The sequence below is a fragment of the Coregonus clupeaformis genome, chromosome 20, assembly GCF_020615455.1.
Source record: "Coregonus clupeaformis isolate EN_2021a chromosome 20, ASM2061545v1, whole genome shotgun sequence".
Taxonomy (NCBI): domain Eukaryota; kingdom Metazoa; phylum Chordata; class Actinopteri; order Salmoniformes; family Salmonidae; genus Coregonus; species Coregonus clupeaformis.
Genome location: NC_059211.1, coordinates 50440775 through 50512272, shown reverse-complemented (window position 1 = coordinate 50512272; position 71498 = coordinate 50440775). Strand labels below are relative to the sequence as shown.

At 44.1% G+C, this 71498-nt stretch overlaps 4 protein-coding genes across 4 annotated transcripts; 1 reads left to right on the top strand and 3 right to left on the bottom strand.

The window, feature by feature from the left end:
• The first annotated feature begins 12476 nt into the window (after nt 1–12476).
• pdcb (phosducin b) lies at nt 12477–21556 on the top strand. The gene is made up of 4 exons (XM_041840525.2): nt 12477–12581; nt 18876–18937; nt 19681–19829; nt 20171–21556. The coding sequence occupies exons 2-4, from the start codon at nt 18892–18894 to the stop codon at nt 20699–20701; spliced, it is 726 nt and encodes a 241-aa protein (XP_041696459.1). The 5' UTR covers nt 12477–12581; nt 18876–18891; the 3' UTR covers nt 20702–21556.
• A 7233-nt stretch (nt 21557–28789) lies between these two features.
• Nucleotides 28790–30386, bottom strand: LOC121533020 (protein odr-4 homolog). The gene is made up of 4 exons (XM_041838787.1): nt 30377–30386; nt 30160–30296; nt 29972–30053; nt 28790–29549 (listed from the first exon to the last, which is right to left on the bottom strand). The coding sequence occupies exons 1-4, from the start codon at nt 30384–30386 to the stop codon at nt 29257–29259; spliced, it is 522 nt and encodes a 173-aa protein (XP_041694721.1). The 3' UTR covers nt 28790–29256.
• A 61-nt stretch (nt 30387–30447) lies between these two features.
• On the bottom strand, nt 30448–33314 carry LOC121532850 (protein odr-4 homolog). Its single transcript, XM_041838643.1, has 4 exons — nt 33219–33314; nt 31184–31220; nt 30878–31015; nt 30448–30694 (listed from the first exon to the last, which is right to left on the bottom strand). Exons 2-4 carry the CDS (start codon nt 31202–31204, stop codon nt 30596–30598), a joined length of 258 nt encoding a protein of 85 aa, XP_041694577.1. The 5' UTR covers nt 31205–31220; nt 33219–33314; the 3' UTR covers nt 30448–30595.
• Nucleotides 33315–33370: 56 nt separating this feature from the next.
• LOC121532852 (protein odr-4 homolog) lies at nt 33371–34847 on the bottom strand. Its single transcript, XM_045205821.1, has 5 exons — nt 34794–34847; nt 33932–34054; nt 33708–33812; nt 33460–33560; nt 33371–33374 (listed from the first exon to the last, which is right to left on the bottom strand). Exons 2-5 carry the CDS (start codon nt 34037–34039, stop codon nt 33371–33373), a joined length of 318 nt encoding a protein of 105 aa, XP_045061756.1. The 5' UTR covers nt 34040–34054; nt 34794–34847.
• Nucleotides 34848–71498: the final 36651 nt, after the last annotated feature.

The following is a 71498-nucleotide window of genomic DNA, read 5'->3' as shown; positions in this document are numbered from 1 at the left end:
ACCGTAAAGCACGGAGGTGGCAGCATCATGCTGTGGGGGTGCTTTGCTGCAGGAGGGACTGGTGCATACATTAGAGTGTCTAGTTTGAGAAACAGGCGCCTCACAGGTCCTCAACTGGCAGCTTCATTAAATAGTACCCGCAAAACACCAGTCTCACTGTCAACAGTGAAGAGGCGACTCCAGGATGCTGACCTTCTAGGCAGAGTTGCAAAGAAAAATCTGCCGTTTCCAGCTACAATAGCCATGTACAACATTAACAATGTCTACACTGATGTTATTTTAATGGATTTTTTTTGTTGATTTTCTTTCAAAAACAAGGACATTTCTAAGTGACCCCAAACTTTTGAATGGTAGTGTATGTTCTGGAAACACATAATAAAAGACACAACGCAAGGTAGTGAACCACACATTCTCACAGAATATATTAATAAGAACCAGTGTGTCCTCGGACCTGGCACCTTTAGACTGGTGCCATCACTATCAGCAGATAGAACTGGCACCTTTAAACTGGTGCCATCACTATCAGCAGATAGAACTGGCACCTTTAGACTGGTGCCATCACTATCAGCAGATAGAACTGGCACCTTTAAACTGGTGCCATCACTATCAGCAGATAGAACTGGCACCTTTAGACTGGTGCCATCACTATCAGCAGATAGAACTGGCACCTTTAGACTGGTGCCATCACTATCAGCAGATAGAACTGGCACCTTTAGACTGGTGCCATCACTATCAGCAGATAGAACTGGCACCTTTAGACTGGTGCCATCACTATCAGCAGATAGAACTGGCACCTTTAGACTGGTGCCATCACTATCAGCAGATAGAACTGGCACCTTTAGACTGGCGCCATCACTATCAGCAGATAGAACTGGCACCTTTAGACTGGCGCCATCACTATCAGCAGATAGAACTGGCACCTTTAGACTGGCGCCATCACTATCAGCAGATAGAACTGGCACCTTTAGACTGGTACCATCACTATCAGCAGATAGGAGAAATGTCAATAACATTCAAGTCTAGTGACCATCAACCTTGCACAAACAGAATCATGTTTATTACAGAAAGGAAAAAAACAATACATTGTGTTTTCATGTGTTTGTAAACGCTACAGCGGAATGTCAAACCTTGACACTATTTTGTGGTATTCTCCTCAAGCTATTTCAAATTCCAAATTCCGATTTCAGTTCTTAGAAAAACAACAGAACTCTCATACCCAAAGAGGACCAATCTCATTCCAATTAAAGGTCTGTTTTTCTGTATGTCTTGTGTGCACTTTACTGTCATCATCCCTTGTTTACCTGGTATGTTGTTTAATATCTTGTTTGCTCTCATTCCCCTTATCGCTTTCTTTCTCTCCACCTCCCTCTCCTTCTCCGGACTCTCAATGGGCTAGATACAGACAAAGGGCTTGGGTAATCAGTGACAACAAGTGAAGAAAGTTGGGACTAGAGAATAGAATGAGGCTGAAGAAAGAAGAGGATACATGTAAATACCATGAGACATGTTATCATGGCATGGAGGCATGAGATGTGAAAAAAGGACACATATTATTATCAGGTGTGGATGCAAATCCTGTGGTTGGATTGTAATATGGATCGGATTTGACAAGTCCTTTCTAATGCCTGGCTGGTGTAGACATTTTATGGGATGGGCCATAACATTTAAATAGGATTGTGACTGACAGCTGAACAAGGCTGCCCTCTAGTGTTTACAGAGGGAAATGCATGTTCACTCCTCACCTCCCAACTGTGATTAGGCTACTGATGTGTGATGAGCTTTCGGGGGGATTACCCAGGTGGATGCTACAGTATACATTGGTGGTGGATGAGGTGACTTTGCCCCATAATTATGAAGTGCATTATGTAAATCCAAAAAGAGCTGATTTGAAACCAGCTGAAATATGTACCATAATAATAAATAACATAATAATAAAAACTACCACATGTTATCTCCACAAAACCATCCACAAAACATCCTTTTGTTGTTGTTTTCAAACTGCTGGTCAGGGTGATGAGGAGGTCTTACACATGGCCGTAACCAGGGTTTTGAATTTTATATATATATTTTTTAAATGCTATTTGGAGAACAGCAAAAACAAGCAAAAATTACCCCAGCCTTATCACCTTGGCTGCTGTAGGTTCATTCAGCTCAGTCGATCTACAAACACACAGCCTATTAGCTATACAGCTGTAATGCTATACCCCTGAAAGGGGGACATATGAGAAATGACACGTAGCATCAGCGTTGAAACTAAAACGTAGGACATTTTTAGAACTGTATTGTTTGTATGTTGATTGCATTTGAATGTCGGCCTGTACAAACATTTCACTTACACCCGCAATAACATCTGCTAAATATGTTTTTGCGACCAATAAAATTTGATCTAGGCCATGTTCAGATGTTCATAATGAAACATATCTTCTTTCTTTTAAGTTCCTAACTTGTTTGATAATATTAGTACAGATTTTCTCAGGGGACCCCACATGGGGCCCGACACCAAGTTTGGGAACCACTGTACTAACCTCTGCCTCTGCCTGCATCCTCTCTCTCTCTGTCTCCTCTGCTCCTTACTGCATGCATTGCAGCCTGCCTCAGCCACACCACTGTGTGTCACGTCACTGTCTGTCTCAGTAGCCTACTCTCTGTAAACCAACGTTATTATGAGAACTTAGTAGCATAGTTTTTGCTCCTGCTGAGGTAGGCTAAATTTAACGTTAGCTCTAGCTTCTTACTTCATCCTTCTACCTGGCTAAGTAATACTAGCCTGAGCCCTTCAACGTTACTGCAATAGGAGCACATCGAGTTTCATCGCGAGATGCTTGCGTAACAGACGAAACAGACCAGGCCGGGGTTTTGGGATTTAGAAGTCAATAAGAGAAGTGAAACATTCTTCCTTAGTTGTTAATTTTATCGAAATGTAAAGGCACAACCTAGATTTGAACCAATGTCTTAAGTAATTGAACATGTTATTACTCCAACCTCGTGAAAGTGACAAACTGGCATGTTTTCATTTTTGTCAAAAACAACTTTATATCGAAGGAGTGCCTTTGATTTGACGGCCTGCACATGCGCATTTCGGCGCGAGATGACCGTTAGACCCGATTAAGTTTCTACTCATGAGCTTAGCTAGCAAACGTCGCCATGACATTGTCTACAAGTGTGATCAGGGATTTCTATTGGAGAAGCAGTTTTAGCCTATCCTCATACTGTACTGTCTTTGATATAAGTCTGCCTGCAGCTAGCCACCTGACTGACATATCTATAAGCGACTATTTACCAGTTGTGCACTCATTCTCCGAGAGTCGTTTTTTGTTTGTTTGGGGGATGTCTGTAAACAAGGCAGGAGTCACGGGACAGTTTTAAAACAGTTTTTTTTTTTTTTTTTGAGCAGAGTAGTTGAACCAACTGGGGTAGTTCGTTTCACGTCTCAGGCCCTTGGCCTGTGCCGCGAGAGGGCGGTGTTGAAGAGGGTGCAAATGCTGCCTGCCTTTCGGGGCGTTCCTGCATGTGGTCATTCCTGCATCTGCAGGAACCCCTTTTTATACTTCTATTGGTCCATTTTTAAGCTAGGACAAGTGGGAGGCGGGGGCACTCCAGTACAGTAAATTGCGTTAATGCAGAATATAAACCCCACAGAAGAAGGGGCGAAGGCAAGAATGCTAGCTAGCTAGCCGTACACCGGTAGACAGTGACAGTGTCCTTCATCCCCGCCTATAGGGCAATGTTTTCCCACAGTTCTGTTAACGACGGCGAGGGCAGGTGTTCGGTAGGCGGGAGTGTGCTAACTACAGAATCTAACTATCATGCTAGCTAGCTAGCACATGGTGTCCCTAACTAGCAAGCTAGTTAGTTAGCTTTGCTAGCGGGAGGCGGGGCTGAGCGGTAGACAGTGTCCTTCGCCCCCGCCTGCTGTGCTAGCGATAGGTTAGCGATATCGCTAACGACCTAGATAGTTAGCTAGCAGATGGTGTCGCTCCCGCCTGCAGTGATTGCAGGATGTGGGGGCGACCGGTAGACAGTGTACTTCGTCCCCGCCTGTCGGGCACTGTTTTCCCGCAGTTATGTTAACGATGGTGAGGGCAGGTGTTTGGCAGGAAGGTGCAGGAATGCCCACATGAAGGAACGCCCCGAATTGCGGGCTGAGAGAGTGGTGAATGTGATGCTAAAAAGGCAAATCTGGGAGGTAAATCCGGGGGACGCAGGCAAACATAACAAACAAACCACTGTTCATGATTCCACTTGTCATATCAAGAATATAAGCATTCTGAGTTTTGAACAATGCTGTGAGCAATATTTAGATGTTGACCCATAATTGATTTTCTTTATTGTGTACAATATATATATATATTTTTTTATGTATACTTACGGTGTCCTCATATGTAGGCTAGTTACGGTCTGGTCATACTACCATCCCAGTAACGTGGGACTATATACCAGAATAACTTGCTATAATCATACTGTATTGTCATGTACAGTGCCTTGCAGAAGTGTTCATCCCCCTTGGCGTTTTTCCTATTTTGTTGCATTACAACCTGTAATTTAAATTGATTTTTATTTGGATTTCATGTAATGGACATACACAAAATAGTCCAAATTGGTGAAGTGAAATGAAATTTTTTTTTTACGGAAAAGTGGTGCGTGCATATGTATTCACCCCCTTTGCTATGAAGCCCCTAAATAAGATCTGGTGCAACCAATTACCTTCAGAAGTCACATAATTAGTTAAATAAAGTCCACCTGTGTTTAATCTAAGTGCCACATGATCTCAGTATATATACACCTGTTCTGAAAGGCCCCAGAGTCTGAAACACCACTAAGCAAGGGGCACCACCAAGCAAGCGACACCATGAAGAACAAGGAGCTCTCCAAACAGGTCAGGGACAAAGTTGTGGAGAAGTACAGATCAGGGTTGGGTTATAAAAAAATATCAGAAACTTTGAACATCCCATGGAGCACCATTAAATCCATTATTAAAAAATGGAAAGAATATGGCACCACAACAAACCTGCCACGAGAGGGCCGCCCATCAGAACACATGGACCAGGCAAGAAGGGCATCAATCAGAGAGGCAACGAAGAGACCAAAGATAACCCTGAAGGAGCTGCAAAGCTCCACAGCGGAGATTGGATTATCTGTCCATAGGACCACTTTAAGCTGTACACTCCACAGAGCTGGGCTTTACGGAAGAGTGGCCAGGAAAAAGCCATTGCTTAAAGAAAAAAAATAAGCAAACACGTTTGGTGTTCGCCAAAAGGCATGTGGGAGACTCCCCAAACATATGGAAGAAGGTACAGACTTTATCGGACCACTTTAAGCCGTACACTCCACAGAGCTGGACCAGAAAAAAGCCATTGCTTAAAGAAAGAAATAAGCAAACAGGTTTGGTGTTCGCCAAAAGGCATGTGGGAGACTCCAAAGACATATGGAAGAAGGTACTCTGGTCAGATGAGACTAAAATTGAGCTTTTTGGCCATCAAGGAAAACGCTATGTCTAGCGCAAACCCAACACCTCTCATCACCCCAAGAACACCATCCCCACAGTGAAGCATGGTGGTGGCAGCATCATGCTGTGGGGATGTTTTTCATCGGCAGGGAATGGGAAACTGGTCAGAATTGAAGGAATGATGGATGGCGCTAAATACAGAGACATTCTTGAGGGAAACCTGATTCAGTCTTCCAAAGATTTGAGACTGGGACAGAGGTTCACCTTCCAGCAGGACAATGACCCTAAGCATACTGCTAAAGCAACACTCGAGTGGTTTAAGGGGAAACATTTAAATGTATTGGAATGGCCTAGTCAAAGCCCAGACCTCAATCCAACTGAGAATCTGTGGTACGACTTAAAGATTGCTGTACACCAGCGGAACCCATCCAACTTGAAGGAGCTGGAGCAGTTTTGCCTTGAAGAATGGGCAAAAATCCCAGTGGCTAGATGTGCACGCTCAAGTTTTCAGTTTATCTTATTTCTTGTTTGTTTCACAAAAAAATTTATTTTGCATTTTCAAAGTGGTAGGCATGTTGTGTAAATTAAATGATACAAACCCCCCCAAAATCCATTTTAACTCCAGGTTGTAAGGCAACAAAATAGGAAAAATGACAAAGGGGTTGAATACTTTCGCAAGCCACTATACTCAGAATAGCTTTGACACCTGTATAAGCCTTCTATTCCTGTAATCGTGGAAAGGTCTTTGCTAATAAAATACTCTATAGGTCATTATAAATAACATTTCACAACACGTGCAGAGTGTTCCATTTGGCTGCTGGGGGGTGGGGTGGGGCCAAATAGGCCTAAGTGCCGTTTTCAAGGGATTGTTAAATACTATTTGGTTTTAATATCATCACCGCTTGAAGAGCATAGTCAGAACTACACATTTCCGATTATTCCACATTTAGCTCTATCAGCAGAGTTATACAGCAAGTAACTGCATGCTTTTCGTGATCAGTAAACATCAATTGATCATGTATTTTCAGATACGTGAGGGTAGCCTACACATTTGGCATAGCTAGCTAAGCAAACAACATGTGTCATTTAACGTTAGCTTGCTTCATTAGGCTTTTGGAAAGAGCTTGACATTGGCAGGTCCTCGTCCAGGTAAAATTGTCAGTCGGACTACTGTAATCACCATTATAGATGGCAAGCAAATATAGCCATCTAGTTTATCCCCTGAAAGTTAGCTTGTTAACTAGCCATTTTGACGTTAGCTAGCCAATTTGACGTGGTCCATCAATCAATGTAGCCTATCATCTCAGCAGCAATCGTGATTGAACACTCTTAAAAACAATGTTGAAAAGGGGATAATGTTAGCTAACTTCGCTAGGTAGGCTAAACATTGGTTGGAGAAAAAAGTAGGCTACATTAGGTCAATTTACCACTATGTTCAGCCAACTGTACAAAGTTTCTGCTGGTAGCTTGCAAACTAAACATTATCATCTAACAGTACATCGGCAATTGCGCCCTTCTGCTGCTTGACAGGCAGAGCCCATAAAGGATGGGAAATTAACCTAAACCACTCATGCTTGTCAGTTAAAGTTCATTTTTATTTTATATCACTTAAATATCTAATTTATGGTGGCCAATATTGAGAGATATCTTGAGGCAACCTTCACTTTACTTCACACAAATTACATAATCAGTTGATGTTTATTGATCATCAAAAGCAATTACTTTCTGTATAACTGATGATAGAGCTAAATGTACGCAATTGTTTTGCATGGAATGTGTAGTTTTAACTATGCTGTTCAAGAGGTGATGATATTGGAACCAAATAGTTCACATTTATATAACAATCCCTTGAAAACGGCACGCAGTTGTCAGTGGTTTTAGCGGAGCTGTGAGTCTCCTCGCCCCCCAGCAGGGAAATCGAACGCTCTACACCTTATTGTGACGTTTTATTGATAATGACCCATATGCAATGTGCTTTACACTGAGGTAATCTATTCTCACTGGATAACTTACAGAACCCAAACCCTTTATGTCGATCTGACGTGTTCCTAGTGCACCCACGTGAAAATAGAGTCCAATAAGCTTTTAAGCCAATAAATACACAGAAACAGCCCTGAATACTGCCGCTATATAGGCCAGTAGGCCAGATGAGGTGTTCCTCAGGTGACCAAGGTGTCTACAGGTAGGCCTACATGTTGCTCTGCAGTAATTCAGCAATGCTTGAATTAGAAATGACTAATTCATGGCATGACATAACATAATGGTGTGGTGTAAAGCTTTCATCATGTGTTTTGATGTTTATGTGGTGTATAATAGTGTTTGTTTTGTGTAGGTACAAATATACAGGTCTTCAATCATTGTTCATGTAAGATGAAAAATTAAGAGCCATTTTATGATAATCAGATCAATAACACACACACACACACACACACACACACACAACCTGTAGTTAGTAGGTGCCACTTTCATCTCCACACACTATTTTCCTCACATGTGATCATTAGTGACTCTTTAGCAGGATGAATTAGTGAGGCGTCATTAACAGATGGCTCAGCATCCACAGCATCATGTGACCTTCCATAAGGCTCTATTATTTCTCACTATCTCCTACACGAATGTCTCATCTCCAGCGGTTCGTGTTATTTGGATGCTTTTGTGAGACAGTAGCGTTCAAATCAAGGGCAATTTTCATGTCCAATGTAATCAAGAGTCATGAAAAGGCGTTAGGCCCTACCGCACATTCCGTGGTTGTAGCTGACGTTGCTTGGCGCTTTGAACATTTCCGTGGTTTTAGCTGGCGGTGCTTGGCCCTTTGAAAGTTTCCCGCTTTTATGCAGTTCGTGTGAAGTCGTTTGCCTGCAAGATTTGGGAATTCCAGAGCAGAATGCTTTTCACCCAAATTAAGTTCATCTTGGGATACTGGTGTTTTTGCTTGAGTCACTTTTAACTCTTTTAACTCATTGCCAAATATAATATTTTTCTTTCTAAATTAATTACATTTTTATTAAGCTATACTACTTCATACACAAATGACAAATCTTTTTTTATTTTTTATTATAGAATATACAAATTAAAATAGAATAGAATACAAATATATATGCTATATGTCTATTTACAATAGGTTTAATTCAACATAATTTTCAACTCCTGTTGCAGACTAAATAGCTGTCTATTTTATAGCCTGGACAGCCGATAGTGGACAATAATCTCCACTATCTTCTGGATACAGTGGGGAAAAAAAGTTTTTAGTCAGCCACCAATTGTGCATGTTCTCCTACTTAAAAAGATGAGAGAGGCCTGTAATTTTCATCATAGGTACACGTCAACTATGACAGACAAATTGAGAAAAACAAATCCAGAATATCACATTGTAGGATTTTTTATGAATTTATTTGTAAATTATGGTGGAAAATAAGTATATGGTCACCTACAAACAAGCAAGATTTCTGGCTCTCACAGACCTGTAACTTCTTCTTTAAGAGGCTCCTCTGTCCTCCACTCGTTACCTGTATTAATGACACCTGTTTGAACTTGTTATCAGTATAAAAGACACCTGTCCACAACCTCAAATAGTCACACTCCAAACTCCACTATGGCCAAGACCAAAGAGCTGTCAAAGGACACCAGAAACAAAATTGTAGACCTGCACCAGGCTGGGAAGACTGAATCTGCAATAGGTAAGCAGCTTGGTTTGAAGAAATCAACTGTGGGAGCAATTATTAGGAAATGGAAGACATACAAGACCACTGATAATCTCCCTCGATCTGGGGCAAGATCTCACCCCGTGGGGTCAAAATGATCACAAGAACGGTGAGCAAAAATCCCAGAACCACACGGGGGGACCTAGTGAATGACCTGCAGAGAGCTGGGACCAAAGTAACAAAGCCTACCATCAGTAACACACTACGCCGCCAGGGACTCAAATCCTGCAGTGCTAGACGTGTCCCCCTGCTTAAGCCAGTACATGTCCAGGCCCGTCATGTCCAGGCCCGTCTGAAGTGCATTTGGATGATCCAGAAGAGGATTGGGAGAATGTCATATGGTCAGATGAAACCAAAATAGAACTTTTTGGTAAAAACTCAACTCGTCGTGTTTGGAGGACAAAGAATGCTGAGTTGCATCCAAAGAACACCATACCTACTGTGAAGCATGGGGGTGGAAACATCAGGCTTTGGGGCTGTTTTTCTGCAAAGGGACCAGGACGACTGATCCGTGTAAAGGAAAGAATGAATGAGGCCATGTATCGTGAGATTTTGAGTGAAAACCTCCTTCCATCAGCAAGGGCATTGAAGATGAAACGTGGCTAGGTCTTCCAGCATGACAATGATCCCAAACACACCGCCCGGGCAACAAAGGAGTGGCTTCGTAAGAAGCATTTCAAGGTCCTGGAGTGGCCTAGCCAGTCTCCAGATCTCAACCCCATAGAAAATCTTTGGAGGGAGTTGAAAGTCCGTGTTGCCCAGCGACAGCCCCAAAACATCACTGCTCTAGAGGAGATCTGCATGGAGGAATGGGCCAAAATACCAGCAACAGTGTGTGAAAACCTTGTGAAGACTTACAGAAAACGTTTGACCTGTGTCATTGCCAACAAAGGGTATATAACAAAGTATTGAGAAACTTTTGTTATTGACCAAATACTTATTTTCCACCATAATTTGCAATAAATTCATAAAAAATCCTACAATGTGATTTTCTGTTTTTTTTTTTCTCATTTTGTCTGTCATAGTTGACGTGTACCTATGATGAAAATTACAGGCGTCTCTCATCTTTTTAAGTGGGAGAACTTGCACAATTGGTGGCTGACTAAATACTTTTTTCCCCACTGTATGTGCCCGGGTGGTGTCCCCCGGCAACCAGTTTGTACATAAAACATTCCCCATTAAGGCTGCAAAGGCATCGGTTTCCTCCTTAACTCGATTTAATGGCCCGTCGGTGAAAGAAAACGGGGAAAATATGCATACTGTCTTAATAAAACACATTTTCCAGCAATTTCAGATTTTCTGACAACTTCCAGATGTTGCACACCGTGTGACTCTTGTTATTTAACCCTGGCTGAATGTGGTCAGAGATACTATATATATATATACATATATATATATATATATATATATATATATATATATATATATATATATATTGAGATGGTCTTGTCTCCGTCCTAACAATGGGAGTCGTCCCAAAGGCAGGAAGGCAGGCGGTCTGCTTATCGGTCTGCTTATCGTGGACAGATTTTCACGGGAGTAAACCCTCTCGCTTCGCCTCTTCCTCTCTGATGTGGTCCTCAAAATCAGGAAGTAGCATTAGCCACCATAGCATGGTGGTGGAAAATTATGTTTTATTAAGACAGACCTACTTGTGGATTGCCCCCTAGACATTTCATTTTATATTAAGAATAGGCCTACACATTAAAAACCTTGAATCATCATTTTCGAGCTGTTCGTGGCAGTCTGACAAATGTGCTCAATTAACAATTTGCACCCGGTGACAAAACAATGCTGGGTGTTTTAATTGAGTGCACTTTGATAGAGAGAAGTTGTTTCAACAAGCTGTAGAACTCATGCAGCCACGAAAAGGTTCTGAAAAAATATTTTTAAAACACGTCCGTGAGTTGTCTGATAGGCTATTGTAAACTATGGATAAATAAATGTCTGTTTTTGACGTCATGTGTGATTAGAAAAACAAATGCTAGGCTATGGTTGAACTCATTGATCTGTAGGCCTAAATTTTGTTTTACATCAGATCACAGCTAATTCCTGCTTGCAACTTATGTCAAGGAGTCTGTCAATGAGACAGACTGTGTCCATATCTTGAGGCCTATATGGCTGCGTTTACACAGGCAGCCAAATTCTGATATTTTGTTCCATGAATTGGTCCTTTAACATTTACATTTTAGTAATTTAGCAGACATTTTAGTAATTTAGTGAGTGCATACATATTTTTTTTTCATACTGGCCCCCCGTGGGAATCAAACCCACAACCCTGGCGTTGCAAGCGCCATGTGCTACCAACTGAGCTACACAGGACTTTAACCAATCAGATCAGCTCTGAAAAAGATCTGATATGAAAATATCTGATGTGATTGGTCAAAAGACCAATTATTGTAAAAACGATAAGAATTGGTCTGGCTGTTTAAATGCAGCCTATATGGCTCAGGTATTGACCACATAGGCAGCATTTACACAGGCAGCCCAATTCAGATCTTTTACCAATTATTTGCATATCTGATACCTATCTGATAATTTCCCTAATGTGTAAACAGCAAATAAACACATGGAATCTGATCTTTTGACTTCGGATTTATACCACCTCCATATGTGGATCTGAATCCTGGTACAAATCCGATCCTCCAAATGCAACCTCTGTCTGGACACTCAGATGAGATGTTTTTCTTTGGGCACATGACCTGCTATTACCACGACAACCACCCCAACATTTAAAGGAACCAGTGGCAGCAAATGAGCATTGCATCTGTGTGCTACTTCAGAGGCTACATCGGTGTGAATGCACAAATCTCATATGGGTCACATGTAAAACTGACTGTGGACAGTCAGAAAAAGATATTGGATATAGATAGAAAATCAGAGTTGGGTTCTTAGGGTGGCTGTGTCTCATATCCTCCATTTCTCTCAATCTCCCTTGATCATTTATCTTTATCCATATCATCTCTCTTCATCTGTCTCTTCTCTCTCTCTCTCTCTCTCTCTCTGTATTTTCTCCATTGCTCTCTTTCTCTCCTTTTATATGGTTTTATATGGTTATTTAGATCTCGGTACAGGTCTCTAATTCCTGTAGATCCTCTTAGGATCCCTGAGCTATTTCTGTTTGGTCCCACTGTAATGCCCAGAGCACCTTCTCTTAAATCTCTCTCAGGCCCAGTGATTGGCTGACACACACACACACACACACACACACACACACACACACACACACACACACACACACACACACACACACACACACACACACACACACACACACACACACACACACAAACACACACACACTCTCACACCCAGCATCCAACCCCACTCTATTCACAGCATTAGACATCCCGGTTGTGTGACTGACCACAGTCCAGTGTGAAGGAAGCTGACGATAACAGAGGAAGTGCTTCATTGTGACCGTAGGCTCACAGGTAAGGACAGAGCAGTAGATAAATACCTGATTCTGGGAACCTATGAGGCCAGTCTGACTGTGTGGCTTGGTGTGAATGGATAGATGGACTAACATGTTGCTGATGTTGGGCTGACTTCATCCTCTTTATCTCTCTTCTGGGTAAAGAGACCCTGGTGAGATAGTAATCGATTGATTGATTTAATCGATTAGATATTAAAAGTAGTAGGCTGCTCCAGCCAGAGACAACATTACATACAGTTAGCTGGTGGAGTAAAACAGAGAAATACACTATATTATTTGGGTTGCTGGATCCCACATAAAGGGTTGACATTTTTATGTTGTTGGCCATTAGATTTTTTTTTTGTTTGTGACTATTTTGTATTGCGTTGGAGTTTTTCACTCAGGAGATGGAGGAAAACAGGCAGACAGTGTTGGAGCTCGTTTGAAGGAAACTCATGTGCTTATATATGATTTTTATTTGGGCGGCACTTGGATTTTTTGAGTTTGTTTTTATTTTGTATATTTTGGGGGGGTTTCGACCCAGGAGATGAGGTGAGTTAAAGAACGGCATGTATGGTTTAATAATTGAGCCAATCATTTGTTTTTCGTGGCCAATATTCACAAAGGTCCCGATTCAGACTTAGGAAATATACGCCTGTTCTATGCCTTTCCTACGCACTTCTCAGTAGTTGGTATTCAGACTTACCTTATGCAGGTGTGGTTCCCTTGCACGCTGAATAAATGTAATTTAACTGTTTGTGAAATCCTCCCATTTGCTGGCCAACAGATTTTCTCGTGGATTTTTCATTCAATAGGGTTTTCAGTATATTTATTTAAATCCATCCCTTTAAATTTGGTGTACCTTTAATTAGAATTTTCTTGACAGACTCACTAGAATATATGGAGAGAACGGTTCAGAATATTAGGGATCAATGAAAGAAAGCCATCTAAATACACGCATATTCATCTCCTTTTCAGTACCAATTGGTAGATTTCAAAATACCCTGATCTTGTATATTATTTAGGGTTAGGAAAGTATTTATGAATAATAAATAAAATAAAACAGGTTTGGAGAATATATTGGTGAATCAAAAATACAGTGGTTTGATTGATCCTGAAAGTTACCATATTAAATTGTTCAATCCATTAAATATTGGAAGGTGAGAAAAGTGTACAATAGGGGCTGAACAGTAGTCCTATAAATCTACCCTAATAATCCTCACTAATCATGGAAGTGTGATGACAACTGTCCAGTTGTTGTGAACCGTGCGCCAGGCTCCAGGTTTAAACTGCTAACTATGGTCTGCGTTCCATAATGATTCAAATAGGCTACATGTCCCAAATTATTGCACAACTTGTAACACGTTAGCCTGATATAATCCACTATTGCTAGCGATCCTCAGGAACAACCACACGAACGTGACAGAGGAAAGAAAGGTAAGCTAACGATGTAATGGAATGATGCAAAATGTAAGGAAACTAACACTAAAGTCAGTGACAGTTATAAATGTATGTAGGTATAACTGACAGTGACAAGATACCAAATGTAAAAAATACACTGAAAAGTCTGGGCATATAATTAAAACATTCTAGAAATCATAAATCAACTTGGTAGGTTTGGTGCTATACTGTCATTTGTGCATGGCTACAGAAGCCTATAGCTTGGGTCTCCACATTTCATCCCAAGTTACAAGGCCAGCATTTCATAAACTTCACTGTGGAAAAGCTGATATGTTGATATGTTTCAGTTTGCTGCCATATGACTGGTTTCACATTTGTCTCCAGCAATCATAAGGTAAAATAGATCTAAAACAATTGTCATTTATATTTACAATCCCCTTATCCAAACAGCTTACTCATTTACCTAGCTCTTATCAATAGCTCTTATCAGTTTTGTAAATTACAGTGCATGGAGAATGATGTTATTTCTATCAGAAAAAATAAAGTAGATGTTGTTCCGCTTGGAACCGACAGGTTGCTCGACCTTATTCATTGTTTCATACTACATAAAGGTGGTAGAATGAGGTAATGAGGGAATTAAGTCAAGGTCAGAACACGGTGTATCTTTAGACACACCTCTGCCACGACTTCATTTCTTTGATCTCCACCCCCAAATGAATAGCGGGGTGAATAGCATGCTATTCTCATGCTTCAGTTCAAGGTCAGAATACACAGAGATAAAAGTGCATAAAAAGGTAATTACATTCCATTTACGTGCGCTTAACTCAGGTCGGAATTCCCCCCAAAGAGTCTCAGAGTAAGATCAGTTTTGCCGTTTAGATAATAATGGATACGATTACATGGACGGGGTATCTGAACGTAGATCAGCACTCCTCCTCTGAGACACTTTTTAAATACGGGCCCAGATCTGATATTCTGCTTATCTGCTGTTTGGAATACAGGATGGTGCGTGTTAGTGGTGCTGAACGTCTATGGTTTAATAAACTGGTTCTCAGTGTACCTATTGGTACCGTTACATGGACATTTGAGTCATCTGGCTAATATCAGCTTTAGCAGATAGATTGTGGCTTTTATCAATGTAACTGTCTGCATCATGTTCAATCCCCCATATATTTTTCCTGTAAATATATATATTATTTTATTATATTATTTATTATTTTCCTCTAACCCTACCATCCCTCCCCTAATTGGAGTAAACTAATGGACAACAATACTTAGGCTTCCACTTCCAGCTTATCCATACATTTCACGGACAGTATAGTCTACAGTGGCTTGCGAAAGTATTCACCCCCCCTTGGCATTTTTCCTATTTTGTTGCCTTACAACCTGGAATTAAAATAGATTTTTTGGGGGTTTGTATCATTTGATTTACACAACATGCTTACCACTTTGAAGATGCAAAATATATTTTTTTGTGAAACAACAAGAAATAAGACAAAAAAACAGAAAACTTGAGCGTGCATAACTATTCACCCGTGTTTGCTTATTTTTTTCTTTAAGCAATGGCTTTTTTCTGGCCACTCTTCTGTAAAGCCCAGCTCTGTGGAGTGTACGGCTTAAAGTGGTCCTATGGACAGATACTCCAATCTCCGCTGTGGAGCTTTGCAGCTCCTTCAGGGTTATCTTTGGTCTCTTTGTTGCCTCTCTGATTAATGCCCTCCTTGCCTGGTCCGTGAGTTTTGGTGGGCGGCCCTCTCTTGGCAGGTTTGTTGTGGTGCCATATGCTTTCCATTTTTTAATAATTGATTTAATGGTGCTCCATGGGATGTTCAAAGTTTCTGATATTTTTTTATAACCCAACCCTGATCTGTACTTCTCCACAACTTTGTCCCTGACCTGTTTGGAGAGCTCCTTGTTCTTCATGGTGCCGCTTGCTTGGTGGTTCCCCTTGCTTAGTGCTGTTGCAGACTCTGGGGCCTTTCAGAACAGGTGTATATATACTGAGATCATGTGACAGATCATGTGACACTTAGATTGCACACAGGTGGACTTTATTTAACTAATTATGTGACTTCTGAAGGTAATTGGTTGCACCAGATCTTATTTAGGGGCTTCATAGCAAAGGGTGTGAATACATATGCACGCACCACTTTTCCGTTATTATTTTTTTTAATTTCACTTCACCAATTTGGACAATTTTGTGAATGTCCATTACATTAAATCCAAATAAAAATCAATTTAAATTACAGGTTGTAATGCAACAAAATAGGAAAAACGCCAAGGGGGATGAATACTTTTGCAAGGCTCTGTATCTCTGAAGACTGTCCAGTTTTTATATCTATTTGCCATATATTTTTCAACTGTGCTGTGATGTTTCACAAATGTTCTGAACCTTTCCATTCTCATAGTTTCAAAGATAAACACCTTTGCTAAGAGTATTATTATATTATTGATCGATTGACTATGACTTATCAAATCACCCAGCAGAGTTAGCTCCAAGTAAATATTTTCAGCCATTCCTGAACCTGCGACCAAAAACAAGCTACATATGGGCAGTACCAAAACAAGTGATCTGATGATTTTGTCTCTTCGCAGAAAAATCTACAGAGCCGGATTCAAAACTCTAAGTTATGAATCCGGCGTCGTTTTATGTATCAGTTCATAAACCATGTGCCATGGAATTGGTACTTCGAAAATCTCCTCCCAACTATTTTGCAACCTGTATGGTGCAGCTGTCAATTTCTGGTCCTTAAATGAAACCGGTATACTTTTTTATTTATCACAATTTTCTTTAGCCAATTTTGATCTTTAATGCAGGGCCGACAGACAAGTTCCTTACCTTTTCCCCTTTCCACTTGCCTCCTCCATTTTTGCAGTAATGCTGCAATCAGTTGGTTCTTTACAGACGTTATTTATGAATGGCTCATCATGCTACATGGTGTTCTGGAACAAATGTGGACTCGCTAAAGGGCCAATGACTTCACAACTCCAATCAGGGAGATGAATCATCAAAGAGGAGTGCATCATGGCTATCCCCTGCATAGCCTGGACACTGTAATCACAAACCCACCCTTAGAGATGGGGGATGGGGGGGGGTTGCCATGGAGACATTCTTCCTTGTGGTAGGCTGTTGGACAGACCAGGGTCAGAGGTTGGATACAGGAAGGAGGGAGGACTAAGGACTCACCTCAGATGTGGTGTGCTAAGATTTAAACACTGGAGTCAGTTTAATCTATTGACGTATTGGCTTAGAGTAAGCAACACTGTACCAGCCCAACCGCAAGCTTTACCTCAGTGTCCACACACACAAGGGAAGAAGGTGTCGGAATGCCTTGGAAAGTCAGTGTAACTCTGTGGTGGGTGATCTGTCAGTTGGAAAGTCAGTGTAACTCTGGGGTGGGTGATCTGTCAGTTGGAAAGTCAGTGTAACTCTGTGGTGGGTGATCTGTCAGTTGGAAAGTCAGTGTAACTCTGGGGTGGGTGATCTGTCAGTTGGAAAGTCAGTGTAACTCTGGGGTGGGTGATCTGTCAGTTGGAAAGTCAGTGTAACTCTGGGGTGGGTGATCTGTCAGTTGGAAAGTCAGTGTAACTCTGTGGTGGGTGATCTGTCAGTTGGAAAATCAGTGTAACTCTGTGGTGGGTGATCTGTCAGTTGGAAAGTCAGTGTAACTCTGTGGTGGGTGATCTGTCAGTTGGAAAGTCAGTGTAACTCTGGGGTGGGTGATCTGTCAGTTGGAAAGTCAGTGTAACTCTGTGGTGGGTGATCTGTCAGTTGGAAAGTCAGTGTAACTCTGGGGTGGGTGATCTGTCAGTTGGAAAGTCAGTGTAACTCTGGGGTGGGTGATCTGTCAGTTGGAAAGTCAGTGTAACACTGTGGTGGGTGATCTGTCAGTTGGAAAGTCAGTGTAACTCTGGGGTGGGTGATCTGTCAGTTGGAAAGTCAGTGTAACTCTGGGGTGGGTGATCTGTCAGTTGGAAAGCCAGTGTAACTCTGGGGTGGGTGATCTGTCAGTTGGAAAGTCAGTGTAACACTGTGGTGGGTGATCTGTCAGTTGGAAAGTCAGTGTAACTCTGTGGTGAGTGATCTGTTAGTCAGAGGTTAGACTATATGTGTCCTGCCGTCACCTGGTTAACATCACAATAGAGAGGTTTATAGGAGAGAGAGAGACAAAAGAGAAAAATAATGAGTGGAAAAGCTTCCCCAAATAGATTTAAAAATATTTAAAACATGATGATTTCGTTAAAGCACACATATAAGTAAAAAAATATGTCTGGTGGCTGTTGGTTTTCCAGTATTTTTCCAGGAATGGCACCTTAACCCCTTCCTCCTTTTCTTTAGCCCCTCCTCCTTTCCATTACAAACAATCCAGAGAGAATCTAACCCTCACGTGCCAACCACTAACAAGAGGGATCGGATACCAGAGTAATCCACTCAAACCACATTAACTTGATTAGCACTTCCAGGAAAGCTCCATGGGCATACAGGGCTAGAACCTTTCCAAACACGCTTGATTACATAATGTTATTGGGGGACTAGTCTCTCTTGACAGACTGAGATTTGGTTTTGGGAGCTAAGATTATTTGGGGATCACAGAATTGAAATAGGTAGAGCAGTCATTCTGTCTGATATCAATGGCCCTCAGTCCCAAAAAGGATTATATGGTGTCAACATGCAACATCTCAGCTGTCACTTTGGCCTACTATAAAGAGTGTTTTTCAGAGACAACACTGAAGAGTACATCCCCTATGAGCACACCAAACACCACTCAAAATGGCCGAACTGCAAAATATGATAATCCTGAATGATCTTGAGCTTTATTGTCACAATGTTCCTTTTGTTCAATGAACGATGGTTTAGGTTCTGAGAGACTTTTAAAACATCCCCTCCCCTCCTGTGTTCTGTTTCCAACAGCTAAATCTCAAACATAATGTCTGGAAACGTCGATGAGGAGGAGGCCAATGTCACCCACACAGGTGAGGATGAGGCTAATGTGTGTGTCTGTTTGTGTGTGTGTGTGAGTGTGTGATTAAAGTGTGGAGGTGGTGTCTTGGACATTTACAGTTCATCCTTAGAACATTTAGGTCTATCTGAGATCAGACCTATATAAGACACCGGCAACAGTCTGTCTGCTTTTCCACAGTAAGCCTGATAGGATATATGGCATTATTCCTTTGAATCAGGGACAGGTCAAATACAGCACACAGCCGGCAAGCAGCCACCCACTAGAAAGGGATAAGCAATGTTAGTAGCAGGTAGCAGAGAGACACAGAGCTCTGTGGTGTTCTGGCACTGACAGACGCTCTAAGCTACTTTCCTACCTGCTCCTACGCAACCAAGGTGCAATTAGAAGACAGCCTTAAGCGTCTAGTTTAGGCCATAATCCATCAGAGGGCGGGAGACCACAGGAACCCTAGGGCCAACCCATCCAGCACTGCACATTGTACATCTGTCAATCACACACACAGTCTGCTGTGTTCATCTGAGTCACAGCCCAAAACAAAGATGGCTGCTGCCATGTATAAACTCTATTTTGGTGGAGTCTCGGCACATGACATCAAGGATACTGTTCTGCAATTCTGTGTCAGTTCGGCACACCAGGTCAATGGCAGTAGGCCTACAAACATTACAAACCATTGAGGATGACAAGACAGGAGTCTGGGGCTTACAGTATTTCCATATGACCACAAATGAATGATCGTTGTCCTGTTTTTTCCAGGCCCAAAGGGAGTGATCAATGACTGGAGGAGGTTTAAGCTTGAGAGCATGGACCAGGAGTCCCTGCCCCCCCAGAAGAGAGAGCTGCTCAGGCAGATGTCCTCCCCACACAGGCCCAAAGACGACGGCAGGGGAGGCCTCAACCGCAAGGTGGGTTAGATTAGGTTACATCACAGTTTAATGTGTATTTCTATGGTCCAAATGCACAAACAGAAACATGCTGACAAATGTACACCTTAAATGAGTTCACTTAAGTGTCCCCTTCCAGTATCTTGGACCGGTCAATTGAACACCCAGACTAGGTCTCTCTATGTCTCATTATACAGATGGCTAACATAGTCTAAACAGGTGTGACTCTAATGATATATGGGCTGTAAACACTAACTGCCTTAGTGAGCTAAAAACAAAACAAGACATGACTGTGTAAGGAGACAGTGTCCATGACGATCAATAAACTGTAAATCATTCTTTGTTCATTGTCATGGTTTTAGATGAGCGTACAGGAGTACGAGCTGATTAAGGAGGATGACGAGAAGTGCATGAAAAAGTACCGCAAGCAGTGCATGCAGGAGATGCACGAGCGCCTCAGCTTCGGGCCCAAGTTCGAGGGTGTGTACGAGCTGGACAGCGGCGAGGCATTCCTGGAGGTAATTGAGAAGGAGCACCGGCTCACCGTGGTGGTTGTGCACATCTACAAGGAAGGGATCAAAGGTTGCGAGGCGCTCAACTCCTGCCTGGACTGCCTGGCCACCGAGTACACCAGCGTCAAGTTTTGCAGGATTGACGCGGCGGCGACTGGTGCGGGGGAGCGCTTCACTGACAGCGTCCTGCCCACCATGCTGGTGTACAAGGCCGGCGAGCTGCTGGGGAACTTCCTGGCCACCAACCAGCACTTCAACGAGGAGTTCTTCGCCACCGACGTGGAGGCTTTCCTCAACGGCTACGGCCTGCTGCCGGAGAAAGATGTAGTGGTTGGTGGAGAGGAAGAGGAGGCAGCCGTGGATGTGGAGGCAGTGGAGTGATGGAGGAATGGAAATGGAGGTGGGATGAAAGGGTTGCGGAAGGGAGGTGTGTGGAGGAGGAGATGGAGGACAGGGGTTTATGGTGGAGTGGAGTGATGAAGGGATGGTGGGGTTGAAGGAGGGAAGTATGTGGAGGAGGATTGATGCTTATTTTGTGTAACAGAGAGTAGCAGACGCACACATACTGGGCTGACTGCACTAGAGCGGCCTGAGCGTACTGTAGAGGGAGTCCATTCCCTAAATGAGGGATAATATAATGTCCATCCAGGGAAGAAACCTCAGCAGCCTGAATACAGGTGGCATGTGTACCAGATGTGGATTAGGGTTTGAATTCCTACTAGAAAATGACAAGTTACCCTGCAGTTCCAGTTAACTTATTGTTGGGCCAAAGTTGGTCTATTAATAGGCTACTTGTATGTAAAGGGGGAAAACGAGACATATAATAATATATCATTTAGCAGACACTTTAATCCAAAGCGATTTACAGTCATGCGTGCATACATTTTTACGTATGGGTGGTCCCGGGGATCTTGTAACGCCATGCTCTACCAATTGAGCTACAGAGGACCACATCACATATTGGGCTGATTCTGATTAGGATTACTCTGGGTCCAGGACACCAGCCTATGGTGTTTCTGGGTAAAAGTTACTATATTATATATGTCATATTTTCAAGTTTTTAGAATAATATTTTTTCAAGGTTTAATAACAGATTTATTTTAGGGATTTACAAATGCTGTAAGATTATTTTCAGTTATGCCTGACATACTGTATATACTATTTAATCAAACGAAACAAAAAAAACATTAAAAAAAACTTTACAAACCAAATGTGTCATTGAATTGCTAATTAATGAATTTTGTAACATTATTCGAACTTTTGGAAAAGCATCCATGTGTCAACTAAGACTAACTTGCCAACTGATTTTTAGAAAATGCTACATAGCCAGTGCAGTAGTTACACACACTTATCTGGAAAAGCCATTGACAAGCGGCCTGCTACATGATCCTTTTGAAGAAGTGACATAAAGTCGTCATGGAAACATCCCACTCAGTTGTCTAGGAAACATTGTTGCTTTTGTGCAGGATTTAGCTGATTCCACTGGCCCCTTAGTGCTATATATTGACATGAATGTACTTTGGTGCGAAAAGTGCAAATCAATCCCAGAACAACTGCAAAGGACCTCGTGAAGATGCTGGAGGAAACAGGTACAAAAGTATCTATATCCACCGTAAAACGAGTCCTATATCGACATAACCCGAAAGGCCGCTCAGCAAGGAAGAAGCCACTGCTCCAAAACCGCCATTAAAAAGCCAGACTACGATTTGAAACTGCACAAGGGGACAAAGATCGTACTTTTTGGAGAAATGTCCTCTGGACTGATGAAACAAAAATATAACTGTTTGGCCATAATGACCATCGTTATGTTTGGAAAAAAGTGGGGCTTGCAAGCCGAAGAACACCATCCCAACCGTAAAGAACAGGGGTAGCAGCATCATGCTGTGGGGGTGCTTTGCTGCAGGAGGGACTGGTGCACTTCACAAAATAGATGGTATCATGAGGAAGGAAAATGATGTGGATATATTGAAGCAACCTCTCAAGACATCAGTCAGGAAGTTAAAGCTTGGTCGCAAATGGGTCTTCCAAATAGACAATGACCCCAAGCATACTTCCAAAGTTGTGGCAAAATGGCTTAAGGACAACAAAGTCAAGGTATTGGAGTGGCCATCACAAAGCCCTGACCTCAATCCTATAGAAAATGTGTGGGCAGAACTGAAAAAGCATGTGCGAGCAAGGAGGCCTACAAACCTGACTCTGTTACACCAGCTCTGTCAGGAGGAATGGGCCAAAATTCACCCAACTTATTGTGGGAAGCTTGTGGAAGGCTACCCGAAACGTTTGACACAAGTTAAACAATTTAAAGGCAATGCTACCAAATACTAATTGAGTGTATGTAAACTTCTGACCCACTGGGAATGTGATGAAAGAAATAAAAGCTGAAATAAATCATTCTCTCTACTATTATTCTGACATTTCACATTCTTAAAATAAAGTGGTGATCCTAACTGACCTAAGACAGGGAATTTTTACTAGGATTAAATGTCAGGAATTGTGAAAAACTGTTTAAATGTATTTGGCTAAACTTCTGACTTCAACTGTATATAAGCTGTTATATAAAACATAAACGCTGGCTTGTCTTCAATAATGGCTAACTAATAGTTCAAGCCATTGGGAGACTTTTAAGTCCAATTGATTCTAGACCAGACATACAGATTTTGCAGATCACACCATAACATGTTATCAAGTCATTTCTAATGTGATATAACTCCAGTACATTATTTTAGGACGCTAAAAGGCACTTTATGCAGGGAAGAAGAGTAAGGAACACAGAGAATTCAGAGGGTCTCTCAGAGTCAGACAGACAGACAGACAGACAGACAGACAGACTGACCGAGAATGACAGACAGACGGGGTGGCCTCCTCCCTCTCGTTGAGTCTCTCTCCTCCCGGGTTAAGTTTGAGTGGCAGGCTCTCACACGTTGAACAACCTTGCCACATACATAACTACAGCACATAAATGACTTCGCTGTGACCCCAGCACAGGTTGAAAAGTTCACGCATAAAAAAATATATAATAAGCACCAGGGAGTTATTCAAGCACACGTTCATTATTTACCCACAATTTGATATGTCATAAATTCAATTACGGTGCTTCCTATTTAGTGGAAACTGACAGACGCACATGCGTGCACATGGAACATATGGAAGCGTGCTTCTGGTTGAACTGTGGTCTGAACTGTGGCTGAACCCTGAATTATGGGAACAGAACAGGGGTTCACCATGATGAAGACAGAAGGTAGTGTATTGGATGCTGGTGTGCTGTGAGTGTAGAACAAGTTCATAACTAACAAAGAAGAGAAAAGCTCATCGGCCCCCTATTTGATGTTGGCAGCAGTCTCCACATTCCAACCAGGGACCCAGATGTTCAACAGGATTGCATGGTGCACCCTCTTCTGTTGAGGCGCCATACTACACTAATCTACTGTACCATTTATTCCTATTCATGTAGGCCTATCCTTAGTTTTAACAGGCTGACCCCACTGAGACAGGAAGACCTATCCTAAGAATGCAGCAAATCTGTCACATCTGTCACCTAAAATCAACAATCAACAACCTGACCTTGATCTTTTGATGTTACTCACAGGAGGCTGCTGAGGGGAGGACGGCTCATAATAATGTCCGGAACGGCGCAAATGTAAGGGTGTCAAACGCCTTGAAACCGTGTGTTTGATACCATTCCACTGATTCCGCTCCAGTCATTACCACGAGCCCTTCCTCCCCAATTAAGGTGCCACCAGCCTCCTGTGTGTCACAGCATGGTGACGAAACAAACTGTCAGAACAATGTCAGACATTCCACAGTCTTACATCATTCCCAATTAAGGAGTGTCATGTTATGATGAGGGGGTCCGTGTGATCACAGTGATCTCCTCTAGCTGATCAGGCTCTCTAATCCTTTTATAGGATTAAGTCACGAGCCTCTGTGGCTATTTAGCTGGCCTGGCTTCTCTCTCTCTCTCTCTCTCTCTCTCTCTCTCTCTCTCTCTCTTCCTCTCTCTCTCTTCCTCTCTCTCTCTCTCTCTTCCTCTCTCTCTCTTCCTCTCTCTCTCTCTCTCTCTCTCTCTCTCTCTCTCTCTCTCTCTCTCTTCCTCTCTCTCTCTTCCTCTCTCTCTCTCTCTCTCTCTCTCTCTCTTCCTCTCTCTCTCTCTCTCTCTCTCTCTCTCTCTCTCTCTCTCTTCCTCTCTCTCTCTTCCTCTCTCTCTCTCTCTCTTCCTCTCTCTCTCTTCCTCTCTCTCTCTCTCTCTCTCTCTCTCTCTCTTCCTCTCTCTCTTCCTCTCTCTCTCTCTCTCTCTCTCTCTCTCTCTCTCTCTCTCTCTCTCTCTCTCTCTCTCTCTCTCTCTCTCTCTCTCTCTCTCTCTCTCTCTCTCTCTTCCTCTCTCTCTCTTCCTCTCTCTCTCTCTCTCTCTCTCTCTCTCTCTCTCTCTCTCTCTCTCTCTCTCTCTCTCCTCTCTCTCTCTTCCTCTCTCTCTCTCTCTCTCTCTCTCTCTCTCTCTCTCTCTCTCTCTTCCTCTCTCTCTCTCTCTCTCTCTCTCTCTCTCTCTCTCTCTCTCTCTCTCTCTCTCTCTCTCTCTCTCTCTCTCTCTCTCTCTCTCTCTCTCTCTCTCTCTCTCTCTCTCTCTCTCTCTCTCTCTCTCTCTCTCTCTCTCTCTCTCTCTCTCTCTCTCTCTCTCTCTCTCTCTCTCTCTCTCTCTCTCTCTCTCTCTCTCTCTCTCTCTCTCTCTCTCTCTCTCTCTCTCTCTCTCTCTCTCTCTCTCTCTCTCTCTCTCTCTCTCTCTCTCTCTCTCTCTCTCTCTCTCTCTCTCTCTCTCTCTCTCTCTCTCTCTCTCTCTCTCTTCCTCTCTCTCTCTCTCTCTCTCTCTCCCTCTCTCTCTTCCTCTCTCTCTCTCTCTCTCTCTCTCTCTCTCTCTCTCTCTCTCTCTCTCTCTTCCTCTCTCTCTCTTCCTCTCTCTCTCTCTCTCTCTCTCTCTCTCGCCACAGGTACTCAAGACAATGATGATTGGTTGAGTCTAACTAGCCTCCAAGAGGTTCAAATCAAGAGTATTTCCTTACAAACATGAAATTGCAAGTACACTGAACACAAATATAAACACAACATGTAATGTGTTGGTCCCATGTTTCATGAGCTAAAATAGAAGATCCCAGAAATGTTCCATATGCAAAAAAAGCTTATTTCTCTCACATTTTGTGAACAAATTTGTTTACATCCCTGTTAGTGAGCATTTCTCCTTTGCCAAGACAATCCATCCACCTGACAGGTGTGACATATCAAGAAGCTGATTAAACAGCATGATCATTACACATGTGCACCTTGTGCTGGGTGCAATAAAAGGCCACTCTAAAATGTGAAGTTGTAACACAACACAATGGCACAGATGTCTCAAGTGGCATGCTAACAGCAGAAATGTCCACCAGAGCTGTTGCCAGAGAATTTAATGTTCATTTCTCTACCATAAGCCACCTCCAACGTCGTTTTAGAGAATTTCGCAATGCGTCCAACCGGCCTCAGAACCGCAGACTACGTGTAACCACACCAGCCCAGGACCTCCACATCTGGCTTTTTTCACCAGTGGGATCATCTGAGACCAGCCACCCGGACAGCTGATGAAACTGTGGGTTTGCACAACCGAAGAATTTCTGCACAAACTGTCAGAAACCGTCTCAGGGAAGCTCATCCGCGTGCTCGTTGTCCTCACCAGGGTCTTGACCTGACTGCAGTTCGGCGTTGTAACAGACTTCAGTGGGCAAATGCTCACCTTCGATGGCCGCTGGCACGCTGGAGAAGTGTGCTCTTCATGGATTAATCCAGGTTTCAACTGTACCAGGCAGATGGCAGACAGCGTGTATGGCGTCGTGTGGGCGAGCGGTTTGCTGATGTTAACGTTGTGAACAGAGTGCCCCATGGTGGCGGTGGGGTTATGGTATGGGCAGGCATAAGCTACGGACAGCGAACACAATTGCATTTTATTGATGGCAATTTGAATGCACAGAGATACCGTGATGAGATCCTAAGGCCCATTGTCGTGCCATTCATCCGCCGCCATCACCTCATGTTTCAGCATGATAATGCACGGCCCCATGTCGCAAGGATCTGTACACAATTCCTGGAAGATGAAAATGTCCCAGTTCTGGGATGCTCTGGATCGACGTGTACGACAACATGTTCTGTGTTCCAGTTCCTGCCAATATCCAGCAACTTCACACAGCCATGGAAGAGGAGTGGGACAACATTCCACAGGCCCCAATCAACAGCATTATCAACTCTATTTTAAAGGAGATGTGTCACGCTGCATGAGGCAAATGGTGGTCACACCAGATACTGACTGCTTTTCTGATCCACAACCATATATATTTTTTTAAAGGTATCCATGACCAACAGATGCATATCTGTATTCCCAGTCATGTGAAATCCATAGATTAGGGCCTAATTTATTTATTTCATTCGACTGATTTGAACTGTAAATCAGTAAAATCTTTGAAATTGTTGCATGTTGCATTTATATTTTTGTTCAGTGTATATTCTGTATTATTCTCTGAAATTGTATTCAGATTGTATTTGGCCTTTGCTGTATAATAGCCTACAGTAAGTGTTGTGTATCTGCGGTGGTTGCTGTTGATGTCAGGGTTCAGGAGTGCAGTGTAAGCCTGTAGCAATGTTGAGAGAAAACATCAAGTGCCGTATGGAAGGGCTGAGACACAGATATTAGCACCAAACAAAACAAGATCTATAAAGTTCCATAACGTCAACACTGTAGCGCTGTACCAAAACACATGACATAATGCGTGTTATTTAACTGCTACATTTATGTTTAGACAGTGGGCTATGCATGAATCCCCCGAGACTTCCGAGAACGAGATTAGCTAACACAAATATTTACCTACAATAGTTATAATAAGCTCCCCCATCCCTCTCTCTCTGTTTATTGTGTAGGTTGTTTCTCAGTTTGTGTTGTGTGCTTTGATTCATGGCACCAGCTGCAACACTCTAGTTGACCCACACAAAACCCCACTGAGATGACGTCACATCATGAGGCATGACAAAGGGCTGAGGACCCGGTCCGGGGCATGATGCTCCCATTAGTATGTAAAACTATAGCAGCTGGTGGCTCTGATCTCATGTGAAAATAAATGGGCAAAATACACACGACTCCTTCCATGTGACTTTGCTGTCTCACACCGCAAATATGAATGGGCCCCTCTAACAATGAACCCAGAAAGTGTATTTCTAGACACACTGTCATCTGTTACTGGAATGGGTGAATAGAAACTGGAAAACACATCTTAACTTCCTTGTCATTTCACAGGCCCCTTTAATTTACGGGAATCCGGGGGATGTTCTGATGCCCTGTGCGTGCCACATCCTGGGATTGAACCGCTTGACTCCGTGGGTCAGATTGTCACTCTTCCAGGACGACCATGTAGATGAGATAAGCCACCAGGGCGACTCCTGAAGCCGCTGCCACACCTACAACCCAGAGGAGTACTGAGTAATATGGACTGAGTAATATGGACTGAGTAATATGGACTGAGTAATATGGACTGAGTAATATGGACTGAGTAATATGGACTGAGTAATATGGACTGAGTAATATGGACTGAGTAATATGGACTGAGTAATATGGACTGAGTAATATGGAGGAGAGGGGAAAAGTAAACGGAAGGCGGGAGAGAGGCTATGCTGCATCGCAACATACCCTTGGTGATTTTGCGCCTCTGCTGGATCTTGTACACCGGGACCCAGGTGCAGTCCATGCCCTCCTCTGAATCTCCAACCAGAATAAAAGCTGTTAGACACTCAACTTCCTCTGCTTCTTAACTTCTTCCTAACTGCTTCCTACCTGCTTCCTACCTGCTTCTTACATGCTTCCTACCTGCTTCTTATATGCTTCCTAACTGCTTCCTACCTGCTTCCTAACTGCTTCCTACCTGCTTCCTAACTGCTTCCTACCTGCTTCTTACATGCTTCATACCTGCTTCTTACATGCTTCCTAACTGCTTCCTACCTGCTTCCTAACTGCTTCCTAACTGCTTCCTAACTGCTTTAGCTAATGGATTAGTTTCTCTAATGGAAGAACTCAGGGCAAGCGCTTGGTTGACCAGACATACCACACCTTACAAAAGCACCACCGCTAGGTGTGACAAATGTGATCTGTGTGGCCAGTACCTAAACCTACACTTGACCCCTGGATTTTGCTTTTCAGACAAGTATTGACCTCTCTGAGATGGATGACTCAATGGTAGAGTTTAACATAGCAGAGCGAGGCGAGGTTACTATTAGTGTACACATCACTAAACTACAGGCAGAAAGGCGGCAAGGAACCACCTTCTTTATTGTAACACATATCTGAAGCCTGGGGGAGATCAATTGACTTCAGCTATTTATTTTCCTCTGCTTGTCTTTTATAAAAAAAATCCACATTGATGCTCAATCATCTGTAAACCACACAGATGATTGTGGAAACAGGTCGCGACAAGATCTGAACACATACCGCAACTGTGTCACAAAGGGCACAGATATCTTATTGAGATGTACAGTATGCTATGGGTGGGACAGAAACTGAAACTGGGGAGGAACCTTATAAAGCAGACAGACACAGGTAGTGGCAAAAGTAAATAGAATAGAATAGAATAGAACGATTATCTAGAATATAACTAATTGCTGATAGCCTGCCCTACATGCATTTTAAAACATGACATCAAGAGGAATAAAGTTGATGACAGACAACAGGCATGTATGAGGAGGAAACAACATTTACTGCTGTGACATCATCTCACCTGTAATAGGCCTATTTAGGATAGCGGTCAAGTCACGTTTGAGTCACTCACTTTCCAAAATGTAGCCAAGTATATCTTCACCCCCTCAAGGAACATCAAGAGGACATTGGCTTAAGACAAAACATCTAGCTGACCACCAGATTATCTCATGGCAACTAGGGCTCAGGTCAAAAGTAGTGCACTATATGAGGAATAGGGTGCCATTTCAGACAGCATAGATGGAGCTGAACCAGTACCTAGCCTACCTTGGTGCCACTCTAACCTGCCCTGTACCAGCTGCTGGGTGATATGGAGCTGCCCGTCAGGGATGGTGAAGCCTACCCACTCCCTCACCCTCTCCTGGACAGCTGCCTCCGTCTTAGAGGAGAGTATGTAGTCACACAGAGAGATGCCAGTGTTGGGAACCAGGAAGAACAACCGCTTGGCCAGAGCCTGGGAGCCCATGAACGCATTCGCTATAGAGACACACGCACACACACACACATAGACACACGCAAACACACACACACGCAAACATGCAAACAAACACAAACACACACACATTTACAATCACATTTACATAATTTAGCAGACGCTCTTATCCAGAGCGACTTACAAATTGAGACATAGGCATGGATATCTGTAGGGTCACACATGCACACAGACATATGCGTACCTGTTTTATATACAAAGGTCAAAGATTGTTTTTACATATTTTACAGTTACTCAAGAGCCTCTGTCATATTGTCATGCATGATGCTAGTTGAGTGTACAAGAAAAACTACAGTGCCTGACCACCGCCATCTAGTGGCATAGCTGTGGACTACTTATTGAATTTCAAGGCCGTTTAAGACGTCCTACTGCACTGGTAACTAACTATTCATCAGTTGTATCCTACCTGAGTTTTCATCATTTGTCAGATGTTCAAATACGTTTTTGGCACTGCTGTACACACTCCTGATGATGTCCCTCTTGGTGTACTGTGAGTGACATGGTATCAAGGTCATTAACAAATCATCATGGAGATGCAGCTTAAGTGTTTGAAATAGTGGCTGCCGGTATTATCGGTGCCCACAGTTGCCCTACCATGGTGGTGGTCTTGGCAGTGGTCCTCGCAGGGTTCATGTACGCTCTGCACCACAGACTCCCCTTCAGTCTCAGGATACAGCTGCGTACCTGCACTGACGCGGTGGAGGGCCTCTCCCCCAGCTTGCCCCCCCCGCCTACAAGACAACCCAGAGAGGAGAGCAGCAACGTGGGTTCATCTGAACCTCTCTATATGGAGCAGATTTGGGCCCCTTACACTGATCCATTACAATGGAAGATTTGAAGTACAACAATCTGATTTTACAGTCATTTCTTACATATTCCCACTTCCTGTTGGGATGAAGATCTGACCTTGGATCTTTATCCTTTGTGAAATTGTTCTCTAAAGAACATACAGGAGGTAAACAGTTGTCGTTCACAAGGATCATCAGCAATGACGTTTCAATGTTCAGTTGCACACCACACCAAACTTGCCTTAGTTGGGGGGGTTCAAATTTGTCTCAGCTGGTAGCTTTTTGTTGTTGAGGAGACAAACACTGCCCTCAGTCTTCTTTGCCCACCTATTCATCCCATCCTAACACAGATAAGAGGTTTTCTCACTTTGTCAGTAGAAGTAGTGGTGGAAGAAGTCCTGTCTGATGTAAGACTGAAGGTGTAATAAACATGTAACAATAATAATCATTATACTAGGCCTCCGTCCAAAATGGCACCACATTCCCTATATAGTGCACTACTTTTGACTGGGGCCCTAGGTTACCTTCATGGCCCGCATCAGACCGTGGTGGGTCTTGTCCTTGATAGGGAACATCAGGTCGATGTCCATGGGGCAGACTGCAACGGGCCAGAGCGCTATCATCCACTGCAGGTAACGCCATGTCGCAGATTTAGAAGATTTCTGGAAGACATGACGCAGTAAGTCAACGTTTAGCAACACTAACCAGGAACGAAAGCGCATCTCTTTCTCTCCTTCTCTCCCGCTAATCCTGCAGTGTATGGCGGTGCTAGAGGATGATACACATGCAATTGAATGAATGAGTAAAATGTTGAAAATCTCTGTACTCACACTGGGTTCTTTAATGTTCATAATCCAGCAAGTCACTCTGTGATGAAATTGTTAAGAAAGAGTGTGTTCTCTTTAGTCTTTGTGTTACAGTGGGGAAAAAAGTATTTAGTCAGCCACCAATTGTGCAAGTTCTCCCACTTAAAAAGATGAGAGAGGCCTGTAATATTCATCATAGGTACACGTCAACTATGACAGACAAAATGATAAAAAAAAATCTCCAGAAAATCACATTTTAGGATTTTTTATGAATTTATTTGCAAATTATGGTGGAAAATAAGTATTTGGTCAATAACAAAAGTTTCTCAATACTTTGTTATATACCCTTTGTTGGCAATGACACAGGTCAAACGTTTTCTGTAAGTCTTCACAAGGTTTTCACACACTGTTGCTGGTATTTTGGCCCATTCCTCCATGCAGATCTCCTCTAGAGCAGTGATGTTTTGGGGCTGTCGCTGGGCAACACAGACTTTCAACTCCCTCCAAAGATTTTCTATGGGGTTGAGATCTGGAGACTGGCTAGGCCACTCCAGGACCTTGAAATGCTTCTTACGAAGCCACTCCTTCGTTGCCCGGGCGGTGTGTTTGGGATCATTGTCATGCTGAAAGACCCAGCCACGTTTCATCTTCAATGCCCTTGCTGATGGAAGGAGGTTTTCACTCAAAATCTCACGATACATGGCCCCATTCATTCTTTCCTTTACACGGATCAGTCGTCCTGGTCCCTTTGCAGAAAAACAGCCCCAAAGCATGATGTTTCCACCCCCATGCTTCACAGTAGGTATGGTGTTCTTTGGATGCAACTCAGCATTCTTTGTCCTCCAAACACGACGAGTTGAGTTTTTACCAAAAAGTTCTATTTTGGTTTCATCTGACCATATGACATTCTCCCAATCCTCTTCTGGATCATCCAAATGCACTCTAGCAAACTTCAGACGGGCCTGGACATGTACTGGCTTAAGCAGGGGGACACGTCTGGCACTGCAGGATTTGAGTCCCTGGCGGCGTAGTGTGTTACTGATGGTAGGCTTTGTTACTTTGGTCCCAGCTCTCTGCAGGTCATTCACTAGGTCCCCCTGTGTGGTTCTGGGATTTTTGCTCACCGTTCTTGTGATCATTTTGACCCCACGGGGTGAGATCTTGTGTGGAGCCCCAGATCGAGGGAGATTATCAGTGGTGTTGTATGTCTTCCATTTCCTAATAATTGCTCCCACAGTTGATTTCTTCAAACCAAGCTGCTTACCTATTGCAGATTCAGTCTTCCCAGCCTGGTGCAGGTCTACAATTTTGTTTCTGGTGTCCTTTGACAGCTCTTTGGTCTTGGCCATAGTGGAGTTTGGAGTGTGACTGTTTGAGGTTGTGGACAGGTGTCTTTTATACTGATAACAAGTTCAAACAGGTGCCATTAATACAGGTAACGAGTGGAGGACAGAGGAGCCTCTTAAAGAAGAAGTTACAGGTCTATGAGAGCCAGAAATCTTGCTTGTTTGTAGGTGACCAAATACTTATTTTCCACCATAATTTGCAAATAAATTCATAAAAAATCCTACAATGTGATTTTCTGGAAATTTTTTCCTCAATTTGTCTGTCATAGTTGACGTGTACCTATGATGAAAATTACAGGCCTCTCTCATCTTTTTCAGTGGGAGAACTTGCACAATTGGTGGCTGACTAAATACTTTTTTCCCCCACTGTATGTGCGTGTGTGTCTGCGTGTGTGTCTGTGTGTGTGTCTGCGTGTGTGTCTGCATGTGTGTCTGTGTGTGTGTCTGTGTGTGTCTGAGTGTGTGTCTGCGTGTGTGTCTGCATGTGTGTCTTTGTGTGTGTGTCTGCGTGTGTGTGTCTGCGTGTGTGTCTGCATGTGTGTCTGCGTGTGTGGATGTGTGTGTGTCTGTGTGTGTGTCTGTGTGTGTGGATGTGTGTGTGTGTCTACGTGTATGGATGTGTGTGTCTGTGTGTGTATGGATGTATGTGTGTCTGTGTGTGTGTCTGTGTGTGTGTGTGTGTCATCAGCAGTGCAGACTGAGTAAGAGGATACTTTTTGGTGTTGGAGCAGATATGAAGCAGCACTCTGTCATTGGTGTCCTCCTCTGAGAAACCCCAAAGCCTGTCCTAGGATACACGGTTTTCCACAGCAACCATAGTCTAACAGAGAAGATGCAGACAGAATACAGACGAATGGATAAATTATTAGCTAGACAAACAAACCAAAAAACATGTAAAGAAAGAGAATTAAGAAAAAAAAAAAGCTTGACATTTGACAAAGAAGAAATTCCTGCCTCAGCCGCCTCATTTTCATATGGCTCTCTTTGGTCTGATGGGACGGGGAGACCACAAACATGCCCATCACAGACAGCCCTCCAGGCACCATGCGGTTCAGCTTTACCAAAAGGAAAAATGCAGGAGTCATTAACCAAACCATAGACACTTGAATATCATAACGCTATGACACCACAGTACAACTTAAGATCGTTTCAGAAAAAAATATCCTCCATATTTCTCAGGCATGTTCTCCAATAAATCTCACATGTTCTGCGTGATCTAGGATGTAGTCTTTGTCATCCTCATTCACCAGGCCACCAGGATTGTCCTCCTTTAGTGGGGTCATCACCGCATGCACCACAATCTCCCCCTGTATAAAAACTAATGTTGAACAATTACAATTATATTGAAACTTATATTGCATTGCATAGCCTAACATTAGAAAGAAGAACCATTTCCCCTTACATACAGTAGGCATAAATGTATCACCTGTCCAACTAAAAGTCCAATGATGTAAGATGTGCTTGCTTTCAGGTCAGCAAAGTATTTCTCCACTGCAGCATCAGCAATGATGCCTTTTCTCATTCCTTTTCCCATTTACACCAAGTTAATCTGCAATTACAAATTGTCAAAGTTGTGTCAATTCAAATCTGGCATTAGGAACAAAAGAGGTCAACACGACTTCTAAGATATACTAGTTATTTTAATTAATGCAAAAACCTTCAATGGTAAATATGATGTTTCGTATATACGGGCTCTTTGAAATACCCCGTAGGGCACTCCAGAGAACTAAATCCATTGTTTCAGATTGTTCTTCAAGTACTCTTACAGAGAGAGTTTCCCACCTCTCTGCTGGCCAATCAGAGTAGAGACTTGAGCGTGGTTTAGACTTACTCAGCCTATCCGTTGGCGCACAGGCTAGTCCCCCGCCTCTTAGCGCATCCCTGTTTCCAGGCATACATTCATCATAACAACCTGTCATAGTGAGAAGAGCCAGCTCCCCTAGACACCATTCCTACGTCCAAGGATGGTTCACAGATCACAAAGAACCAGTATAGTCTAGCATTTGGAGACACAAATTCTTATCTAATTTTACCCCCTAAAACAGCTCTCCACATCAATCACAGCTTGCCAGGTGTCACAACCTACATTAGCCCAGTCAAGAATGCATTCTTTCTAAGTTAGTCATCCCATCAATTTAGGAGAATAATAAATCTCTAATAAAATGAAGAACAATGAGAACTTTACTGTATAGGACTATAGGTAGGTATAGTCAGTGTATTGAAATAATGCAAGGATGTCAGATATTTAAGAGCAGACCATCATCATCTTCATCATCCAAGAAACTTACAGGGATTTTGTTTCAATGTCAGACGTTGGGATTCTGTTATTGCCCACTAAACACCACTTGACGGTCTATTTTCTACCTCGCTGAGTTTCCACTCTCATCTCCTCAACAGGTGATTTGAGAACATGTATGAAGTCATAATGCAGCAATGCATTGTGACAGAAGGAAGTTCAGCCGTTCTTTTATAGAACGTTATTCATCGTTATTTATCAAAGCATTGTAGTCTATGCAGTGGATTTATAAACGCCGATTGACCATGTTGAATCAGAGAAAACATGACCTCCATACAAAAAATCCCCACTTCGTCTGCTTCTCGCTGTATTTTCGAGCGGACAGATTTTGTGGCGGAGTCATGCCTCTCGCGTCGCCTCTTCCTCGCTCAGGGTGCGGTTTCCCAAAAGAATTCTAGGCTAAATTCATCCTCGCTTCATTCATTCATCCCAAAATCAACGTTGCAATGGAAAAAGCTCGTAGTCTAATGCTTGCTTCAGACCACTCGTAGAATAAATAAGTGAGTCGTTAGATGCTTTTTTGACCTTCCACGTCACTTTATACACAGATTTCAGCTAAACAGAATGAAATGGTTTATCCGTCTCTCTGTGACCGCCGATAACTTCAGAACGAAGTTGGCTCCAAATAGCCTACAAAGTTGCCAATGTCTTTGCAGTTTATACAAACAAGTGATGTATAAAATGATGCTTTAAATGAAAAGCGAGATGACTGCATTGAATATAAACAGTAGGCTATAGGCCTATTTCAATCATATTGAAATACATTTCATGTTAATCAATTGAGTTCTATTTTGCTACTTGTAGGCTACTGTCTGTAATTTCTCTCAATATATTTCATGATGTGTAGACTAACATGTGAGCAATGATGTGCCAAATCGGTGATTTAGTGCATTTTTATTGGGTAAGCATTAGAATAAGCCGCCTCAATATTTGCAGCCGTAGGTGGTAATAGGAGCTGATCAGTAGGCAATTGTGAAATAATTCTAATGATTTTAATGGAGAAAGCTGATCCGAAAGCAGCACTCCCTTGCTTTCGAGCCTATCAGTATCGACACATGCTCTACTGACTGTTATTGTCTGACTGGTGTTTTGGGAAATGCGTGTTAGGGAAGAGTAGGGTAAATTGAGATTTTTTAATTTCAGCAAGACTCCTTCAAGGGAACTATAGTATTCTTTCTTACAAATATATCTAGTCATGTTTCAGGATGTTGTGTATCCATGGAAATAATCAGAATTCATGTAAACATTGCAGTTTTGAAAACATAGCTTGTTCCAAACAAGTGGCCTCTTGGTACAGATATGTGGTAAATTGAGCCGCAGGACAGGGTCATTTAAGCCGCCTACAAATATTTGTACTGAAAGAAATATTACCACAACTTTTTAAAACCATGTCTATCTTTATTTCAATTCAACACACAATCGCTTTTTTTGTCTTTAAATAATTGTAAGCATATTTTTTTAAACATAGGCCCTGTTGTTACCTCATATCCCAGCAACAACGCCTTGCATTATGCCTGGGAAGAAAACACTTCAATTTGATGAACTTGCCATTGGCTCAACCATTGACTCAACTTACCCCAAGGCAAACATTTTTTATATATTAGTCCACACAGCTACAAGGATGTAGCTTATAGAGACCCAAACTGATGATAGAACAACCTTAAAATGATCTACTTTGGTTTAGATACAAGCATCATGAAACCTCAACACAATAAATTCATTTGACTTCGTGAAAATCAGTTTTTGGACCTAACTTGCTTACCACTTTTCCCATGTGGTTTCTTCCTTCACAGACTCCATGAAAGGTCTGTGCTATCTGGAATCCTTGGAAAGTCCCTACCCCATTGAAGTTGACGTTTAAAATGGTTAAGGTAAGGGTTAAGGTTAGGGTTGGGTAAGGGTTAAGGTTAGGGTTAGGGCTTAGGGTAGCGACGTGCCAAGGATCCCAGATAGCACTGACCCTCCATGAAATGATGACCTCTTCCTAAATATTTGGTCAAATTATTAATGTTGTGTACATGTATGGTTTCCTAGAAACAAAGGTGGCTCAATTTACCAATTTGGCTCAACTTACCCCACTCTCCCATACGTCTTTGGTAAGCTTAAGTTCCATAGCTATCAGGAAACCGAGGCCAGGCCTTCAAATCAAAGGCTCTCCTTCGGTATAGAGTAAATTTGTTTTTGACGAAAATCAAAACGTGTCAGTTTTCCTCCACTCACATTCTGGAGATTGTCGTAATGACATCTTCAACTACCTAAGACTTTGGCTCGAATCTCGGTTGTGCCTTTTCTGTCTTCAAAAAGATGATTCTGAGATAACTGGCTTTAAAGTTCCGAACCCTCATTGGTTTGAATGGTTTCAGTCATTTTTGATATTGTATTCGTTTGAACTTAACAATATGAATTAGGGTATTTAGAGTCCTAGATAGGTACAGGGCGGCAGGTAGCTTAGTGGTTAAGAGTGTTGTGCCAGTAACCGAAAGGTCACTGGTTCTAGTCCCTGAGTCGACTCGGTGAAAAATCATGTTGATGTGCCCTTGAGCAAGGCACTTAACCCTAATTGCTTCTGGATAAGAGCGTCTGCTAAATGACTAAAATATTGAACAGAACAAGGCTATGTCAACAACTCAATAAATAGAAATTGCTGATAGAACCTCATAGTCCCAAGCTCTCGATTTGCTTGTTTGGTAGTGTGTTCATTTTTAATAGCCTCTTGTCCCTGCTCCCTCATCAAACATACATTTGGTAATTGTATGTTGTATTTCTCTTATTTTTATTGCAGCTTGCTTTCTTGCACACTGGAGCATGCAGGAGCTTTGCCTCTGATGCTGTGGCTACATGTCTACCAGCGGGATGAAGAGAGGCAGAATGGAACATGCTGTCAACTATATGAGGTGGGACTACACGGCCACGTTCCGTAGCCAAACGTTATGGAACATGCTGTCAACTATATGAGGTGGGACTACACGGCCATGTTCCGTAGCCAAACGTTATGGAACATGCTGTCAACTATATGAGGTGGGACTACACGGCCACGTTCCGTAGCCAAACGTTATGGAACATGCTGTCAACTATATGAGGTGGTACTACCGGCCACGTTCCGTAGCCAAACGCGTTATGGAACATGCTGTCAACTATATGAGGTGGGACTACACGGCCACGTTCCGTAGCCAAAGCGTTATGGAACATGCTGTCAACTATATGAGGTGGGACTACACGGCCACGTTCCGTAGCCAAACGTTATGGAACATGCTGTCAACTATATGAGGTGGGACTACACGGCCACGTTCCGTAGCCAAACGTTATGGAACATGCTGTCAACTATATGAGGTGGGACTACACGGCCACGTTCCGTAGCCAAACGTTGTGAAACGTCACCCCGGTTGATTCTTCTTGGTTTCTAGTGAAGAATATACACCCCAGGATATTGCTCTGGCACTATTAGCTCAACTTTTCCTTGGTGCATTCTGATATGGGCTCCCGAGTGGCGCAGCGGTCTATAACACTGCATCTCAGTGCTTGAGGCGTCACTACAGACCCCCTGGTTCAATTCCAGGCTGTATCGCAACCGGCCGTGATTGTGAGTCCCATAGGGCGGCGCAAAATTGGCCCAGTGTCGTCCGTGTTTGGCTGGTGTAGGCTGTCATTGTAAATAAGAATTTGTTCTTAACTGACTTGCCTAGTTAAATAAAGGTTAAAAAAATATTTAACCACATGAGGGCATACCATACCTGCCTATAAAATACCAACCGTCTGCAACCCTGCCCTGTTCAGTTAGTAGTTGCCCCCAGTCCAGAGATTGTCATAATGAGGAGTTATTGATCAAACTATTGATTAACCTCGCATGTGTTATAGCCGTAACTCTACAGAAATTATTATATAATAACAAACCATGATGTTTTGAAACTGCTAGTCAATCATTTATCAACTGAGAAAACGGCTTCAATATGTTTTGTTATCAGAATGGTATCACAGACTATGATGTCACCACAAGGTCAGAGGTCATGAAAGGTGCCAAATGAATCAAGTGTCCATAGTAATATTCATTATGGCAATTGAGGAGTCCCTCTGGCAAAAATTACTTTGTAGAGAAAAAACTAACTACCAGGAAACTTAGAGGCATAACTTGCCAACCATAATGCACAAGAGCTAGGTTCTTTCCCAGCCTCTGAGTAAAGAGAGAGAACATTTAATTATAAATTTTTGAAAGATTAATGCACACAATTCATCCTCATTGAAGAAAGAGACCGATAGAAAAGTCTCCCCCTTCTTCGGCCACTTTCGCTCTATCTCTCTATGTCCTGTCTCTGAGGCATCTGTGAACCTTGATGTCGTTCTGTCCTTGGGCTGTTCTTGTCTATTAATGTTCTGTATTATGTCATGTTTCATGTTTTGTGTGGACCCCAGGAAGAGTAGCTGCTGCTTTTGCAACAGCTAATGGGAATCCTAATAAAATAATATAAAAATACCAATACAACCTAGCTTCTCTATCTCTCTCTTCCTCCATCCCCCTCTCTCTCTTCCTCCTGCTCTCCATCCCTCTCCCCACTCGTATGAGTGACTGTAATTTGCACTGTGTCTTTTTAAATGTTGAGGTAACAACAGAAGTTGTCTTGGTCTTCACTGATCAAAACTATGCTCTTCCTCATCAATGTTGGTTTGGCTGCTGAGTGCTGGAGAGATTCTGCTATGTGGGCTGTTGGCGATGTGCATAATCATTCATTATTAGCGATGTCTTCGATAAGCTAACACCAAAATCCATAGCTCTTACCACGCAGATAAGCCAAGCATGTGTCACTGTGATCTCCTTTGTCTTTGTTACCCATACTCCTTCAGTCATACGTCAGGCTAGGCGTGGGTGTTATATATTTTCTATCTCTGGGGGACTGAGCCATTTGTTGACTGTTGTTTCCCAGAACAGACCTTAAGGCAGAGGAGGAACCCAGTGCAAATCAACAGATATTATAGGTGCAATATATTTCTCTGCAGAATTTATGGGACCATCACAATTAATCATTGCCACTGACAGCTAGATTGCCTAACCCCCCCTCAAGTGTTTAGGCTTGAGCTGCAGACGTATTTTGCCCATGTCTGGGCCTTGCTGTTCGGTGGCATGGCAATAAGCTACGATTATTTAATATCCGTTTGCTGCATGCATTTGTCTAGGCCGTGTAATCAGCCCACAAGGTGCTGCAGCGCAGGATGCCCTCATTAATCACCCCCCGGTGGACAATCATGGTCCTCTCTCTCTGGAGTCGCGGCGCGGCAGGCTCAGATCAAAGCCATGCTACTGCATGATTACAATAGCTACCGAGAGATAGCAGAGGCTGTCTCATTGGGTGCACCTCTGCTCCAAGGGCCGGTTTTCCAGAGCCAGGCTAAGTCTATTCCTGGAAGGCATTTTCAATCCAGATTCTCCATTTTGCAAGCTTCTTAGTCCAAGAGTATTATCAATCTTGGTCTGGGAAACTGGTCTCTATGGTGACGTTGTCACTGTTTCCTTTTATTGATCTGGTTTGACCTAAGAGGGCAGCAAGGCAACAAAGCGGAAACGTATACAGGAAGAATTTTGCTTTCCCCTCTCCTGTCCTTTTAGATCAGTGCAGATGAAGAGAAGGCGACACCAGCAATGAACTACAACCTTCAACATCCCCCTATAAGATGCCTTCTCTCCTGTGTTCATCATGTTTGTGTGTGGGACTGTGCTATGTGCGATCATGTGACAGGGTGGGCAGTGTTGACATTCTAGGAATGAGATACGGGGGGTGGGATTAGAAAAATAAGTGTTAGATTCCCCTTCTCTTACCCTTTTAACATCTCTGTTGAAAGGTCGGACAGGACTCATTTCGACTGTGATGGGCGGTGCTATCAATGGTGACATTTGTTTTAGAGGAAGGTTACTGCAATATGCCACGTTAGTATTCTCCTGACGGCTGTCAGTGCCCATTGCTGTTTTTGGAGGTGAGTGGCGCAGTTGACACAAATTGGATTGGTACGATGTCGGGTCAGTGTTTAAAATCCTTAAGTTTATGCCTCCCAATCATTGACAGTGTGGGGGTTCAAACTGAGAGGAGGGATGGGGGGGTGCTATCTTGTCTGGTGGGGTTGTGGGGCTGAGTGTGGGTGTCTCCTTGTTATTCAAGATGGACGATGGGCGGTGTGTGCATGTGTTTGTGTGTGTGCGTCACTAGCAGAAAGGGCGGACAGACACCGGGTTGTTTGGGCGGTTTGAGGTCTCTGAAGAGATTTCACAGCTCCTGGAGCAAAGTAATCCACGAGCCCTTGATACAAGTTGTCTAATAGAACGCTCTGCTGGAAGATGCAGAGGGGACTAGTTCACCGCCACTGAGCTGTGTCATAGTTACAATTGGACATGCTCCTGCTTTTGTTCTGAAATTATAGGTGGTGTTATTTCCATAAGGTCAAACAGGCCATGTTGTTCATTTTTATTGGTGGATGAATCGATCACCACCTCACTCTATTAACTCTTCAGGTGTATGGTTTTGTTATTGATGATGCTCAGTATTGATGTGATAGGCTACATGTCCTGTTGTATTGTTTTGTTATTGATGATGCTCAGTATTGATGTGATAGGCTACATGTCCTGTTGTATTGTTTTGTTATTGATGATGCTCAGTATTGATGTGATAGGCTACATGTCCTGTTGTATGGTTTTGTTATTGATGATGCTCAGTATTGATGTGATAGGCTACATGTCCTGTTGTATGGTTTTGTTATTGATGATGCTCAGTATATATATATTTTTTCATTTTTGTTTTCACCTTTATTTAACCAGGTAAGCCAGTTGAGAACAAGTTCTCATTTACAACTGCGACCTGGCCAAAATAAAGCAAAGCAGTGCAATAAAAACAACAACACAGAGTTACATATGGGGTAAAACAAAACATAAAGTCAAAAATACCACAGAAAATATATATACAGTGTGTGCAAATGTAGCAAGTTATGGAGGTAAGGCATTAAATAGGCCATAGTGCAAAATAATTACAATTAGTATTAACACTGGAATGATAGATGTGCAAGAGATGATGTGCAAATAGAGATACTGGGGTGCAAATGAGCAAAATAAATAACAATATGGGGATGAGGTAGTTGAGTGGGCTAATTTCAGAAGGGCTGTGTACAGGTGCAGTGATCGGTAAGGTGCTCTGACAACTGATGCTTAAAGTTAGTGAGGGAGATAAGAGTCTCCAGCTTCAGAGATTTTTGCAGTTCGTTTCAGTCATTGGCAGCAGAGAACTGGAAGGAATGGCTGCCAAAGGAGGTGTTGGCTTTGGGGATGACCAGTGAGATATACCTGCTGGAGCGCATACTACGAGGTGGGTGTTGCTATGGTGACCAATGAGCTAAGATAAGGGGGGGATTTGCCTAGCAGTGATTTATAGATGGCCTGGAGCCAGTGGGTTTGGCGACTAATATGTAGTGAGGACCAGCCAACAAGAGCGTACAGGTCAAAGTAGTGGGTAGTATATGGGGCTTTGGTGACAAAACGGATGGCACTGTGATAGACTACATCCAATTTGCTGAGTAGAGTGTTGGAGGCTATTTTGTAAATGACATCGCCAAAGTCAAGGATCGGTAGGATAGTCAGTTTTACGAGGGCATGTTTGGCAGCATGAGTGAAGGAGGCTTTGTTGTGAAATAGGAAGCCGATTCTAGATTTAACTTTGGATTGGAGATGCTTAATGTGAGTCTGGAAGGAGAGTTTACAGTCTAACCAGACACCTAGGTATTTGTAGTTGTCCACATACTCTAGGTCAGACCCGTCAAGAGTAGTGATTCTAGTCGGGTGCCAGCAGCGTTCGATTGAAGAGCATGCATTTAGTTTTACTAGTGTTTAAGAGCAGTTGGAGGCCACGGAAGGAGTGTTGTATGGCATTGAAGCTCGTTTACATTTCAGTCATTTAGCAGACACTCTTATCCAGAGCGACTTACAGTTGGTGAATGCATACGTTTTTCGTTTTTTTTTTTTCAAACTGGCCCCCTGTGGGAAACGAACCCACATCCCTGCCGGCCAAACCCTCCCCTACCTTGGACGACACTGGACCAATTGTGAACCACCCATGGGTCTCCCGGTTGCGGCCGGCTGCGACTGGACTCGAACCAGGATCTCTAGTGGCACAGCTAGCACTGCGATGCAGTGCCTTAGACCACTGCGTCACTCGGGAGTCGAGTAGTGAGGACCAATTATTTTAGAGGTTTGTTAACACAGTGTCCAATGAAGGGCCAGATGTATACAAAATGGTGTCGTCTGCGTAGAGGTGGATCTGAGAGTCACCAGCAGCAAGAGCGACATTATTGATATACACGGAGAAAAGAGTCGGCCCAAGAATTGAACCCGGTGGCACCCCCATAGAGACTGCCATAGGTCCAGACAACAGGCCCTCCGATTTGAAACATTGAACTCTATCTGAGAAGTAGTTGGTGAACCAGGCGAGGCAGTCATTTGAGAAACCAAGGCTATTTAGTCTGCCAATAAGAATGCGGTGGTTGACAGAGTCGAAAGCCTTGCAGCGGAGGGTGCAGAGCTGGTGGCCGCGGTAGGGGTAGCCAGGTGGAAATCATGGCCAGCCGTAGCAAAATGCTTGTTGATATTCTCGATTATTGTAGATTTATTGGTGGTGATAGTGTTTCCTAGCCTCAGTGCAGTGGGCAGCTGGGAGGAGGTGCTCTTATTCTCCATGGACTTTACAGTGTCCCAAAACTTTTTGGAGTTAGTGCTACAGGATGCAAATTTCTGTTTGAAAAAGCTAGCCTTTGCTTTCCTAACTGCTTGTGTATATTGGTTCCTAACTTCCCTGAAAAGTTGCATATCGCGGGGGCTATTCGATGCTAATGCAGTACGCCACAGGATGTTTTTGTGCTGGTCAAGGGCAGTCAAGTCTGAGGAGAACCAGGGGCTATATCTGTTCTTAGTTCTGAATTTTTTGAATGGGGCATGCTTATTTAAGATTGAGAGGAAAGCACTTTTAAAGAACAATCAGGCATCCTCTACTGACGGAATGAGATCGATATCCATCCAAGATACCTGGGCCAGGTCAATTAGGAAGGCCTGCTCGCTAAAGTGTTTTAGGGAGCATTTGACAGTGATGAGGGGTGGTCGTTTGACCGCGGACCCGTTACGGACGCAGGCAATAAGGCAGTGATCGCTGAGATCCTGGTTGAAGACAGTGGAGGTGTATTTAGAGGGTAAGTTAGTCAGGATGATATCTATGAGGGTGCCCATGTTTACGGATTTAGGGTTGTACCTGGTAGGTTCCTTGATAATTTGTGTGAGATTGATGTGATAGTCTACATGTCCTGTTGTATTGTTTTGTTATTGATGATGCTCAGTATTGATGTGATAGGCTACATGTCCTGTTGTATGGTTTTGTTATTGATGATGCTCAGTATTGATGTGATAGGCTACATGTCCTGTTGTATTGTTTTGTTATTGATGATGCTCAGTATTGATGTGATAGGCTACATGTCCTGTTGTATTGTTTTGTTATTGATGATGCTCGGTATTGACGTGATAGGCTACATGTCCTGTTGTATTGTTTTGTTATTGATGATGCTCAGTATTGATGTGATGTGCTACATGTCCTGTTGTATGGTTTTGTTATTGATGATGCTCAGTATTGATGTGATAGGCTACATGTCCCGTTGTATGGTTTTGTTATTGATGATGCTCGGTATTGATGTGATGCGCTACATGTCCTGTTGTATTGGTCCAAACTGTTATCAGTGATCAACCACTAATGTTTGCATTATGTGTTGGACATATACCATACGTTTTTCAGGAAAAAACACCACACTTCTCTGCCATTACCAGCTCATCAGGTCAGTAGCAACTAACCTACATTATTATTTTTTATTTTATTTATTGAAGTACCCTATATATACAAAAGCATGTGGACACCCCTTCAAATGAGTGGATTTTCCATAGACAAACATTGGAAGTAGAATGGCCTTACTGAAGAGCTCAGTGACTTTCAACGTGGCACCGTCATAGGATGCCACCTTTCCAACAAGTCAGTTTGTCAAATTTCTGCCCTGCTGTAAGTGCTGTTATTGTGAAGTGAAAACGTCTAGGAGCAACAACGGCTCAGCCACGAAGTGGTAGGCCACACAAGCTCACAGAACGGTACCGCCGAGTACTGAAGTGTGTAGCATGTAAAAACCGTCTGTCCGTGGTTGCAACACTCACTACCGAGTTCCAAACTGCCTCTGGAAGCAACGTCGGCACAATAACTGTTCATCGGGAGCTTCATGAAATGGGTTTCCATGACCGAGCAGCCGCACACAAGCCTAAGATCACCGTGTTCAATGCCAAGCGTCAGCTGGAGTGGTGTAAAGCTCGCCGCCATTAGACTCTGGAGCAGTAGAAACGCATTCTCTGGAGTGATGAATCACGCTTCACCATCTGGCAGTCCGACGGACGAATCTGAGTTTGGCGGATGCAAGGACAACGCTACCTGCCCGAATGCATAGTGCCAACAGTAAAGTTTGGTGGAGGAGGAATAATGATCTGGGGCTGTTTTTCATGGTTCGGGATAGGCCCCTTAGTTTCAGTGAAGGGAAATCTTAACGCTACAGCATACAATGACATTATAGACGATTCTGTGCTTCCATCTTTGTGGGAACAGTTTGGGGAAGGCCCTTTCCTGTTTCAGCATGACAATGCCCCCCACAAACCGAGGTCCATACAGAAATGGTTTGTCGAGATCTGTGTGGAAGAACTTGATTGGCCTGCACAGAGCCCTGACCTCAACCCCATCGAACACCTTTGGGATGAATTGGAACGCCGACTGCAAGCCAGGCCTAATCGCCCAACATCAGTGCCGACCTCACTAATGCTCTTGTGGCTGAATGGAAGCAAGTCCCCGCAGCAATGTTCCAACATCTAGTGGAAAGCCTTTCCAGAAGAGTGGAGGCTGTTATAGCAGCAAAGGGGGGACCAACTCCATATTAATTCCCATGATTTTGGAATGAGATGTTCGACGAGCAGGTGTCCACATACTGTTGGTCATGTAGTGTGTTGACTGCACAAAACACGAAACAAAATTACATTTGACAGTTTACACTTATAATTAGGGCAAGTACATCTACCATTTAGCCAGATTATACAAGCAATACATTTCTGTACAGTAGTTTAATCCTGTGCAATTTAGTTTAATATCTGAAGATGGCCGAGTTGCCCTATTGCAGCCAACCTAACAGTATTTTACGAACTGCATCAAACTGTACTTTGTTACATTCTCAATTGAAGATGTGATTTTCTTAGCTACTATAAAAGGACTCCCACATAGGTAGGATATCCCTCTCTCCCCATAAGAATACCCCCCTCCCAGTGCAGTGTTATCAGTTGGCTTTCTGGTGAGTGCCAGCAGGCCCCTGTTCCTTTATCTCAAGCAGGAATTATGATGACCTTGCAGCGATTTAAACTCTTTATCTGCACCTCAATAATCTGCTTCACAGGAAAGCACATCAGCTGAAAAATTACCAGCAGGGTCTCAGAGTGTCTCTGTGGGGTCTAATACAGACTACAGAGGCTGCAGAGAGACAGGGCTGGAGCTGGACTGGAGCTGTAGGCAGCACACCAGGAAGCTCTCCTCAGGCCAAGTGCACTGTTTTACCTGACAGACAGACATGGATGTTAATGGGGCAATATTGTTTGACATTAAGAGCAATTTCTTCCAGTTGAATTATTTCTGCAGCTCTAAAAAGCCATGGTAGTTCTCTTGTCATATTTACAGTCTCTGTCATATTTACTGTCACTCTCATTCTCACTGTCACTACTGTCTATGCCACTCACCCTCACCCTCACCCTCATCCTCATTCTCACCGTCTCTCTCTCTCTCTCTCTCTCTCTCTCTCTCTCTCTCTCTCTCCTCTCGCTCTCTCTCTCTCTCTCTCTCTCTCTCACTCTCTCTCTCTCTCTCTCTCTCTCTCTCTCTCTCTCTCTCTATCTCTCTCTATCTCTCTCTCTCTCTCTCTCTCTCTCTCTCTCTCTCTCTCTCTCTCTCTCTCTCTCTCTCTCTCTCTCTCTCTCTCTCTCTCTCTCTCTCCCTCTCTCACTCTCTCTCGTCCCTCCACAGGACAACTCTAGGCTTCAATGAGTGGTTGCCATGGAAATGAAACGTCCCAGTCACTCTTATGCCTTGCGCGTGCCTTGTGTGTGTGTGTGTGTGTGTGTGTTTGTGTGTGTGTGTGTGTCAGAGTCACAAGGCTGTACCTGACTCTCCTCAGTCAAAGCAGTGATGCCTACATGTGTGATCCTGCCAGGCCATCCTACCTCACCATCCGTCCTGTCAAACTGTTGTGACAGCTGGTCAGTCCTGATGCTCTCAACTGCCACACCTTTCTTCTCTCTGCTGTGGATTGAGAAATCCCGCAAGGATGATGCAAACTATGTATTCATTCACTTATCCCTTTCTCTTTGAAATGGGTCTCTTATAAAATACTCTATTTTCCACATGATGTAGTGTAATGTTTAAAATACTGGCTGTGCGTCATTTCTCATTCCTTTTGAAGTGAGCTTTTCACTCTCCCTATCTCTCTCTCTCTTTCTCTCTCTCTCTCTCTCTCTCTCTCTCTCTCTCTCTCTCTCTCTCTCTCTCTCTCTCTCTCTCTCTCTCTCTCTCACCCCTCTCTTTCTCTCTCTCTCTCTCTCTCTCTCTCTCTCTCTCTCTCTCTCTCTCTCTCTCTCTCTCTCTCTCTCTCTTTCTCTCTCAATTCAATTCAATTCAATAGACTTTATTGATATGGCAAGTGAAATTACTTACATTGTCAAAGTATACATATAACAAAAATGGTGGGACCAACAGCAATAATAATAGTAGTAGTGGAAATGGGATTACCATTTACAGCAACTACAACAACAATATTAATGAGAATAACAATACATCAAAGCAATAGTAGTCGACCAGTCTCAACATGACTGGGAAGACACATCACATGGTATGAAAGTCAAAACAAAACAGGAAATATTATTGACATTACATTACACTTTTCACTGGCTGTCCCTCAGGTTGTGGCAGGAGGAGACATATTTGGCTGCCAAAATTGCACATTTTGGCTTTTCACCCAATAAATATTAGATTTTTTCTTCCTCTTTTATAGTTTCAAAATCTTTGTACTGAATGATAATTTTGGGAAAGAAAGATTCTCTTAGGTCTGAGTATTTGTCACATTGTAATAGGAAATGCAGCTCTGTCTGTACCTCTCCCCGGGGGCAGAGTGAGCACAGCCTGTCCTCTCTGGGCAGCCAGGTTTGCCAGTGACGACCGGTCTCTATAGCCAGACTGTGCTCACTGAGTCTATACCTAGTCATTGTTTTCCTCCGTTTTCTATCAGTCACGGTGGTCAGATAGTCTGCCACCATGTACTGTCTGTTTAGAGCCAAATAGCATTGAAGTTTACTTTGATTTTCTGTGGTGTCTTTCCAATAGGTGATATATTTTTCTTTTTGCTTTGTGATGATTTGGTTGGGCCAGATTTTCTGAGTGCTGTCCTGAGGCTCTATGAGGTTGGTTTTGGTTAGTGAACTGAGCCTCAGAACCAGCTGGCTGAGGGGACTCTTCTCTTGTTTCATCTCTTGACATAGTAGAGCTGTGTGATGGAATGTTTTGGGGTCACTTGTTTTTAGATGGTTGTAAAATTTGATGGCTCCTTTTTCTATTCGAATATGGAGGGGGTATTGGCCCAATTCTGCTCTACATGCGTTATTTTGAGTTTTTCTTTGCACTTGCAATACAGTCTTACAAAACTCTGCATGCAGTATTTCGATTGGATGTTTGTCCCATTTGGTAAATTCAGTATTAGAGAGCAGACCCCATACTTCGCTGCCATATAGAGCAATTGGTTCTATAACTGATTGGAAAATGTTGAGCCAGATTCTAATTGGAATTTCGATTTTAATATTCCTTTTAATGGCATTGAATGCTCTTCTTGCTTTGTCTCTCAGATCATTCACAGCCATGTGAAAGCTACCTGTGTTGCTGATATTTTGTCCTAGATACGTGTAATTTTTGGTGTGTTCTAATAGAACTGTGTCCAAATAGAATTTAAGGTCTGATTTCCGGACCTTTTTTGGAATATCATTATATTCGTTTTTATTTTATTTTAGCCCAGGTCTGACAGAACCTGTGCAGATGATCTAGATGCTGCTGTAACCCCTCCTTAGTGGGAGACAGTAGCACCAGGTCATCTGTACTGTAGCAGCTAAATACAATATCTTTGTGCTAGCTAGCCAACGTTTAATTATTGCTGCGTTATGAAAGGAACTAGACACGGACACGAATTATCTGTTTAGTGTGTTAACACACTATTGGTAGTTTGTTGTAACCAAGTATTGGTGCTAAACTGTGTGTTATTGGATGCTAGCATGCTAGTTAGCTATGGCGTCATAGTTAGCTAGCTGAATAAAGTAAGTTGAGTCTAGTCCTTGAAACATTGAACCACTGTAGTTTACAACAATTCTAATTTCTAAAGTGGAAGTTGGGAGAGTTTTATTCGGGTGGTTCAGTGAAACAATTATAGTTTCTGAGGTGGAAGTTGGGAGAGTTATATTTGGGAGTTTTGGTGAGGGAGGCCCTGCTCTCTCCTTTCCCAGATGTTTAGTTCATTTCATTCCGATCTCATCTGCATTATTGTAGCCATCTGCTACAGCCTGTCAACTATGCCTCTGCCTATCCCTGTTCTCTCCTCTCCGCACAGGCTACACAAACGCCTCACACCGCGTGGCTGCTGCCTCTCTAACCTGGTGGTCCCTGCACGCACCACACACCTGGAGTTCCAGGTCTCAGGCAGCCTCTGGAACTGCCGTTCTGCTGCCAACAAGGCTGACTTCATCCCAGCCTATGCTACCCTCCAGTCCCTCGACTTCCTGGCGCTGACGGAAACATGGATTACCACTGAAAACACTGCTACTCCTTCTGCTCTCTCCTCGTCTGACCATGTGTTCTCACATACCCGAGAGCATCTGGTCAGAGGGGTGGTGGCACAGGTATCCTCATCTCTCCCAAGTGGACATTCTCAATTTTTCCCCTAACCCATCTGTCTATCTCCTTATTTGAATTCCATGCTGTCACAGTCACTAGCCCATTTAAGCTTAATATCCTTGTCATCTATCGCCCTCAAGGTTCCCTTGGAGAGTTCATCAATGAGCTTGACGCCTTGATAAGTTCCTTTCCTGAGGATGGCTCACCCCTCACAGTTTTGGGGGATTTCAACCTCCCTACGTCTACATTTGACTCATTTCTCTCTGCCTCCTTCTTTCCACTCCTCTCCTCTTTTGACCTCATCCTCTCACCGTCCCCCCCTAATCACAAGGCAGGCAATACGCTTGACCTCATCTTTACTAGATGCTGCTCTTCTACTAATCTCACTGCAACTCCCCTCCATGTCTCCGACCACTACTTTGTATCCTTTTCTCTCTCGCTCTCCTCCTACACTACTCACTCTGCCCCTACACAGATGGTAATGCGCCGCCGCAACCTTCGCTCTCTCTCTCCCACTACTCTCTCCTCTTCCATCCTATCATCTCTTCCCTCTGCTCAATTCTTCTCCCTCCAATCTCCTGATTCTGCCTCCTCAACCCTCCTCTCCTCCCTTTCTGCATCCTTTGACTCTCTGTGTCCCCTATCCTCCCGGCCGGCTCAGCCCTCCCTCCAGCTCCGTGGCTTGATGACTCATTGCGAGCTCACAGAACAGAGCTCCGGGCAGCTGAGCGGAAATGGAAGAAAACTAGACTCCCTGCGGACCTGGCATCTTTTCACTCCCTCCTCTCTACATTTTCTTCATCTGTTTCTGCTGCTAAGGCCACTTTCTACCACTCTAAATTCCAAGCATCTGCCTCTAACCCTAGGAAGCTCTTTGCCACATTCTCCTCCCTGCTGAATCCTCCCCCCTCCTCTCTCTCTGTGGATGACTTCGTCAACCACTTTGAAAAGAAGGTTGACGACATCCGATCCTCGTTTGTTAAGTCTAATGACACTGCTGGTCCTGCTCACACTGCCCTACCCTATGCTTTGACTTCTTTCTCCCCTCTCTCTCCAGATAAAATCTTGCGACTTGTGACTGCAGGCCGCCCAACAACCTGCCCGCTTGACCCCATCCCCTCCTCTCTTCTCCAGACCATCTCCGGTGACCTTCTCCCCTACCTCATCTCGCTGATCAACTCATCCTTGACCGCTGGCTATGTCCCTTCCGTCTTCAAGAGAGCGAGAGTTGCACCCCTTCTCAAAAAAACCAACACTCGATCCCTCTGATGTCAACATCTACAGACCAGTATCCCTTCTTTCTTTTCTTTCCAAAACTATTGAGCGTGCCGTCTTTAGCCAACTCTCTTGCTATCTCTCTCAGAATGACCTTCTTGATCCTAACCAGTCAGGTTTCAGGACTGGTCATTCAACTGAGACTGCTCTTCTCTGTGTCACGGAGGCTCTCCGCACTGCTAAAGCTAACTCTCTCTCCTCTGCTCTTGTCCTTCTAGACCTGTCTGCTGCCTTTGATAATGTGAACCATCAGATCCTCCTCTCCACCCTCTCCGAGCTGGGCATCTCCGGCGCGGATCACTCTTGGATTGCGTCCTACCTGACCGGTCGCTCCTACCAAGTGGCGTGGCGAGAAGCTGTCTCCGCACCACGTGCTCTCACCACTGGTGTCCCCCAGGGCTCAGTTATAGGCCCTCTCCTATTCTCGCTATACACCAAGTCACTTGGCTCTGTCATATCCTCACATGGCCTCTCCTATCATTGCTACGCTGACGATACACAACTAATCTTCTCCTTTCCCCCTTCTGATAACCAGGTGGCGAATCGCATCTCTGCATGTCTGGCAGACATATCAGTATGGATGACGGATCACCACCTCAAGCTGAACCTTGGCAGGACGGAGCTGCTCTTCCTCCCGGGGAAGGACTGCCCGTTCCATGATCTCGCCATCACGGTTGACAACTCCGTTGTGTCCTCCTCCCAGAGTGCAAAGAGCCTTGGCGTGACCCTGGACAATACCCTGTCGTTCTCCGCTAACATCAAGGCGGTGACCCGATCCTGCAGGTTCATGCTCTACAACATTCGGAGAGTACGACCCTGCCTTACACAGGAAGCGGCACAGGTCCTAATCCAGGCACTTGTCATCTCCCGTCTGGATTACTGCAACTCGCTGTTGGCTGGGCTCCCTGCCTGTGCCATTAAACCCCTACAACTCATCCAGAATGCCGCAGCCCGTCTGGTGTTCAACCTTCCCAATTTCTCTCACGTCACCCCGCTCCTCCGCACACTCCACTGGCTTCCAGTTGAAGCTCGCATCTGTTACAAGACCATGGTGCTTGCCTATGGAGCTGTGAGGGGAACGGCACCTCCGTACCTTCAGGCTCTGATCAGTCCCTACACCCAAACGAGGGCATTGCGTTCATCCACCTCTGGCCTGCTGGCTCCCTTCCTCTGCGGAAGCATAGTTCCCGCTCAGCCCAGTCAAAACTGTTCGCTGCTCTGGCACCCCAATGGTGGAACAAGCTCCCTCACGACGCCAGGACAGCGGAGTCACTCACCACCTTCCGGAGACATTTGAAACCCCACCTCTTTAAGGAATACCTGGGATAGGATAAAGTAATCCTTCTACCCCCCCCCCCCTCTTAAAAAAAAGAATAATTGTAAAGTGGTTATCCCACTGGTTATAGGGTGAATGCACCAATTTGTAAGTCGCTCTGGATAAGAGCGTCTGCTAAATGACGTAAATGTAAAATGTAAATGTCATCTGCGTACAGCAGACACTTGATTTCTGTGTTGTGTAGGGTGAGACCAGGTGCTGCCGATTCTTCTAATGTTTTTGCCAATTGATTAATGTAGATGTTAAATAGTGTTGGACTTATTGGGCAGCCCTGTTTCACTCCACGTCCCTGAGAGAAGAAGTCTGTTTGCTTGTTGACGATTTTAACCGCACATTTGTTTTTAGTGTACATTGATTTAATAACATTATATGTTTTCCCTCCAATACCACTTTCTATTAGTTTGTAAAAAAGACATGCCAAATTGAATCAAATGCTTTCTTGAAGTCTACAAAACACGAGTAGATTTTGCCTTTGTTTTGGTTTACTTGTTTGTCAATTAGAGTGTGGAGGGTGTAAATGTGGTCTTTTGTACGATCATAAAAAAAAAAAATCTAATCTGGCTTCTGCTTAGGACGTTGTGTTCATCAAGGAAATGATGTAGTCTGCTGTTTATGATACTGCAGAGAATTTTCCCCAAGTTGCTGTTAACGCAAATTCCTCTGTAATTATTTGGGTCATATTTGTCTCCATTTTTATAGATTGGTGCGATCAATCCTTGGTTCCAAATATTGGGGAAAATACCTGCAGTTAGGATAATGTTGAAGAATTTGTAGTCTGTATATTTGATCATTTCATTTAAAATACCATCAGCACCAAAGGCCTTTTTGTGTTGGAGAGTGCAAAGTTTTTCCAATAATTATTGTTCTGTAATTGGGGTATCCACAGGATTGTGATAGTCTTTGACTGCTGATTCAATGATTTGTAATTTTTCTTGTATATCTTGTTGTTCTGGGTTCCTTGTTATATTGCTGTAGAGGTTTGCAAAGTGATTTCTCCACATATCCCCATTTTGGATAGCCAATTCCTCATTATGAGGTTTGTTTAATTTATTCCAATTCTTCCAGAAGTGGTTTGATTCTATGGATTCCTCAATTACATCCAGCTGATTTCTAATGTGCTGTTCCTTTTTTTATTCTTAGGGTGTGTTTGTATTGCTTCAGTGTTTCCCCGTATTGAAGGCGTATATTTTTGTTGTCTGGGTCTCTGTGTTTTTGATTAGATATATTCCTCAATGACTTTCTTAGATTTTTGCAATCATTATCAAACCATTTTTCATTATCTATTATTTTTGGTTTGCTCTTATGTTTCTTTAGATTAGCCAAGGAGGCTAATTTGTCAAATATAAAGTTTATGTTCCAAACGGCCAAATTTACACCTTCATTGCTGTAGGAGAATGTTAAGGCTAAAAAGTTGTCAGAGAGAGATTGTATTTTTTGGCTACTAATTGCTTTTTGGTAGATTTCTGTACTGTTTGTACCCCATCTATAGGTCTGTTTAGTACCATGTAATTTATTGGGCCGTGATGCTTCATGGTTGGGTTCTGCTCTTCTCAGATACACTTTGATTTGACTATGGTCTGAGAGAGGTGTTAGTGGGCTGACTGTGAAGGCTCTGAGAGACTCTGGGTTGAGGTCGGTGATTAAGTAGTCTACAGTACTGCTGCCAAGGGATGAGCTGTAGGTGTACCGACCCAAAGATTCCCCTCTTAGCCTACCATTGACTATGTATAGACCTAGTATTCGACAGAGCTTCAGGAGCTGTACTCCATTTTTGTTTTTCACTTTGTCATAGTTGTTTCTGGGGGGTATGTGGGGAGGGAAAGGTTGTTGCTTCCCGGTAGGTGTTTGTCCCCATGACTGTTAATAGTATCTAGTTCTTCTGCTGTTCTAGCATTCAGGTCTCCACAGACCAGCACATTGCCTTGGGCCTGAAAGTGACTAATCTCCCCCTCTAGAATGGAGAAACTCTCTTCATTGAAGTAGGGTGACTCTGAGGGGGGAATGTATGTAGCACAGAGGAAGACGTTTTTATCTGTTAAGATAGCCTCCTTGTTGATTTTTAGCCAAAGAATTCTCCTGTTTTGATCAATTCGATTGAATTAGTTAGTTCAGATTTATACCATATTAGCATTCCCCATGAGTCTCTGCCCTGTGTGATTCCTTTTAATTTGGTGGATGGTACGATTATCTCCCTATAACCTAGTGGACAGCCAGTGGAAACATCACCTCTGCATCATGTTTCCTGTAGTACTACAATATCAACATCATCAATTTCTTTAAGGAAGTCTGGGTTTCTGCTCTTTAGCCCAAAAGCAGAGGACTTCAATCCTTGTAAATTCCAACATGCAACGTAAAAAGATTTCATAACTGTTTTTTCTTTACCTTCAAAGGGAGATAAACACTCACAATCCAACAAGAACTATTAAAATATGATTTTTCTATTAACGTAAACTCTTATTATGTAAATGTATTTGTTTATCATTTAAGATAGCATTTGTGTCATGCGACTTGGGTGGATGTAGTGTGAGGATGGTGGAGTTATTGTGCTCATCTCACCATGACCCTCGGCCTATCACATGTGAGCATAATAGACCCTCGGCCTATCACATGTGAGCATAGTAGATTCAGCATTTGTTTGATGTCACTCATTTCGTTGGTGGGAGCTGGGCCAGTTGCTCCTCTCACAGCCTGTGCATAGCTCTGTCTGCCAGGCTGTGGCTCCTCCAGGTGTGGGTCTGCGGTGGGGGGGAGGGGGTTGTTAGGCCTCGTCTGGGTGGGTCTGAACCTGGGCTGGGGTGATCTGTGCTGCGCTGGCTGTGGTGGGCAGGGATTGCTCCGCTGTTCCTGGGTGGAGAGGTCGGGATGCAGTTTAAAGCGACATCCTTGAGAGTCTTAGCAAGGATGGGGACTGTCTCCCTGTACAGGTAAACATGGTCATAGAGACAGTCCAGATCGAGGGTGGGATGGTGGGCCAGGTGTACATTGGGTCGCAGGGCACAGTCCCGGGAGAGGCTGGCGTTTATTCTTTGGATTATGGCAGGGTGGAAGTCCTTCCTCTGTAGAAGGGTTGACACCACGATCCTTGAGTTGGGGAAGATTGCGGAGGCCTTCTCAATCACTCCCCGTAGTGAAGTCGCCACCCTGCTGTGCATGCAGGTCGTTGCTTCCGGTGTGTATGATTCTGTGACTTGGCGACCCGAGCTGGGCCTTATCAAGCAGCGCCATGGCACTCTGCGTTGTTGGGCACCACACCTTTCTCGTTTTCTGTCTAGGGAAAAGTTTATTCTCCTGAACAAACTTCCCATTTGAGTCCATCAACAGGACAATCTCAGCCAGTGTTTCTTCCGGACTGGAGGGGGTAGAGTTGGGGCTGGTGGGTGTTGGAGCTGGGGTGTGACTGGTCTGTGCAGGTGCCGCTGTCAGTGGGAGGCTGTTCTGTGGGCTGGGGGGGAGGCATGCAGCTGGCAGGGCTGGGGAGGCCTGGCTGGTTGAGGTGGGCTCCTCTGCTGTGTGAGGGCAGGTCATAGAGTGGTGATCTGTCCTCTATTCTCTTTCTCTCCTTCAGCTCCTCTCTTAGTGTGGTCTGCTCGTTATTACTGCTCTGCCTGTCTTTTTGGAGCTTTTTGTTAGATCAGCCAGCTCTCTCTTGAGTCCGTCTCTCTCTTGCGGAACTTCTTTCAGCTGTGTTGCAAGGCTGCTGTCCTGCTCTGTCCGCACCTTGGTTAGGAGCTCCTCTAAGGTGTGGATGTCTGGTTGCTGTTTGCTCACACTCTCCCTGAGCAGGACCACCTCCCCCTCCAGTTTGGTGAACTGATCACTCATGGCAGCCATGGTGGTGAGGAGGTCCTGAGGGGGTCGCTCTCCTCCTGGGGCGTGTCCTCCACTATGGTGGGAAGAGAGGTGCTGGATGTGCCTTTTTGGGTGGGGATAGTGGGGGTGAGGATGGTGCTGGTGGAGTTTGGCTTGTGGGAGGGCAGGTCCCTGGTGGTGTCCTTCTCTCTCTCTGCTCTCTCCTTAATGGTCTGAAAGTCTGTTTCAAACAGCCTAAGGTTACCTTGCACCATGACAGTCCCAGTCTTGTAGAGGTTGATTGTTATCATGGTGCTGTCAGGGTCGTCTGTCTCTTTGACTTTCAGCTTCCACCCATTACAGATTCCCTCTTTCTTTATGGATGGGTAGTGAGAGCAGACTGCTGAGCGCCATGCATTTGGCTGGTCAGTGAGAAAGATGAGATTACTCACATCACCGTTTTTGTAGAGGTCTGTGAAAAGGGTTTCTGGCCTCCCCTTTAGTAGATTCTGTTTAAAAGCTTTCCTCGTTGCTTCATTTTTGGCCTCTGGGGGGTAGAGAATGGACTCAGCGCTGAGGGGGAGTGGGGACATGGTGCCTGTGGGCTCTGCTACTGCTGCTGCTCTGTTCTGCTGCACCGTTGCCATGGCAACCAGGTTTGTTTGTCTGCTGCTGTTGCTAGCTAGCTCCTGTTTAGCTCAAAAACCAGCAAAAAGAATGAAAAATCTTCACACACAAAAACAGAAGATAGGTTTAAAGTTAGAGTCCGTGCTTCTTTTTGATTTACTCACTCAGTTTGGTCGTTTGATGTAGTTGTATTAACTCCCCTTGCTAGGTTTGTTCTAGCTCAATTTTCTGGCTAGCTTGTTAGCCTGCTGGCTAGGTTTTTGTTGTGTAGCTAGTTAGAGAGAGTCAAAACTTCTTAATTTCAGGCGCAAAGTTTTCTATTCTGATTTAATAGAGTTGTTGTTCATCACTTATTGTCTTCAATTCTTTTTAGATTTGAGTGTTTATCTCATTCTAAAAAATAAAAAAAAACTGTCTGTCTGTCTCTCTCTCTTTCTCTCTCTCTCTCTCTCTCTCTCTCTCTCTCTCTCTCTCTCTCTCTCTCTCTCTCTCTCTCTCTCTCTCTCTCTCCATCTCTCTCTCACCCCTCTCTTCCCCACCCCCCTCTCTCTCTCTCTCCATCTCTCTCTCTCACCCCTCTCTTTCACCCCCCTCCTCTCTCGCTCTCTCTCGCTCTCTCTCTCTCTCTCTCTCTCTCTCTCTCTCTCTCTCTCTCTCTCTCTCTCTCTCTCTCACCCCCTCTCTTTGCCCCCCCCTCTCTCTCTCTCTCTCTCTCTCTCTATCCATCTCTCTCTCACCCCTCTCTTCCCCACCCCTCTCTCTCTCTCTCCATCTCTCTCTCTCACCCCTCTCTTTCACCCCCCTCCTCTCTCGCTCTCTCTCGCTCTCTCTCTCTCTCTCTCTCTCTCTCTCTCTCTCTCTCTCTCTCTCTCTCTCTCACCCCTCTCTTTGCCCCCCCTCTCTCTCTCTCTCTCTTTCTTTCTCTCTCTCTCCCTCTCTCTCTCTCTCTCTCTCTCTCTCTCTCTCTCTCTCTCTCTCTCTCTCTCTCTCTCCCCCCCTCCATCTCTCTCTCTCACCCCTCTCTTTCGCCCCCCCTCTCTCTCTCTCTCTCTCTCTCTCTCTCTCTCTCTCCATCTCTCTCTCTCCATCTCTCCATCTCTCTCACCCCTCTCACCCCTCTCCCTCTCTCCCCCTCTCTCTCTCTCTCTCTCTCTCTCCATCTCTCTCTCTCACCCCTCTCTTTCCCCCCCCTCTCTCTCTCTCTCTCCATCTCTCTCTCTCTTGCCACCGTTTCTTTCAGAGCATTGATAAGGTTTATTTATGGGATGATGACAGATGGGCTAATTATAATAAAGCAGGAATGATGGCGTGCATGGCGTTCCTCCTACTTCAAACAGTTAACTTTATTATACAAAGCATCTCTCAGGTAAATTAACAAACATTTGTAATTGCCATAGTGTTTCAGGAAGGTCTTGGTTATCCCGTGGTAATGGAGCCTGAGGTAGAACAACATAATGAAGCTCAGGTGAGAAGGAGGAGGGAAGACAAAGCATTTCAGCGTGTTGAGAGGAAGGGAAACATTTGTTTGTCGAGGAGAATTTGAAATCATCAGTTTGGAATGACTCCCTAATCATTTAAAATCTGGGGGCCAATTACCTAATGGTAAGCAAATGAATCAGCTAAAACAGTGAGTTGGCAGACAGCCCACAGTAGTGTGGTCTGTCTATGGAACCAGGTCAGAGTCTATTCATAATGTTTTAGTTTGGCATGGATCCCACATAAAATATATTAGCTTTCTCTGTTCTTAATCCTTATCCTGATCTGGTCCGACCACTAGACAAATCCCTCCTGATATGGTCCGACCACTAGACAAATCCCTCCTGATCTGGTCCGACCACTAGGCAAATCCCTCCTGATCTGGTCCGACCACTAGACAAATCCCTCCTGATCTGGTCTGACCATTAGACAAAACCTTCTTGATTCTGGTCTGATCACTAGACAAATCCCTCCTGATCTGGTCCGACCACTAGACAAATCCCTCCTGATTCTGGTCTGACCACTAGGCAAATCCCTCCTGATTCTGGTCCGACCACTAGACAAATCCTTCCTGATCTGATCCGATCACTAGACAAATCCCTCCTGATCTGGTCCGACCACTAGACAAATCCCTCCTGATCTGGTCCGACCACTACACAAATCCCTCCTGATCTGGTCCGACCACTAGACAAATCCCTCCTGATTCTGGTCTGACCACTAGACAAATCGCTCCTGATCTGGTCTGACCACTAGACAAATCAGTCCTGATTCTGGTCCGACCACTAGACCAATCCCTCCTAGAGTTATTTCCTCCCCTCTCCTTGCCGAGGCCTTGAAAGAACTCCCTGACTACTGCAAGTCGGTGAGTCAGCGGGCAGACTGCAGACTTTACTTCTGCCAGACGGGAGAGAGAGATTGATACACCGGCTGTCCAGACTAGAGGGTATTATCGCCCAGGCCAGAAAGCAGTCAACCTTGAATCCCTGCATCACCTCCCTCTGTGGAACGTTGTGTAGGTGGTGGAGAGCACCAGTTCATAAACCGTTACGGTTACTGGGTCTCCACTGTTGAAGGAGAGAGCTGGCTGAATGAAAGTATTGTGAGGTGCTACAGAATGTTTTATGATCTCTATTAAAACTCTCATCCACACATTGGATGAACACCCTGGGTAGATGACGCATCTACCCTGGGTAGATGACGCAGAGAGACACTGGTTGAGCTGTCCGTCTGTCTGTCTGGGCTTTAGGCAACAGATTGGGCTTTGGGAAGCAGTATTAGGCTAGGTGTTGTTTGGGGGTTTGCTTTTCATCTTGCTTGTATGTTATAAGTAGTAATTCAGTGAATTCGTTTGGGAAAGATAGAAACAGAAGCATATCCAGTTGTTAGATGTTTAAGACCGGCTGGAGGGCGGCAGGTGGCCTAGTGGTTAGCATTGGGCCAGTAACCGAAAAGTTGCCAGTTCAAATCCCTGAGCCGACAAGGTGAAAAATATGTAATTCTGCCCTTGAGGAAGCTGGTTAACCCACCAAAATAACAGCTCCCTGGGTGCCCAATGTGGCACCCCCCTGCACCTCTCTGATTAAGAGGGGTTGGGTTAAAAGTGGAAGTCAAGTTTTAGTTGGACCTTGTGTGCAATTGACAAAAAATATTTATGTAATCCATTCATTTAATTTAATTTGATCAAAGTATTCAACGTTCAGAAATAATACAATAAATATTCTGCATACTATGACCTATGCTCCCAACTTTGATTTACAGTATTTTGACGACACGTCGACCCTTAGCTCTTCATCATGTCTGAAATGTGTAAATTTTTCCTTTCAGTCAGCAAGATGTGATTTACTTGTTAATCCAGTAGAGCATTGGCTGTAAACCCATTCAGAAGGTATTTACTCATTCTGTGGTTTACACAGCAGTGGTAAACAAAACAGAATATTTAGATTTAATTGGGCCTATGAGTCAGCGTTTGAGCAGTTGAGAATGCTTCATTACTGTGCTGTTGGTTTCCATGGAAAACACAGGCGGCTGCCTGGTCAATATCACATTGTTTTTGTTCATCTGCAGCTGCGCTACTCTGTCTCTTGGAAATGTCTATATAGACCCATAATTCAAACATCAATTAGTGATAAATACATGTTTGGATAAATAACTAACACTTTGTCAGTGCCTGTTTATATAATGAATATTAATTCGGAGGACAGAAATGATTAAATATTAAAGCATTAGACCTATCACTAAAAGCTTCAGTCATACAAAAGTTATACTTAAATCCAAACTGGTTCTCTAGCAAATTAGTAAGATTGTCTCACCCAATGTTCAAGAATGGCCTTTTTCCCTTTATTCAGATTACAACCTCTCACTTTCAGTTATTTGAAAAGGAAATCATCTCCCAAATATCACTATTTCTAAAACAAGCCATAGAAAGTTGGTTGCAATTTCAATTTAATCCTCCAGAAACGACAGAACAAATAATGCAACAAATGTTGTGGTTAAACTCAAATATACTAATTGATAAAAAACCTTTTTATTTTGACAAAATGTTTAAAAAAGGTATAATCTTCGTAAATGATATCATCGGTTGGACTGGTGGAGTTATGTTGCATATGCAGCTAACAAAAACATATGGAAATTTCTGCTCTACCCAAAATTACAACCAAATAATTGCAGAATTACCGCAAAAATGGAAGAGGAAAGTGGAGGGGGGAAAAAGTAAGGAACTTGTCTGTCGGCCTTGCATTAAAGAACATAATTGGTTAAAGAAAATTGTGATAAATAAAAAAGTATACCAGTTTCATTTAAGGACCAAAGGATTGACAGCCGTCCCATATAGATTGCAAAATAGTTGGGAAGATATTTTTGACGTACCGATCCCATGGCATAGTGTTTATGAACTGATACGCAAAACGCCGCCGGATTCAAAGCTTAGAATTGTTCAATTTAAATTATTATATAAAATTCTTGCTACCAATAGAATGTTATTTATATGGGGGATACAATCTTCCCAGCTCTGCAGATTTTGCAGCGAAGAGACAGAATCATTAGATCATTTGTTTTGGTACTGTCCATTTGTAGCTTGTTTTTGGACACAGGTCCAGGAATGGCTAAAGGATTGCAATATTTACCTGGAACTAACCCTGCAGATAGCACTACTGGGTGATCTGAAAAGTCATAGTCAATCGATCAATAATATATTAACACTTTTAGCAAAATGTTTATTTTCAATTAACAACCTGTAGAAACAATGAGAATAGAAAGGTTCAGAACTTTTGTAAAACATCACAGTACAGTTGAAAAATATATGGCAAATAGAAATCCAATGTGGATGGTGTTAAGAGATAGATGGGAGGTGTTGAATGGAGTTGAAGGATGGGACTAATAACAACTAACAACAACTAATAACAACAAGATAACTAATAATGTAAGCATACTGTGTCCATAAAATAATAATAATAATAAGTATATAGGTTATAGGTTGGGAGCTTTTGGGAAAGAGCACAGTTAGAAAGATATGGCATATAGAAGCAAACCGGATGGACATCATGAAAATGATCGGAGAGGTTGAAGGTAGAGGAAGTTCAGGAGTCAAAACAAACAAAATATAATTATTGTAAAATTGACTGTGTCCATAAAATGTATATAGTATGTATAAGCTGGAAGTAGAGGCCTAAGCATTGTATTTTTTATTTTTTATTTTTTATTTCACCTTTATTTAACCAGGTAAGCCAGTTGAGAACAAGTTCTCATTTACAACTGCGACCTGGCCAAGATAAAGCAGAGCAGTGCGATAAAAACAACAACACAGAGTTACATATGGGGTAAAAAACATAAAGTCAAAGAATACAACAGAAAATATATATACAGTGTGTGCAAATATAGCAAGTTATGGAGGTAAGGCAATAAATAGGCTATAGTGCAATATAATTACAATTAGTATTAACACTGGAATGCTAGATGTGCAAATAGAGATACTGGGGTGCAAAAGAGCAAAATAAATAACAATATAGGGATGAGGTAGTTGGGTGGGCTAATTTCAGATGGGCTGTGTACAGGTGCAGTGATTGGTAAGGTGCTCTGACAACTGATGCTTAAAGTTAGTGAGGGAGATAAGAGTCTCCAGCTTCAGAGATTTTTGCAATTCGTTCCAGTCATTGGCAGCAGAGAACTGGAAGGAATGGTGGCCAAAGGAGGTTTTGGCTTTGGGGATGACCAGTGAGATATACCTGCTGGAGCGCAGACTACGGGTGGGTGCTGCTATGGTGACCAATGAGCTAAGATAAGGCGGGGATTTGCCTAGAAGTGATTTATAGATGGCCTGGAGCCAGTGGGTTTGACGACGAATATGTAGTGAGGACCAGCCAACAAGAGCGTACAGAGAAATGAGTCGGCCCAAGAATTGAACCCTGTGGCACCCCCATAGAGACTGCCATAGGTCCAGACAACAGGCCCTCCGATTTGACACATTGAACTCTATCTGAGAAGTAGTTGGTGAACCAGGCGAGGCAGTCATTTGAGAAACCAAGGCTATTTAGTCTGCCAATAAGAATGCGGTGGTTGACAGAGTCGAAAGCCTTGGCCAGGTGGATGAAGACGGCTGCACAGTACTGTGTATTATCGATCGCGGTTATAATATCGTTTAGGACCTTGAGCGTGGCTGAAGTGCACCCATGACCAGCTCGGAAACCGGATTGCATAGCGGAGAAGGTACGGTGGGATTCGAAATGTATATTTATGTGTTTTATGTATGTATGTATGTATGTATGTATGTATGTATGTATGTATGTATGTATGTATGTGTGTATATATATATATATATATATATATATATATATATACATATATATATATATATTTGTCATGAACCCTGCGACCTGAGTCTGTTCCTGCCTGTGTTGCCGTTTTTCTGCTCTGAATCTCCTGTTTCCTGAAGGTTCCTGAACGCACCCTGTCCGGATGCCGGGCGACGTTGCTAGGTGGGTGATCTCTCGATTACCCGCACCTGCTTCTCAGCAGCTTCGGCACACCTGGTCCTGATCATCACCCCTTCTTAACTCTGACCTGACATCCATTCCCTGCCGGATCGTTAGCCATGAACATCATTCTCCCGGGACCTTCACCCAACCCCTGCCTGGTTGTCGACGGCTGCCGTGCCATCATTGGATCTGCCACTTCACCTCCACCAACTCTTCTCCGCCGCCCGCTCCGTCTCCTGGATTACTCTGCATCTTTTTTGAATCTGTTAATAAATACTCACCTTCGTTCAACTCACCTCGTCCTGGTCTGCTTCTGGGTTCTGTCGTAGTGAACCGTGACAGAATGATCCGGCCAGAAATGAACCCAGCGGACCTGGATTCTGTTCGCCATGCCATTACCCATCAGGAAAAGATGTTGGGACAACACAGCACGGCGCTACAGGAGATAGCGTTGTCGGTTCGGAACTTTTCTACCAGTCTGACGAAGATCCAGGCTCAGCTCAGCTCAGTTTGCCGGTGGACAATCCACCACCGGTTTCACCCCTCTCGCCTGCCGCTTCTGGAGCTGTGCCCTTCCGTGAGCCCAAGGTTCCGATGCCTGATAAGTATGAAGGGGATTTGGGAAGATGCCGTTCCTTTCTTATGCAGTGTGGATTAGTGTTTGATCTACAGCCCCACTCTTACGCCACAGACAAGGCTAGGATAGCCTTTGTTATTGAATTGCTGCGTGGTAGAGCCCTGGAGTGGGCTTCAGCCGCATGGGAACGACAGGACACCTGCATGGCGTCATACCAGGAGTTCACGGCAGAGATCAGGAAGCTGTTTGACCATCCAGTCCGAGGTAAGGACGCAGCTAAGCGCCTGTTTTCTCTTCGCCAAGGAGCTCGCAGAGTTGCCGACTTCGTAATCGAATTCAGGACATTGGCTGTGGAGAGTGGGTGGAATGAAGAGTCATTGCAAGCGGCCTTTTATCAGGGGTTGTCGGAGCAACACAAGGATGAGTTGATCTCCTATCCGGAGCCTAGTGACCTGGACAGTTTGGTAGCTTTGTCTATTCGGGTGGATAACAGAGTTCGAGAGAGAAGGAGGGAGAAGCAATGGGGCCCGTCCAATCAATCAGCTTCTCGGTTCCCAGTCGGGTCAGGAGGTGGACCAGAACGCGTCGATCATTGTCCACCACATGGGATTAGTGGAGAGGTCCTGCCTCCAGATTCTGAACCCATGCAAGTGGGGCGGCACGGGTTAACCAAGGAGGAGCGCCAACATAGACATGAGACCAACCGCTGCCTCTACTGTGGGAGTTCGGGACATTACATCTCCACTTGTTCCCAGCGGCCGTCAAACTGCCCGGCTCGCTAAGTTTGGGAGGACTTTTAGCGAGCCGGTTTCAACCTCTCAATACCCCTGTCAGACCCCGTTTCCCGGCTACCCTCATGAACAGGAATCAGAGTTTAGCGATTAACGCTTTCGTCGATTCAGGTGCCGATGGCAGCTTTATTGATGCCGACGTGGTGGAACAGCTGGGGCTTCCCAAGGAGCGATTACCGGAGGCCATTGAAGCTACCACTCTGAACGGCAGTAGTCTGGCACATATCACGATGAGGACTGAACCGGTTAAGATGCTGTTGTCAGGGAATCATTCTGAGGTTATCTCATTCTTCATTCTGCCTTCTCCCCATGTTCCTCTGGTCCTTGGTTACCCCTGGCTGAAAGAACACAATCCCACGTTCGATTGGGTGACTGGCAAGGTAACTAGTTGGAGCATTGATTGTCATGCTAACTGCCTCAAGACTGCCTGTTCCCATTCTGTTCCCAGTCAGGTCATTGAGGCTAACCCCCCAGATTTGTCCCTTGTTCCCGAAACATATCATGATTTGGGGGAAGTGTTCAGTAAGCAGAGGGCTCTGTCACTCCCTCCCCACCGACCATATGATTGTGCCATAAACCTGTTCCCTGGAGCTGCCTATCCCAAGGGACAGTTATACAGCATCTCCCGACCTGAAGGTGAGGCTTTGGAGACCTACATAAAGGAGTCCCTAGCTGCTGGTCTCATTCGTCCCTCGTCATCACCCCTGGGGGCAGGATTCTTCTTTGTGAGTAAAAAGGATGGCACTCTTCGACCTTGTATTGATTATCGGGGGTCAAGAACAAGTATCCCCTGCCCTTGATGAGCTCTGCTTTCGACTCCTTACAGGGTGCTACTGTGTTCACCAAGCTGGACCTACGCAATGCGTATCATCTGGTCCGGATCATAGAGGGGGACGAGTGGTTGACTGGTTTCAATACACCGATGGGTCATTTAGAGTATCAGGTGATGCCGTTTGGACTTACCAATGCCCCAGCAGTGTTCCAGAATATGGTGAATGACGTCCTGAGAGATATGATCGGTCTTTTTGTGTTCGTTTACCTGGATGACATTCTTATTTTCTCTAAGGAGCTTTCCAGCCACGTCCAGCATGTCAAGCAGGTTCTGCAGCGATTGTTGGAGAATCGCCTGTTTGTGAAGGCCGAGAAGTGTGAATTTCACGCCCACACTACATCCTTCCTCGGGTACATCATCTCCAGGGGAGAGATTAGGATGGACCAAGAGAAGGTTAGGGCGGTTCTGGATTGGGCCCAGCCCGGTACGAGATTGCAGCTCCAGAGGTTTCTGGGGTTTGCGAATTTCTATCGTAGATTTATCCGTGATTACAGCCGTGTGGCCGCTCCTTTAACTGCCCTGACTTCTAGTACCAGAACCTTCAGTTGGAATCCTGAGGGGGACCGAGCATTTCTGGATTTGAAGAGGCGATTCACCAACGCTCCGATTCTCTCTCAACCTGACACTGCCCGTCAGTTTGTCGTTGAAGTGGATGCGTCTGATGTGGGGGTTGGCGCCATCCTGTCCCAGCGATGCTCCACTGACGGTAAACTCCATCCCTGCGCCTACTACTCTCGTAGTCTTTCATCTGCGGAGAGGAACTACGATGTGGGTAACCGGGAGCTCCTCGCGGTGAAACTTGCCTTGGAGGAGTGGCGCCACTGGTTGGAGGGGGCGGAGCAACCGTTTGTTGTCTGGACTGACCACAAGAATCTTGCTTACGTGCAATCGGCTAAACGTCTCAACTCCCGTCAGGCCAGGTGGTCGTTGTTTTTTGGACGCTTTAATTTTTCCTTGACGTTCCGACCGGGGTCTAAGAACGGCAAAGCGGACGCCTTGTCCCGGATGTTCTCCAAGACGGAGGAGAGTGGGGCCAAAACTGAGACGATTCTTCCCCAGAACCTTGTCGTGGGAGCCGTTATGTGGAGGATTGAGGAGGAGGTTATGGCAGCCCTTCGGACGCAGCCCGGCCCCGGTAACGGTCCACCCGGTCGGTTGTTTGTACCTGAGTCGGTCCGTTCGGCTGTCCTCCAATGGTCCCACGCCAGCAAGATGGCTTGTCACCCTGGCGTGGCTCGGACGATGGCGCTTCTACGCAGACGATTTTGGTGGCCTGCCATGGGAGAAGATACTCTGAGGTTTGTTGCTGCCTGTCCAGTTTGTGCGCAGAACAAGAGTGCCAATCGGCCCAGCTCTGGACTTCTTCACCCCCTACCGATCCCCCGGCGACCATGGTCACATCTGGCCCTGGACACTGGGTTGCCCTCTTCTGAGGGGAACATGGTCATTCTGACTATTGTGGACAGATTCAGCAAGTTCGCCCACTTTGTGCCCATCTCCAAGCTTCCCTCTGCCTCTGAGACGTCCAAGATCCTGGTTAGGGAGGTTTTCAGGGTCCATGGATTGCCCAGTGACATAGTTTCCGACCGTGGCCCTCAGTTCACCTCTGCTGTCTGGAAATCCTTCTGTGTAGCCATTGGAGCTACAGTCAGTATCACATCTGGATTTCACCCCCAATCTAATGGACAGGCGGAGAGAGCCAACCAGAAGATGGAATCCACGCTGCGCTGCCTTGTTTCCTCCAACCCCACCTCTTGGGTCTCTCAGTTGCCTTGGGTTGAGTATGCCCACAATACTCTCCCTACTTCTGCCACTGGGATGTCTCCCTTCCAGTGCCTATACGGCTACCAACTCCCCTTGTTTCCTTCTCAGGAGAAGGATCTCTCGGTTCCCTCTGTCCAGGCCCACATTCGTCGTTGCCACCGGACCTGGCATCGGGCCAGAAAGGCCCTCCTTAGAGTTTCTGACCGGTATCAGCTCCAGGCGAATCGTCGCCGTATTCCAGCCCCCGCTTCTGCCATCGGAGATAGGGTCTGGTTGGCTACACGGGACCTTCCTCTGCGGACTGAGTCAAGGAAACTGTCGCCGAGGTTCATTGGTCCGTTTGTGGTGGAGAGAGTGATTAATCCTGTTGTGGTTCGTCTCAAGTTGCCTAGTATGCTCAGAGTCCATCCCACCTTCCATGTCTCCTGCCTCAAGCCTGTTCTCCTCAGCCCTCAGTTGCCCCCTCCGCCTCCTCCTCCTCCTCCTCCTCCTCGGATGATCGGAGGAGGTCCTGTCTACACGGTGCGCCGCATCATGGATTCCAGACGGCGGGGCCGGGGTTTCCAGTATCTCGTGGACTGGGAGGGGTATGGTACTGAGGAGAGGAGTTGGATTCCTCGGCGTCAGATCCTTGATGCTGACCTCCTTCGTGACTTCTACCGCCTCCATCCTGGCGCTCCAGGTAGTCCGCGTTCGTCGGAGGGGGGGTACTGTCATGAACCCTGCGTCCTGAGTCTGTTCCTGCCTGTGTTGCCGTTTTTCTGCTCTGAATCTCCTGTTTCCTGAAGGTGCCTGAACGCACCCTGTCCGGTTGCCGGGCGATGTTGCTAGGTGGGTGATCTCTCGATTACCCGCACCTGCTTCTCATCAGCTTCGGCACACCTGGTCCTGATCATCACCCCTTCTTAAGCTCTGACCTGACATCCATTCCCTGCCGGATCGTTAGCCATGAACATCATTCTCCCGGGACCTTCACCCAACCCCTGCCTGGTTGTCGACGGCTGCCGTGCCATCATTGGATCTGCCACTTCACCTCCACCAACTCTTCTCCGCCGCCCGCTCCGTCTCCTGGATTACTCTGCATCTTTTTTGAATCTGTTAATAAATACTCACCTTCGTTCAACTCACCTCGTCCTGGTCTGCTTCTGGGTTCTGTCGTAGTGAACCGTGACATATATATATATATATATATATATATATATTTGCGAGAAAATAAAACATATGGGGGATTGGAAGTGATGCAGACAATTAGGTTGATGAAAGTTACAATCTATCTGCAATATTAAATGTGATCTACCCCCTAAAGAAAAAGAAAAAACGCAAAAAAAAACGTTGTCAGTGATCATCCTCTGTCATCAGCTGTCATTACTTTTTATGACATCATGTTATTATTACACTATTACTAAGAAGGTCTCATGAGACAGATCTGTTATGTCATTATTACATTATTAATAAGGTCTCATGAGACAGATCTGTTATGTCATTATTACATTATTACTAAGTGTTCCTGGTGTTCAACCTTCCCAAGTTCTCTCACGTCACCCCGCTCCTCCGCACACTCCACTGGCTTCCAGTTGAAGCTCGCATCTGTTACAAGTCCATGGTGCTTGCCTATGGAGCTGTGAGGGGAACGGCACCTCTGTACCTTCAGGCTCTGATCAGTCCCTACACCCAAATGAGGGCATTGCGTTCATCCACCTCTGGCCTGCTGGCTCCCCTTCCTCTGCGGAAGCATAGTTCCCGCTCAGCCCAGTCAAAACTGTTCGCTGCTCTGGCACCCCAATGGTGGAACAAGCTCCCTCACGACGCCAGGACAGCGGAGTCACTCACCACCTTCCGGAGACATTTGAAACCCCACCTCTTTAAGGAATACCTGGGATAGGATAAAGTAATCCTTCTAACCCCCCCTAAAAAAAATAAAAAAAGTGGTTATCCCACTGGCTATAGGGTGAATGCACCAATTTGTAAGTCGCTCTGGATAAGTGCGTCTGCTCAATGACGTAAATGTAAATGTAAATGTAATTACTAATGTCTCATGAGACAGATCTGTTATGTCATTATTACATTATTACTAAGAAGGTCTCATGAGACAGATCTGTTATGTCATTATTACATTATTTCTAAGGAGGTCTCATGAGACAGATCTGTTGTGTCATTATTACATTATTACTAAGGAGGTCTCATGAGACAGATCAGTTATGTCATTATTACATTATTACTAAGAAGGTCTCATGAGACAGATCTGTTATGTCATTATTACATTATTACTAAGGTCTCATGAGACAGATCTGTTATGTCATTATTACATTATTACTAAGGAGGTCTCATGAGACAGATCTGTTATGTCATTATTACATTATTACTAAGAAGGTCTCATGAGACAGATCTGTTATGTCATTATTACATTATTACTAAGGTCTCATGAGACAGATCTGTTATGTCATTATTACATTATTACTAAGAAGGTCTCATGAGACAGATCTGTTATGTCATTATTACATTATTACTAAGGTCTCATGAGACAGATCTGTTATGTCATTATTACATTATTACTAAGAAGGTCTCATGAGACAGATCTGTTATGCCATTATTATATTATTACTAAGAAGGTCTCATGAGTCAGATCTGTTATGTAATTATTACGTTATTACTAAGAAGGTCTCATGAGACAGATCTGTTATGTCATTATTACATTATTATTAAGGTCTCATGAGACAGATCTGTTATGTCATTATTACATTATTACTAAGAAGGTCTTATGAGACAGATCTGTTATGTGATTATTACATTATTACTAAGGTCTCATGAGACAGATCTGTTATGTCATTATTACATTATTACTAAGAAGGTCTCATGAGACAGATCGGGTTCAAGTAAAGTTTAACTGAATGGAACACACCTTAATGTCAGGCTGCACCAATCAGATGACAAACAGCATATGTTCACTGTCTTCCTGTTGCAGTTACAATCACAGTCCTTTTCTTCCATCGACACATTGTATGCAGAGTTTAGATGACACCATTATTACAAAGGACAGATTCATTTCTGAATGCACATGTACTGTAGCCCTCAGGGTAAGTGTTTTAAGCACAGTCCAGTCTTTTTTTTTTTTTTTTTTTTTGGGTCATTTAGCAGACGCTCTTATCCAGAGCGACTTACAGGAGCAATTAGGGTTAAGTGCCTTGCTCAAGGGCACATCGACAGATTTTTCACCTAGTCGGCTCGGGGGTTAGAACCAGCGACCTTTCGGTTACTGGCACAACGCTCTTACCCACTAAGCTACCTGCCGCCCTTGATAGCCCTAGCTAGATGTGCATTCAGAGAATGCTGGCAGACATACAGGTAGCTGCCAAAATAAAGGAAACGTGTGATAAAGGAAACGTGTGAGTAAATGAGGGATACAAAGTATATTGAAAGCAGGTGCTTTTACACAGGTGTGGATCCTGAGTTAATTAAGCAATTAACATCCCGTCATGCGTAGGGTCATGTATAAAAATGCCCAGTTGCCCATTATTTTGGAGCATAGGGGGTTTCAAGTGTGTGTGTGTGTGTGTGTGTGTGTGTGTGTGTGTGTGTGTGTGTGTGCGTGCGTGCGTGCGTGCGTGCGTGTGTGTGTGTGTCTCAGTCACCAGATCTCAACCCAATTGAACACTTATGGGATACTCTGGAGCGGTGCCATAACCTTCATCAAAACCCCAAATTATGGAATTTCTTGTGGAAGAAATCAAATCAAATCAAATTAAATGTTATTTGTCACATACACGTGTTTAGCAGATGTTATAACGGGTGTAGCGAAATGCTTGTGCTTCTAGCTCCGACAGTGCAGTAATATCTAACAAGTAATATCAAACAATTTCACAACAAATACCTAATACACACAAAACTAGTAAGGAATGTATTTTAAGAAGATATACATATATGGACAAGCAATGACAGAGCGGCATGGACTAAGATACAGTAGAATATTATAGCATATAATGCAGTATATACATATGAGATGAGTAGTGCAAGATATGTAAACATTATTAAAGTGACTGTAAACATTATTAAAGTGACTAGTGTTCCATTTCTAAAGTGGCCAGTGATTTCAATAGGCAGCAGCAGCAGCCTCTAATGTGCTAGTGATGGCTATTTAACAGTCTGATGGCCTTGAGATAGAAGCTGTTTTTCATTCTCTCGGTCCCAGCTTTGATGCACCTGTACTGACCTCGCCTTCTGAATGATAGCGGGGTGAACAGGCAGTGGCTCGGGTGGTTGA

Bases quoted from the DNA above. Each gene is read 5' to 3' on its own strand.
- LOC121532852 (XM_045205821.1), bottom strand. From the start codon at position 34,039: ATGGGAAAAGGAATGAGAAAAGGCATCATTGCTGATGCTGCAGTGGAG. The intron at 33,813-33,931 runs GTGATACATTTA...GTTTTTATACAG, and splicing joins TTGGACTTTTAGTTGGACAG to GGGGAGATTGTGGTGCATGC. The intron at 33,561-33,707 runs GTGAGATTTATT...CTTTTGGTAAAG, and splicing joins TCCTAGATCACGCAGAACAT to CTGAACCGCATGGTGCCTGG.
- LOC121533020 (XM_041838787.1), bottom strand. The intron at 30,054-30,159 runs GTAGGGCAACTG...TGTCACTCACAG, and splicing joins CTGCCAAGACCACCACCATG to TACACCAAGAGGGACATCAT. The intron at 29,550-29,971 runs GTAGGATACAAC...GTGTCTCTATAG, and splicing joins GACAAATGATGAAAACTCAG to CGAATGCGTTCATGGGCTCC.
- pdcb (XM_041840525.2), top strand. From the start codon at position 18,892: ATGTCTGGAAACGTCGATGAGGAGGAGGCCAATGTCACCCACACAG. The intron at 18,938-19,680 runs GTGAGGATGAGG...TGTTTTTTCCAG, and splicing joins GGCCAATGTCACCCACACAG to GCCCAAAGGGAGTGATCAAT. The intron at 19,830-20,170 runs GTGGGTTAGATT...TCATGGTTTTAG, and splicing joins GGGGAGGCCTCAACCGCAAG to ATGAGCGTACAGGAGTACGA.
- LOC121532850 (XM_041838643.1), bottom strand. From the start codon at position 31,204: ATGAACATTAAAGAACCCAGT. The intron at 31,016-31,183 runs GTGAGTACAGAG...CATGTCTTCCAG, and splicing joins TGAACATTAAAGAACCCAGT to AAATCTTCTAAATCTGCGAC. The intron at 30,695-30,877 runs GTAACCTAGGGC...TATCTGTGTTAG, and splicing joins GTCTGATGCGGGCCATGAAG to GATGGGATGAATAGGTGGGC.